Source organism: Lycium barbarum, chromosome 3 (assembly GCF_019175385.1).
Source record: "Lycium barbarum isolate Lr01 chromosome 3, ASM1917538v2, whole genome shotgun sequence".
In the NCBI taxonomy this organism is placed as follows: Eukaryota; Viridiplantae; Streptophyta; class Magnoliopsida; order Solanales; family Solanaceae; genus Lycium; species Lycium barbarum.
The window spans coordinates 5,271,998-5,344,086 of record NC_083339.1 but is presented as its reverse complement, the minus strand read 5'-3'; the positions used below and the strand labels follow the sequence as shown (position 1 = coordinate 5,344,086).

The 72,089-nt window shown below is 33.6% G+C and overlaps 5 protein-coding genes and 2 pseudogenes across 5 annotated transcripts; 2 read left to right on the top strand and 5 right to left on the bottom strand.

Moving 5' to 3' along the window:
• The first annotated feature begins 3,222 nt into the window (after nt 1–3,222).
• On the top strand, nt 3,223–8,212 carry LOC132630012 (uncharacterized). Its single transcript, XM_060345499.1, has 3 exons — nt 3,223–3,406; nt 7,369–7,447; nt 7,988–8,212. Exons 1-3 carry the CDS (start codon nt 3,255–3,257, stop codon nt 8,054–8,056), a joined length of 300 nt encoding a protein of 99 aa, XP_060201482.1. The 5' UTR covers nt 3,223–3,254; the 3' UTR covers nt 8,057–8,212.
• A 3,648-nt stretch (nt 8,213–11,860) lies between these two features.
• On the bottom strand, nt 11,861–12,848 carry LOC132633671 (auxin-responsive protein SAUR32-like; annotated as a pseudogene).
• Nucleotides 12,849–19,432: 6,584 nt separating this feature from the next.
• On the bottom strand, nt 19,433–21,244 carry LOC132630176 (adenylate kinase-like; annotated as a pseudogene).
• Nucleotides 21,245–25,815: 4,571 nt separating this feature from the next.
• On the bottom strand, nt 25,816–26,151 carry LOC132630175 (auxin-responsive protein SAUR32-like). The gene has a single exon (XM_060345752.1). It carries the CDS (start codon nt 26,149–26,151, stop codon nt 25,816–25,818), a length of 336 nt encoding a protein of 111 aa, XP_060201735.1.
• A 14,845-nt stretch (nt 26,152–40,996) lies between these two features.
• Nucleotides 40,997–41,350, top strand: LOC132629786 (auxin-responsive protein SAUR32-like). Its single transcript, XM_060345137.1, has one exon. The coding sequence runs from the start codon at nt 40,997–40,999 to the stop codon at nt 41,348–41,350; it is 354 nt and encodes a 117-aa protein (XP_060201120.1).
• A 6,188-nt stretch (nt 41,351–47,538) lies between these two features.
• Nucleotides 47,539–51,216, bottom strand: LOC132630009 (uncharacterized). Its single transcript, XM_060345497.1, has 2 exons — nt 50,712–51,216; nt 47,539–48,004 (listed from the first exon to the last, which is right to left on the bottom strand). Exons 1-2 carry the CDS (start codon nt 51,072–51,074, stop codon nt 47,738–47,740), a joined length of 630 nt encoding a protein of 209 aa, XP_060201480.1. The 5' UTR covers nt 51,075–51,216; the 3' UTR covers nt 47,539–47,737.
• Nucleotides 51,217–53,032: 1,816 nt separating this feature from the next.
• Nucleotides 53,033–56,702, bottom strand: LOC132630011 (uncharacterized). Its single transcript, XM_060345498.1, has 2 exons — nt 56,497–56,702; nt 53,033–53,489 (listed from the first exon to the last, which is right to left on the bottom strand). Exons 1-2 carry the CDS (start codon nt 56,530–56,532, stop codon nt 53,223–53,225), a joined length of 303 nt encoding a protein of 100 aa, XP_060201481.1. The 5' UTR covers nt 56,533–56,702; the 3' UTR covers nt 53,033–53,222.
• Nucleotides 56,703–72,089: the final 15,387 nt, after the last annotated feature.

Genomic DNA, 72,089 nt, shown 5'->3' with positions numbered 1-72,089 from the left:
AAGTATACCCCTCAACTTTGCGATTTAGAGCAGATATACTCCCGTTATAAAAGTGGTGTAAATATACCCCTGCCATTACAAAACGGTGCAAATATATCCTTTTTGCTGACGATTTTTTTTTTTAGAAATCATTTAGTTTATTTTTAATTAAAAAGATACCACGTGGCTTTAAAAAGTCTATCCATTTTTTTGAGTAGACATATTTTTCTAAAGCCACATGGTAGTTTTTTTTCGGGAGGATGGGGTCTGGTTCGTTTAAAAAAATGAGTAGACTTATTTTTTAAAGCCACATATATATATTTTTTAGGGAAAATTTCATAAATGACTACATTTTAAGGGTTAAAAAACTGGCATAGCAACATTTTGCTTATTTACAGCTCGTAGCTACTTTTTTGTTTGTTGTATTCATTTTTTTCGTCTGTATTCAATTTTTGTTTTCGCTGTATTCATGACTAAAATTATTTTTTTTCCCACTGTATTCATGAAATAATTATCTGTATTCATAAATTGGCTTATTTTATTCATGAATACAACAAGTAAAAAACTGAATGCATATACATCAATAATTACACAAATGCATCATATTTTCCGATATGTATACAACAGATATGGGCGAAAAATACTGTATACAACATATATACACCAAAAAATTAACAAAAACAAGCGAAAAATATTGTATACACGGTAAATATACAATAAATACAACGAAAAAAAATTAATGAATACAATGAATTGTATGCTAAAAAATTAATGAATACACTGAAAAAGAAACGTGATTTTTCAGATCTGGTACCGGAATTTGACCGAAAAAGCCACCGTCGGACTAGATCTGACCGTCAAAGTTCGCCGGAGAAGGACGGAAGGCCAATCGGATCAGATCTGATTTATATCCGGTCAGATCTGGCTAAGATTTGCCTGTAAAAGTTCGCCGGAGAAGGACGAGAGGCCAATCGGTGAAGATTTGATGTATATCCGGTCAGATCCGACCAAGATCTGATCGGATCTGATCGTAAAAGCTCGCTGTATTCATGACTGTATTCATGTATATCCGGTCAGATCCGGCCAAGATCTGACCAGATCTGATCGTAAAAGTTTGCCGGAGAAAGTCGTGGCGGTCGGCGACAGAGCAGGGGTGGGGGAGAGGGGAGAGGGGAGAGGGGAGAGGGGAGAGAGAGATATGGAAGGATTGGGTTGGAAGTGAATAATGTGATAATGAGGTATTTTACTTTGTATATATATATATATAGCTATAAGATGTATTTAACATATAATTATTAGCTATGGAATGTAATTATTTTAAACTATAGCTACTAAATATAAATATGTAGTAATGTTAGTTATGCTCTGTAGTAATCCCTATTTTTTAAAAGAACCAGGCCCGGCCCACCAGATTTTTTTTTCCCATGTGGTGTTAGAAAAATATGTCTACTAAAAAAATGGGTAGAGTATTTATTAAAGCCACATGAATTAAAAATAAAGCAAAATGATTTTTTTTTAAAATCTCGTTAGCGAAAAGGGTATGTCTGCATACTTGTGTAAGGGAAAGTGTATATTTGCATTATTTTGTAACGGCAAGGATATATACATTATTTTTTTAACGGGAAGTATATCTGCTCTAAATCGCAAAGTTGAGGTATATATTTGCACCTTTGCCATTTTAAAAGACTCAGAAGTTCAAGGGGGAAAGTGTGGAACTACAAAAGTTAACAGCACATGTACGATTCTTCTTTTGGAACAGAAGATATCGGATTTTATAACCCATTGTAATATTTTTGAAAAATGTCAAATCTTCTAAGATATATTTCCTTTACATGTAAGAATTTGAGAATTGACTACAAGAATATTTTTTTAGAATTCTTATCTTTTGTTTAAATAGTAAAGGTTTATATTGAATCATTTCATTTGTTATATATATGACCAATTGACATTCAACAACAATCAGAAGAAGTAAAACATGGGTAGCAAATTTACTACTAATGGTGCAGCATATGGCGCTCCTCCCTTAATAAGATATCTTGAGTATGAAAAAAATCTTAATACGGAGCTCTTTCTCCTAGCAGGGGCCAATTCGCGTGAATGCTCCTTTCTTGGAGTGGTCTTTAATTTTTCACCCTCAAATCGCTGGTCTTTAATTTTTTCCCTTCAGCACTTTAAATAATAAAAAATTGGCCGAAAATATGCCTGAAACCAAAAATAATAATAATAAATAAATAAATTTGGATCTATGACCCAATTTTGCAAGGCAAGGTTTCTTAGAAATTATGCCTATTCGGGCAAAGTTACAAAAAAACTATGTCTTGTCCGGTATAGTTCTGTAGGATAACTTAATTTCTATAGAACTATGCTGGACAAGGCATAGTTTCTAGGCGTAATACATAAATAGACCCTCAAACTTGGCATCATTTTTTAAGTATGCCCTCCAACTTTGTATATGTACAAGTAGGCACCTCAACTTGTAAAAAGTTGAACACATAAACACAAATTTGGACGTGACACATAATTTTGGAGGTGTCTAAATAATCATTTTGTAAGTTAAAGTGTCCAACTGAAAAAGTGGAGACAAGTTGAGGTGTCTACTTATGCACGCCTAAAGTTGGAGGGTATACTTAAAAAATGAGACCAAGTTTGAGGTCTATTTATATATTATGCCTAATTTCTATGTAACTCTGTCGGAATTGACATAGTTGCTATGCTTATGCTGAACAAATTAGTTACTACATAACTTATGCCGAATAACTTAATTTCTACGAAACTATGTCGGACAAGACATATTTTCTATGTAACTTTGCCCGAATAGGCATAGTTTCTATGAAACCTTGCCTTGTGATTTTTTTTTTTTTACCCTTATGGGGGATCAAACTCAGATATCTGGTTTCATAGACCAGCAAATAAGGGTACTTTGGCCCATAAATTTTCATTAAATGAGAAGCAGAGACAAAAAATAAAGACCAGCAATTTGAGAGGCAAAAATTAAAGACAGTTCATATGAAGGACGATCCGCACAAAGAATTACCGAATAGGCCCTACATGGTGCGAATCCAAATTTAGTTGGACTCCAATGCGGAAATCGAAGACCGTGCGGAAAAGCTAATAAAAGAAAAAAGGGTAGCAAACCGGGACGTTTCTGGAAAAGTTAGAAGTTCAAGGGAAAAAATATGAACTCAAAAACTCATGAGGACTACTTCTGCAAACGAGAAGACACATATATATATAGTGTTCCAATGGAACACAAGATATGGGATAAACCAAAAAGAATGGAGAAGTACTTTGGAAATGCATATAGGGGCGACCCGGGAGTACCACATGCCGACCCGGAAAGATTCGTTAACATATGGGTCGGGTCAGCTGCTTTCTCTGCACTCACATGGATTAATCCTTACATGTGGACTCTCTCCAATCAATTCAAGTATAACCCTGCAAATACTCACTTTAAATTCTTTTTGCAACAATATTTGTTGTTACTGCATAGTTCACTTTCAATTCATTTTGGAGCACAATGTTTTTTTTTCCCTTCATATTTGTTTTTAATTTGATAAAGGGGTTATCTTTATGTGGCTCAATTCTTGTTTTATATAGTGTGCTTTATAGTTTTAAGGAGTAGTATTAACTTAGGGGTTGTTTGGTTCTTGGTTACAGTTATGCTGGTATTAGTAAAGTAGAGTTTAGTTATACGAGGTTTAGTTATTAATGTATTTAGAGCCCGTTTGGATTGGCTTATAAGTTGCTTATAAGTTGTTTTCAGCTTTTTTGAGTGTTTGACTGGCCAGCTTAAAGTCATTTTGTGCATAAAATAAGCCCAAAAAAATAATTGGACCCGTTTGGCTTAGCTTATCTAAAGCAGTAAGCCAAAAAAAATAAGTTAGCCTACTCCAATTTTTTTTTTTTTGACTTATAAGCTGTTTCCAGCTTACAAGCTGCTTATTTTAAGCCCATCCAAACAGGCTCTTAGTTATTCCATTTTTCACCCCGCATAAAGTAATACGTGGATCTCTCCCGACATGTGGAATCTCTTCAATTAATTCACACTTTCAATTCCTTTTGTAACGATTGTGTTTTTTTCCTTCATATTTGGTGTCAATTTTGATAAAGGGGCTATCTTTATTTGGCTAATTTCTGCTGTATACTTGTATACAGTGTGCTTGTAGTTTTTTTAGTGGTAGTATTAAGTTAGGGGGTCTTTGGTTAGAGTTATGCAGGGTTTAATTATGCGGGGTGTAGTTATTTCATCTCTCCATTCAATACAAGTAAAACCTGCATAGTTTCACTTTCAATTCTTTTTGTTTGTTTTTAATTTGATAAAGGGGTTATCTTTATGTGGCTCAATTGTTGTTTTATATAGTGTGCTTATAGTTTTGAGGAGTAGTATTAGCTTAGGGGTTGTTTGATTCTTGGTTAGAGTTATGCTGGTATTAGTACAGTAGAGTTTAGTTATACGGGGTTTAGTTATAGAGGTTTAGTTATTCCATTTTTCACCCTACATAAAATAATACATGGATCTTTCCCTACATGTGGAATCTCTCCAATCAATTCAAGTATAACTTGCAAAACTCACTTTCAATTCCTTTTGTAACAATTGTGTTTTTTTTCTTCATATTTGGTGTCAATTTTGATAAAGGGGTTATCTTTATTTGGCTAATTTCTTGTTGTATACTTGTATACAGTGTGCTTGTAGTTTTTTAGTGGTAGTATTAAGTTAGGGGTTGTTTGGTTGCTGGTTAGAGTTATGTTGGTATTAGTAATGCAGAGATTAGTTATGTGGGGTTTAGTTATTCACTTTCAATTCATTTTGCAATAATTCTCTTTTTTAATTCCAGGTCTGCTGTTAATTTGATAAAGGAGTTATCTTTATTCGATTCAATTCTTGTTCAATATAGCGTGCTTAGGGGTCATTTGGCAGGGTGCATTAGGTAGAAAAATGCTGGTATAAGATTGTAGTGCAATGTTGGTTGTAAATTTAAGTCTAGGACAACTAATATCAATATTACTTATACACCCTATTCAGTACCATGGCATTAACAATACTAGTCCTATTCTTATACTTATACACCCTATTCAGTACTATTTAGAGATTATGTAATGCATGCTATGTTTAATACAACGAACCAAACAATCAATAAGAAATAATGTTAGGATAACTAAGCCCAACATAACTTGCCTTCAAACCAAACGACCCCTTCTAGTGTTGAGGAGTGGTATCTACTTATGGTGTTGGTGGTGCAACGAGCTATTAAAGCAAGAGAGAGTGTGGTGTAGAAAGCTACTAACAATAGAAGATGGAGAAGGCTTTAAAGAGAATAATAGTGTTATGAAGCCCCCATGGCTTTGGTCTAGTGGTAAGGGCGATATGTGATATGTGGGTAGATGCTTGTAACGGGTTCGAACCCTGCCACAGACAAAAGCCTTATATTTGAGTGAAAAAGGATAGAGGGGTGGGTTCATTATCGATTGAGCTTCGAATGGTGCACTTATTATTGGCCTTTGGGAATTTTTCGGTTATCCACCCAAAAAAAAAAAATAGAGCTAAGAAGGTGATTAACAAAGCCCCAGGCCGAAGGGTAGCGGCTGCGGGTTCCCATGTCATCAACCAAAAAAAAAAAAAGTGTTAGACGACTTGTACCAAAAGTTAGGGAGGCAGGAAAGGAAGAAAGAAATGTATAAGTTAGCACGATAGAGAAGAAAAAGGGGGTTCAAATGTGAACAAGGTTAAGTGTATTAAAGGAGATCCTGATAAGTTTTGACTAGAGATGGAGAGACGTAGAAGCTATTTTGATCAATTGCTTAACACGAATAATGAGGATGAGGTAAGAAATTTCCATAGATCTATGTAGATAAAATCCTTAGCTTCGCTTGTGAAATTAGCTGCACTAAGATGCATGATGCTTATGAAGGCTAGAAAAGTTTATTGAGATGGGATCCGTAAAGATAGGAAGTGCCAGTGAGAATTCGAAGTAGTGTGGCTAACCAAGTATCCAAGGATATATTGAGGAGTAGAAAGATGATAAATAAGTGGAGAAAGAGTAGATTGTTTCCAATATATTTGAACAGGGAAGAAATTCAACGTTGTACTAACTATTTTGATATTACATTTTAAGGGCCATATGAGTGAAACTTAGGGATAAGAGTAATAGAGCATAGACTTAGTGACATCATAAGGGTAACAGAGAACTAGCTCGAATTTATGCATAGTAGATTTACTACAAAGGCTTTTATTTTGTTAGAAAAATTTATGGAGATTCTCGGTTATAAAGAAAAAATGAAGATTCACAAAAAAGATATTCACAGGATATTCATTGGGCTCATATTACAGTGCCAAGAAAAATAAATTTGTGAAGTATTTTTTTGTTTTTTGAAACAGTTAACATTATATTATAACAAAAGCTACACCAAAGGTGTACTTCAATAAAGAGATGTATTCATCTAGAATATATAAATATCTTAAAGGCTACTTATGAGAGTGGTTTCAAGTGTGAGAATATTGGAAGGAGATTAAGAGGAGTTCTCTGCACCAAGGATTGCATTGAGCCCATATTTGTTTTCTATACTGATAGACGAGCGTACCCATAGTATTAGGGACAAGGTTTATTTACAGGTGATATTTTGTTAACTAAGAAACTAGCATGATATGAAACAGAAGCTGAAAATGGACACTTTAGGAAATATTGGCTTTAGAATAAGAAGTAAGACACAATATGTGTACTGCAAATACCCATAATAAGAAGAATGAATTGGGTGAAATTGATGTGTTTGAAATTTTAAATATCTAGCTTTGTCATAATAACAAGAATGAAGGTGAAGTGACATTTTTATTTTTTATGGATTAGCATCAGGCTCCCTTCTCTGTTCAATTCATATTTACAGATAATTCTTTCTTTTATTGGTCATATCTGAAGAGAATTCTTGGGTCATTGTTATCTTTTCATTAGCTTATCTCTTTGTCACTTTATGCTAACAATTTTAAAGGCATATCTCTCGTGAACAAGGCAAGAGTGATATTTGCTTAAAGCATAATCTGTGCATTTTAACTGCCGCTTGATCATTTCTGTTAAATAACATTTTTGGAAGCTTCCAGCTTGATGGTATTTTTATAATGTTCGTAATTTGTGATGGGGGCTCAGTTGTTCCTTCTTGATCTCATTAGAACTATGCTTCTGAGTTGTGTTGCTTGGAAACTTTAGGTTGACCTTGTTGTACTCCACTATGCCTAATTGTCAGCAGTCTGTGCCCCAGCAAAGTGATTACATTGTGCCATGTTGGCAAAGACAGTGTGAAGTGACAGCTCAACGATAACCATATTACTGCATGAGTGAGATTTCTAAGAACTTCCTTTTTGCGTCATGTCTGACTTGTTGAATCTGTTGTTATGTGCAGCTGGCATGACAAAGCCATGATGTTTGAGCAACATCACTGGAAGAAAGCCCTCAAGAAGAATCAGGACTATGAATTTAAGGTACTTATGCTTCTTAAGTTTTCCGAGGACATGACCTTAGATAGGAGGGTTTGGAGGACCCAAATTAGGGTAGAAGGCTAGTAGATAGTCTCGTTTTCCGTTCTTATTAGTAGTCGCATTATCGCAATATAATTTCTTCTGCTCAGATTTCTGCTATTATCTGTTATTTCCTGTGCTTTGATTATCCTGTGTTATCTGTGTCGCTTGCATTATTTCATTTCATATCGCTTTGATTCTCTTAACCTTATCTGACTTCTTTTTATGCTTTTATTGAGCCGAGGGTCTTTCGGAAACAGCCGTCCTACCTTGGTAGGAGTAAGGTCTGCGTACACTCTACCCTCCCCAGACCCCACGATGTGGGATTTCACTGGGTTGTTGTTGTTGTTGTTGTTGTATGCTTCTTAAGTTTCTTATGTGATGATGTCCTTTCTTATGCGCTAGTCTTATAAACAGATGATTTTTGTTCCAATGCTTGTGTAGTTTCAAACTAGGTTGGAATTACTGGTTTTTTGTTTCTCATTTTAGTTTCATATGTTGCAGTGGAACCAGTACATGGATAAAGATGCACGAGACTCGTACTACTTCAATTGGCCTGTTTACTTTCCATAGGTTTCTCCAATGTATCATCATGCTGGTGTTTCCTTTTGAAATATTGAGACAGGAAAAAATAGCATCTTGAAATTTCTGTTGATACTATGAATTCAAACAATTTTTAACCTCGAAATGTTTGGTGATATTGCAAATGCTGCATGGTTGCTTCCCTTAGTTTTCTCTAATTAATGAAGTGCTAGTCTTTCTATTTGAACTTGAGACGACCTTAATTGAACTGGATTTGTTCTATAGGCTCATAATACTGACTACTGTGCCCTTGGTTCTACTTGAACTTGAGATGACAAACGAGGCGAACGGTCCATGTCACAAATTTTGAGTATTCTCTTAGTAGTAATGGTAGTGAGGATGCAAGAGCTGCAGATTTGCAGAAACAAAGTGAGTTGAGAATTGCCCTAGTGTGCTAGTGTACTTCAGTTTGCAGCTGATAGCATTGCTTATTCTTCATAATCAGAGTACATACATAGTTTGTTCTCAAGCTTGAGGCTAAATTCCTTTTGACACACCTGTTAAACACGGAAACCTCTTAAACAACAAGCCTTTTACCTAAGTGTAAGATTCTAAATTCACCTATGATTTTACAGCGCACATGGTAATAATTGCAGGAAACATTACACAAAGAAGCTAGGTTTAAGCCACTATTACAAAAAATTGAATTCATTGGAAACGTTTGCGACTGACTTTTTCGTTGGAAATTCCTTAACGACGAGCTAATTTCCGTCAGTAAGTCGTCGAAATGGTTATGTAGTCCTTTACAAACATTTTTTTTAGTTTTATGATTTTTTTACAAGAGATCTTTATTTTTTTTACACATAAGAGATCTGAAAAAATACATAAGAGATCTGAAAAGATCATTTTCTTTTATTTAAATTGTAAGAGGGTATGAGATTTCATTTGATCTTGGCTTTGTTTGTAGTGAGTTAAATGAACGTGGGTGATGCTAGAGAAAAAGTACAATAATATTTTAATTTGATTAATTAACATATGTGTCTCCTGTAACTTTATCATAAAAAAGGGACTTTTACCTTTGAACTTTATGCATAGATGCAAAATCAAGTATGGATGCAATATCATCGTATTATAAGGAGCAGATGAAGTTCATTTTTTGCGCGGATTGCCCTTCTTTTGGGGAGGTCTTTAAATTTTGCCTTTCATATTTGTGGTATTTAAATTTTGTCCCTCATATGTGTGGTCTTTAAGTTTTGCCCTTCGCTTGGAAATGTGGGTGAATACCTGAGGTTCTAGGTTCGAACTCCCGCCAAGGCATAAAATAAAAAAATAATTTCGCAAGGCAGGGCTGGGGGATCCGGCATACACTTCTTAAGGAATAACCAAAAGTATGCCCTATAAGGCAAAAACTTTTCCTTAAGGCATAGATTTTGCCTTATAAGACAAACTTTTAATTATGCTTTAAGGAAAAGTTCCGCCTTATGGGGCAGACTTTTAGTTATGTCTTATGAGTACACTTTTAGTTAAGGCATAATTAAAAGTTTATCTTGAAAAGTAAATATATATATATATATATATATATATATATATATATATATATATATATATATATATATATATATATATATATATGCCTCAAGGCAAAGTCTGCCCCCTCCGGCAGACTTTTAGTTATAACTAAAAGTCTGTCAGAGGAGGCATAACGAAATTCAAACTCTGTCTTGCAATTTTTTTTTTAAATTTTTGATTGAGTGGAGGTTCGAACCGGAACCCATGGGTTTTAACCGAAGAGCAAAATTTAAAGACCACAAATAGGAGGGATAAAATTTAAAGACCACCACAAAAGAAGGGCAATTCTGCCCGATGAAGTTTCTAAGATGGTCCAGTATTTATTATGGTCCATCCACAAAGTATTTATTATGGTCCATCTACAAATGTCACCTGCCATTCTTCATGTAATTGAATCACTTGTAAGACTTCTTCCTCAATTATCTTCCACAATTTAAGTCTCCTTTGTGTTTGAAGATATTGTTGTAACAATTATTGATAATTTCTTAGAGTCAGATTTAGTGGTTGGTTCTTTCCTCTGGCTGAGAAATTTTGCCTAATTTTGGGTTATTCTAAAATTTCATATTTTGATTTAGAATACCATGAGGTAATTCTATTTTGGAGTCGTCGATTCTGCTTTCTATTAATTCCTTTGTGATCATTTATACTTTTTCAGCAATTCATACTTAGTTTAATTACTTATCATTTCTTTTTAAAGCAGATAATGTTATAGGTCTAAGCTTTGACCGAAGTCAGAGTTGACGGACAAAATTTCAATATGTTGACTATTGACCTTAATCCCATCAGCAATCAATGAATACTGCTAGTGGCTAGTAGGCAATGGTTGCAGTTTTATATGGAGTCCGGAGCCTAAAGGGTATAAAAATACACGGTATAAATCAAAAGGGAATGGCCAAAAATTTATATACCAAAACGGGTATAACGTGGACTGATCCACGTTATACCCCAATTTTTTTTTTCATCTGTCAGCAATCACCGAAAAATTAAAAAATAATAATTTAAAATGTATAACGTGGACTGATCCACGTTATACAATATATTTTGTATAACGTGAATCAGTCCACGTTATACAATATCTGATACATTAGGTATATGTTAAAGTCATTTCAGTTTTAGACATGGGCACGAGATGTTCATTAATATCCAATATGTCAAGTCTAAAGAGCGTGATTCATCTTTGAAGATCATGACTCTAGCTGTGAGTACTCGTACAAATATATTTTGTAAAATGTGGACTGATCCACGTTATACAAAATATATTGTATAACGTGGATCAGTCCACGTTATAACTTCATTAATTTTTTTCCCTCGTTTTACAAATACTTGGTAAGACGTTGCCTCTATTTAAATCATATTCGGCTGTGTTTTCAATAAAAAATTTTTATTGATTTTTTTAATTTTTAAAGTATATAGTTAATTTCAGTGATTAACTCAAATAAATATAGCATAGTGGCAATATCCTTAATCCCATCAGCAATCAATGAATATTGCTAGTGGCTAGTAGGCAACGGTTGCAGTTTTATGTTTCTACGAAATTAATTTCAGATTTTTATTCACCCATGAACTCTCATTTCTTTTTCTATTCTTTTTTCTCAATGGGAAAGGGATCAACTGGTGGCATCATCGTATAATGCCATGAGACAATTACTACTAGAGTATGTATTTTCAAGCATCACTATTCAAAGCTCACTACTTAGATATGTGTGATTTTGCGCCGATAAAACTTAAATAAAGTGATCTTCTCATTTCATTTTTTAACCATATTGAACTCAAGACCTCTAAAAAAGATAAACCTTTACTATCCCATCACATTTTTCGGTGCATGATGCAATCAGAATTCGCCACATAAATAATTTTCATTTGTCCATTCTAATTAGCGAAAGAGCATCCCATCCTAATTAATTTTTTGTTTGTTACGATGAAAAATTAAACTAAACTCCTTAATAGCTATCATTATAAGCTACATGATTTAATCTGCTAGTATAATACATTTCATTTCCTCAAGTGCCTCTTCCCAAATTAAGATTTCGTTCGCCATGAAATCTACGCATTTGTTTGTCTCTCTCCAAATGCATATGATAGTAGCTTTGTTCACTACCAGCAAATATCGACAATCATCAATAAAAGCTCTGAGAGGATGATATATGCATATCCCCCTCTTTGATGAACTTGACAACAAGTAAGCAATCTATCTCCACTTCTAATTCTTAGTAACCTCTGTCTTTTGCATCCCATTCTTAAGAATGAATATTAACATTAGCTTTCGTTTGTCCATTCTAATTAAGCAAATACCACTTTATTTATTTAAAATAAAATTACAGGTACCACACCAATTCATTCTGAGTAAACAGTTACATGAAACACTATATTTAAGAAAATATAGCATAGTGACAATATCCTTAAAGAAAGTAAAATAAAATCGAACTAATATACCTTAGATCTTTGCATACTCATTTCCTTCTATTCAAATCGTAAAAAATTATGTTCAACCGTTTCCTTGTCTGATATTTTTAGCAACTTGTTGATAATTTAGTTTAAACAGCAATAGCACAAGTGGCAAGAACCTTCTCCAATTCTTCAGCACGACAAGGGAATTCAAGAACACCCTCAATCCATATTCATCTTCAGCTTCTTTCAATAACTTCAAGAATGATGGATGTGTTAGCCATTGCAACTCCACCACAAACCTCTGTGGCTCCTCTTCAGGATCCACTGAAAATACAGCAAAGTGTCCTTCTTTCACATCATTTGGCACCAATGATATATTTCCACGTGGTGTAACGACGACTTCAGCAGCATTTTGGGTTGTGTATGTAGGAATTAGTTGAAGATATTGAGTTTTGAGCTTTCCAATCAAACGTTTGACCATATTTTGAGCTTAATGTAGAAGTTGGAATATATGTTTTTGGCAATGGTGAACAAATCGTAGTATGTGGTATTTGTTTTGTTTTCTTTCTATAGAGTTTGAGAAGGGTATTTATAGGATATGGTGAAGGAGAATAGGGGTTAACTCATTTGATGATATTTCTAAGATGCTGAGTTAGGGATAGAGCACCGTTATACTTAATATAATCAATAGGTTTGACTCAAATGTTGTATTTATGTAAAAAAACTAATTTATTTAATATATATAAATAATATGATAAAGGAGAATATTGGAGGTTAGTTAGATGAAATTTCTTAGATGTTAAGCAGTTTTGGGTCCCCATTTTCATGTGCTTACAGCTTTTAAGTCATTAGTTGCAACATACGACCCATCATTCTCTATATTCACTTTTTTAAAATAAAAAAATAAAAAAATCTTCTTTTGGATTTTTATGCCTTTATTTTTTGTCTCCCCCGCCACCCCCCACCCCAATAAAATGCCGAACTTATGATTGGATATATAGAGGAAATTAATGGGTGAATATGACCCTTCATAATTTAAATAGAAGAAAATGATGCCATAAATATTATTGTTTGGTGTTTCCGGATCTTTTATGTTTAACTACTGCTTTCTCTGTCTCAATTCATGTTACACTTTTTGCTTCTCGAGATTCAAACTATTTGAACTTTTATCAACACTTTAAAATGTATTTTTTCCATCCTATTAGCATGAGAAGTGCAACTTATAGTACGTTCAATATAGATTTTGACTATATATGTAAATTTTATTTAGAATATTGAATTGATCTACTTTGATTTAGCTTTAAAGATTAATCAAATTGACTCTCAAGAAGCGTAAAGTGTCACATAAACTAAATGTTTAATGTATACATTTGATTTTAATTGAAAACAGTAATGAACATTAGGCAGCCTGTGGACAACTTGGTCTAGCACTGATAGAGGATACAAATATATGGTTTATGTGATCGCCTCAGTCAATGAAGATCGAGAAACATAGTGTTGGAAGATTATGCCACTCGGAAGAAGTCTTCTACTGAAGAAAAGCTTGTTACAAGTAAGAAAATGGCAGGTGGGGCTTGGAGCGGGGTTTTTAGTAAACTTAATCTGATATTATGGAGTATGTACTTCTCAAAGCCTTAAAAACAGCCTTATGCATCAGTTTTGCATCCATTTTCCCAGCAAAGAAAGCAAATTCTGTTGTCAATGCACAGACAAATACAAAGGAATGAAAACGACATTTGACACAAATATATAGTATATATATATTACTGTAGAGCATCGAATACTGGAATATCCATCAAACAAAACACATATCATTCTGTAAGGAAAAACAAAATGCTCACTAATTCAGCTATAATTTCTCTAGTGGAGAATTACCATGTTCACCTGATTCATGAGAACTAGCACAGAATTTGCTACAAATTATGCTTTTGTAATCATAGGTGACCAAGAAGTATCAAACCTCAATTTGAACCAAAGAGATAATGATAGATAGATAGATAGATTGAGAGAGAGCCACAACATATGTTTTCTCTAATATACGTGTATGATGTATGGTTTTCTTCTTCTTTTTTTTTTTTGGCGGGGGGGGTGGGGTGGGCGTGAAGCATAGAAGGATATCTGCTTTATACATTATTTACTATATATAAAAAAATATCAATTCTATTTTTGCCACAGCTAACTGAAAAGTCCACTGGACTATCTATCCATTGGAGACAACAAAAAGGAAAAGGAAGAAGAAATCAATTCACATCTTGGGTCTTTTTGAGCAACAGACCCATACTACAGATAGAGAATTTGCCAAAGGATCAACATTGTTAGGATTTAAATCCCAAATCCGACCTTTGTAAGCAGGTTCCCAGGAAAGATTGGAGGGTCACAGCTGGACCACTTAAATACCAACCTCCTTAGACAGAACCTACTTACGCCGTGATGTAAGCGAAGAATAAATAGCACACACAGATTTATAGTGGTTCACCCTCAATGTGAGAGCTACGTCCACGTTGCTGCTGCAGATCTTATTAAAGAAGAAATATTACAAGTGTTTACAACACTCAACCTCACAACCCCAATCCCAATTACACTCAAGAATTTTACCACAGAAAATTCTCTCAAAGACCTTCTCTTACTTAGGCCTTTCACTAAGAGTATTTCTCTTAGAATTTTTCTCTCTTGGGATGTGTATAGCAAATGATCTTAATGATGTCTTACAAATGAACCATAAGCTACCTATTTATAGGAATGAATTTCCTATGATGAGGTAAGCGCTTACATCACGACTATTATGAGGTAAGCGCTTACATCACGACTATGTGAACAAAAGAATTGACTTGTTTGGCCAATTCCACACCTAACAAATCTCCCACTTGAAGACTAATTTTAATTTGTCTTCACACTTTGATCGATGCAGCAGCTCTTTCCTACTTTCATACTTCGTCCAGGCCAACTGAAGTTGAGCATAGCTTCAGTTTGTCTATCGTCACTGCCTTTGTCAGCATGTCTGCTGGATTCTGACTCCCTGCGATCTTCTCAAGCACCAGCGCTCCATCTTCCAAAGCTGATCTAATGAAATGGTACCGGAGTTGTATGTGCTTCGTTCGAGCATGGTAAACCGGGTTCTTTGCCAAATGAATGGCGCTTTGGCTATCACAATATAGCACACTTCCCTCGTGGTCCTGATCCAATTCCCGCAGAAAAGATTGTAGCCACATCATTTCCTTTGTGGCCTCCGTCACAGCAACGTACTCAGCCTCACAACTAGAGAGAGCTACTATCTTTTGCAACTTGGAAACCCAAGAGATTGCAGTACCTCCGAAGGTGTAAACATACCCGGATGTGCTCTTTCTGCTATCAATATCACCACCGTTGTCAGCATCAACATACCCTTGCAATCCTGTTTTTGATTTTCGGAAATACAGAGCTGAACTCGAGTTGCCTTTCAGATATCTGAATATCCACTTCACAGCCTCCCAGTGTTGCTTTCCCGGATTGCTCATAAATCGGCTGACAACTCCCACTGCATGTGCAATGTCTGGCCTTGTACATATCATTGCATACATAAGACTACCGATTGCAGATGCATAAGGTATCTTGTCCATCTGCTTCTTCTCATCCTCGGTTGTCGGCGACTGATCCTTTGACAACCGAAAATGTCCAGCCAAGGGAGTGCTGATTGGCTTGGCATCATGCATGTTAAACCTTTTGATAACTTTCCTCACATATTCTTCTTGTGGGAGTTTGATGCCCTCCTTGCTTCGGTCGATTCTCATCCCAAGGATTTGCTTTGCAGCTCCCAAATCCTTCATTGCAAACTCTTCCGATAACCCTTTTTTCAACCGATCAATCTCCTGTAGGTTTGCTCCTACGATTAGCATGTCGTCGACATAGAGTAGCGGTATCATATACGAGTCTTCAAATTTTTTGAAGTAACAGCAGTGATCTGCCTCGCACCTTGAAAAATCAGCTTTCTTCATAAAGCTGTCAAACTTTAAATACCACTGTCTTGGAGCCTGTTTTAGTCCGTACAGACTCTTTTGAAGTTTGCACACCAGATTCTCCTTTCCTTTGATTTTGAATCCCTCCGGCTGTCGCATGTAGATTTCCTCGTCTAGATCACCGTGAAGAAATGCAGTTTTCACGTCCATCTGTTGCAGATGTAGATTTTCCTTTGCTACCAGCCCAAGAACAGTTCTGATAGTCACCATCTTGACTACGGGAGAGAAGATCTCCGTATAGTCAATGCCTTCTTTCTGTTGAAATCCCTTTGCAACCAGCCTTGCTTTATAACACTTGCTTCCATTGGGTTCTTCCTTTATCCGATAAACCCATTTGTTTTGCAATGCCTTTTTATCCTTTGGCAACTCGGATAATTCCCATGTATGATTTGCCGATAGTGAATCCATTTCATCCTTCATTGCCAGCTCCTACTTAGTCGATTCACCGACTTGCATTGCTTCTTCATAACATTCCGGCTCCCCTCTATCAGTGAGTAGAATGTAGTTGAGGGATGGAGAGTACCTGTGAAGCGGCTTCCTGATCCTGGATGATCTACGCAGCTCTGTGATTGGCGTCTGTTCATTTGTTTCAGAATCAGCACTTTCATCAACACCTTCTCGGATTGTTTGTTCCTCTGCCTCGGTTGTACCTGGCTGCGGCTCAGGTGCCGGAAAGTCCCTCAAATCGACTATTTCCGATTCCTTGTCCTGACATTCTGAATTCTTTTGCAGCTTGTCTTTGTATAGTACCTCTTCGTTAAAGACAACATTCCTGCTTCGGATGATCTTCCGATTTTGTTCATCCCAAAATCGGTACCCAAGCTCGGTGTCACCATAGCTAATAAAGTAACACTTCTTTGATTTTGGATCAAGCTTGCTTCTAGCCGTATCATCATTATGAACATATGATAAGCAACCGAACACTTTCAGAAATGAAAGATTTACCTTCTTGCCACTCCAGACTTCTTCTGGAATTCTGAAATCCAAGGGAACTGACGGTCCTCGGTTAATTAAGAAGGCCGCGGTATTGACTGCATCTACCCAGAATGTCTTGGGCAGTCCAGAGTGTATTCTCATACTCCGAGCACGCTCGTTCAACGTTCGGTTCATTTTTTCGGCTACTCCATTCTGTTGCGGCGTTCCAGGAATAGTCTTCATCATCTTGATCCCATTATCGGCACAGTACCGTTTGAAATCACCATCAGTGTATTCTCCGCCGTTGTCGGACCTCAAACACTTCAACTTGAGGTTTGTTTCATTCTCGACCATGGCTTTCCATCTTTTGAATACACTAAACACATCGGATTTATTTTTCATAAAATAAACCCATACCTTCCTGGTTGAATCATCAATGAAGGTCACGTAGTAGTGTGATCCTCCAAGGGAGGGTACAGTGGTAGGTCCCCACACGTCTGTGTGCACCAATTCCAGCTTTTCGACCTTCAACTCTCTGCCTGCACTTGAGAAGCTTACTCGCTTTTGTTTTCCGAGAATGCAGCTCTCACACGTATGAAGGTCCACCGTCTTCAGCTCCGGAATTAAGCCATTTGTCACCAACAACTTCATCCCCTTCTGGCTGATATGCCCAAGCCGACAATGCCACAAATCTGTCTTCTTTGTGTTGTCAACAACAGCAACAATATCACGACAGCTATCCGTCATGTAGAGAGTGCCAATCTTCTTTCCTCGGCCAACTACCATAGCACCTTTCGCCACCTTCCAAGACCCATTACCAAAGTTGAGATCATATCCCTCATCATCAAGCTGACCTACTGAAATCAGGTTTCGCATCAGCTTTGGAACATGTCTAACTTTTGTAATCTTCCACGAGGATTCATTTGACATCTTCAAATTAATGTCTCCCGTGCCAACAACGTCTAGCGGCTCTCCATCGGCTAAATAAACTTTGCCGAGATTCCCAGCCACGTAGTTTGTCATTATATCATGATGTGGGGTGGTATGAAAGGACGCTCCTGAGTCAAGCACCCAAGAGTCTATCGGGCTGTCAACCGATAGCAACAACGCATCGCCAATGTCTTCCGTAGCAGCGTTGATTCCAGCCCCCTTGTTGTCCTCCTTCTTTGGCACCCTGCAGTTCTTCTTGAAGTGACCTGGTTTTCCACAGTTCCAACACTCATGTGTTCGTCCTGGTCTGGATTGACCCCTGCCATTCCTTGACTTCGATCTGCCCCTATTTCGGTTGTAGTTTCTGTCATAATTTCTGCTTCTGTTTTCAACATTAAAAGCAGAACTCGTCGATGCCTCTCCCGAATCTGTCCTGCGCACCTCCTCAGCAAGGATACGATCCCTAACATCGTTGAACTTTAGTTTGTCACTGCCGACAGAATTACTAACCGCTGCTCTCATTGGCTCCCAACTATTTGGTAGGGATGCCAACAAAATTAGAGCTTGTACTTCATCATCGAAATCAATTTTTACCGATGACAATTGATTTACAATGGTATTGAATTCATTTATGTGTGCAGCAACATGAGCATTTTCCATCATCTTTAGATGAAATAGTTTCTTCATGAGAAATACCTTATTATTTGCCGAAGGTTTCTCATACATGTCAGACAATACCTTCATCATATCTGCGGTGGTCTTCTCCTTTGCCACGTTGTGAGCAACGTTCTTCGACAGCGTCAGTCGAATGACTCCCAGAACTTGTCTGTCGAGGAGATCCCAATCTACTTGCTTCATCTCCTCTGGTTTCAGACTCAGAGGTTCATGAAGCTTTCTGCCATATAAATAATCTTCAATTTGCATTCTCCAGAACGCAAAATCTGTACCATCGAATTTACCGATGCCGTGCGTCGTACCATCTTCGCCTCCCATCGTTTCTAAATCACAACACAACCTGTTGCTCTGATACCAGTTGTTAGGATTTAAATCCCAAATCCGACCTTTGTAAGCAGGTTCCCAGGAAAGATTGGAGGGTCACAGCTGGACCACTTAAATACCAACCTCCTTAGACAGAACCTACTTACGCCGTGATGTAAGCGAAGAATAAATAGCACACACAGATTTATAGTGGTTCACCCTCAATGTGAGAGCTACGTCCACGTTGCTGCTGCAGATCTTATTAAAGAAGAAATATTACAAGTGTTTACAACACTCAACCTCACAACCCCAATCCCAATTACACTCAAGAATTTTACCACAGAAAATTCTCTCAAAGACCTTCTCTTACTTAGGCCTTTCACTAAGAGTATTTCTCTTAGAATTTTTCTCTCTTGGGATGTGTATAGCAAATGATCTTAATGATGTCTTACAAATGAACCATAAGCTACCTATTTATAGGAATGAATTTCCTATGATGAGGTAAGCGCTTACATCACGACTATTATGAGGTAAGCGCTTACATCACGACTATGTGAACAAAAGAATTGACTTGTTTGGCCAATTCCACACCTAACAAACATCACATCAAAATAAAACCATATCAGTTGTTTATATCAGATAATTGCATTTATAGAAAAAATATAACAAATTGTGTCATTACTATAACCTTATTACAGGATATAAAAATAATCTCGTCATTAACTCTTTCTGAAACTATGGTACAACAGACCTTTATTGACCGAATTTGAAATTCAACAAATGCAGCCACCGTAGTTTTAGGGCTTCAAGTACACTCAAGACGTTTGTTATTTGACTTATATTAAGGGGGAAAATAAAAATAACAATGAATCTGTTCTTTTCTGCAAAATTGTTAAGCGCGCACACACATGCGAAGCAGCTAATAGAAACTAAGCTGCAGCAGACAAGTTTATATTCCTGCTCATCAAGGTTGAAAACTTCCAACAACTTAGGCCATGATTCCAGGATGCCTCCAGGCAAATAAAATTCCAGTAACTTTCCTTGGCAATGGTAGAAGTCCTCAACAGGCTGACTCTGCAATCATAAAAAAGAAGGGAAATCATACAACTGTCCTATTTTTTCATTTTCTAGAGAAAGATGATAATAGCATAGATACTGAATGACCATTAAACTAACAATATCTGGAGCTAGTTGAGGAAAAAAGTTGTTGCTTTTGAGAATAGTTACTCACGTTGAGGAAAAAATGCTTATTCAAGTATTAGTGAACATGAAAATATTGTGGTTCAACTATCGGAATAATACCTTATCCCAGTAAATCTTAAGTCTTTCCTTAACAACATCTTCTGTATCATCTGCTCGAGTGATTAGCTTTCATATAAACTGCGAGGGAGGATTAAGTGGAGCCATGCTGATTCTTTGAGCTCCATTTTCACCTGCGATATCTATAGATGCCACGTTGAAGTTCTTTCCACATTCACTGCAAATCCTTCGGCCAAGGCATTTCTCAACCATTCTGGAAGCTTGAGATTAGCCACCAAATCAATGTCTGTCACCTCAGTCAATATTTCCTAATGCATGAAATAGACACAAATGTTATCTAACTTGCACAATAATTTTGTCCAAAACCTCATGACATAAAATTGAGATTACATATGAAAGAGTACTATTAAAATGTACTTGGAGAAGTGACTACAAATAGGAAGTAGACTATTGATATACCACTTGTATCATCTTTTCAAATCCCCACTATACATACAGGGAGGAGGTAACCTTTTCATAGACAAAAAATTATCAAACTGTTGCAAAGGATCTTCACTTTCCTGCCATGTTCCTATACCTCTGCCAACAAGACTAAAATCAGAAGTCCTGTCACAATGTTTTTTACCAGAAGTTCCTTCCACTTAGACAATGAAGTAGCGTGAACAGGGTAGAAATTCCCAGCACTCAAGAAGCTCCTATAATGAACAGTGGTAACAGAATCCTATTTTGTAAAGTTCTTAAGTAGCTAATAGACTATTTTCAAGCATCATTCTTGGCTCCCATTAGTCAAGCTAATGCATTTAACATGACATCTAAATAGCAGAACTTAGCCTCTAACTTCTTGTGTTTCTCTTCTTTGGTAGGAAGGGAATAACAAATTCATTCTCGCTGTCCTAGCCTAATTACTTTCTCACAGATAATCAGAGCATAACGTTTCAATCTCATACATATAAGGTTTTTGGAGATAATAGCCAAGCATTTTATGCAAGAAAATTAAATGTATACTCACTGCTTGTCTCACAGTTCTAGGGAATCCGTCAAGTATGAATCCAGCTTCATCCTTAGCTTCCCCATTCTCGAGCCCCTTTGAGAGTAAATTCAGTATTATCTCATCAGAGACCAATTTTCCTTGGTTGACAATCTCTGCCAGCTGAAAGAGGATGAAGCCGATCAGGAAATGAACTAATTTCGCTAAGTAACTCCATAAAGCGGGACATGCATATTATAACAAGAAGCAACTACGCCTCTATCCAAAATCAAGCTGGGCTTATTTCAAGCTTATACAACTACAACGACATACCCGGTGTAATCCCACAAAGTGAGCTCTGGGGAGGTAGAGTGTACGCAGACCTTACTCCTACCTTGGGAGGTAGAGAGGTTGTTTCTGGTAGACCCTCGGCACAAAACAAACAACTCAAAACAGTATAAAAAGTCATGGCAAAATACTATAAAAGCATGATAAAGCACTCTACTTTCTAATCAAAGCTTATTTCAAGCTTATATTATACAAAAATCGAAATATAAATAAAAATGAATTTCTGTCATGACTAAAAGAGTCCCATAGAGTATAGGAAGTCTCGCCCTTTGATAACAATATAGCATACAAGAGGTATATGCCATAAAACATCAACTCTCTTTATAAGCAAAATTTGTCAAGTTAATTGATCTTATGTATCATATAAATATATTCTCCTTATTAAATTCAGAGGTTGGCTTGAGTTGGTTTTAAAATACTAATAACCAAAACTAACTATGTTGGTTTACTAATCTATAAAGCAAATCAAATTAAAGATATTCGCCTTTTACATATGAGGTTTGTCAGTTTTTTCAACTCGCTGTGCCTTTTTTTTTTTTTTTTTTTGAAGGTTTTCCAATTTTTCCGTGTTCGATTTGTCAAAATGTTATTAAAAACATTTTCTATAGGTAAAACAAGTTCCTTAAAAGTTAAGAAAAATGACTTCCCTAATGAAAACGGGAGAAATAAGTTCCACAAGTAACATTCCAAATTCATTGTCTCATCCCTCCCCACCCAACGCCCCAACTTCCACCCCTGAACCCAACTCCCTATTTTGCTAGATTATATAAAAATGTTCTTGAATATTATTTTCTTGCTTAATTACCGAATACTAAAAAATAAGTAAGCAACCAACATGTTTTCCAAGAAAACATATTCCTTCGTACCGAACATACCCAAAAACCCCACAGCCTTTTGGCACCTTTCTACTCTTTTTGCCTTGGACAACACCGCAATAAGTAAAAATCTAGATAAGACCTCCTTTCAATTACTAAGCTTCTATCAAATCGCTAATTTTTTTATCAACAGATCACGAACTTCTTTCCCAGTAAACATTACCTGAATGGATCAAATCTAGTCTCAAGAATTCTTTTTCCAACTTTTGATTCTCCACTACATACTTGTTTGGATACAATTTAACTTTACAATTCTCCTATTATTCATGATTTACGGGCACACAAATATTTTTGGATCGCAAATTTCAAAAGTTTCATTTCTTTCTTAAACTTCGTGTCTAATCAAATGGTGCAACATAAACGAGTCAAATCCTCAAATGGTCATTGAACATTTAGAAAAGTTTAACTTTTAAATTTTTTTGAACAATAAAGTCATCAAACTATGCCATATTTTTCAATAAAGTAAATCATTTCATTTTTAGACATAAAACCCCTTAATCCATATATAATTATAAAATCCATTACTTAGGCACAATTTTTAGATATAAAACCCCTTAACCCATATATAATTATAAAATCCAGTACTTAGGCACAATTTTTAGATACTTCCAAATTCTTGTTTAAATTAATATTTATTATATTTTAATAATAAAATATAATTAATATTTCAAGTTATAAGAATAAAACAGTATGCTATAAGGTTTTTCTTGTTATATCAATTTCTTTTGAACAATTTTGATATTTCTCTAATGCTCAAAGTCAGAAGTTAAAATTTTACTCAATGAAAGTGCTTTGACATAATTGGAACACATGAGTTGATTGTGAACTTAATTATTATCGCATTTTAACTTAAAGTTGATGTAGCCTTATAGAAATACATAAACTTTAAATCATGTATCCGTCTCTACTCCTCTCCTGACTTTGCGCCGAAAATTAGTTATTTTAAGCGGAATCATGCATGTCACATCATGTGGAACCAGGGGCGGATGTAGCTATGTAGTTAGGGGTCCATATGAACCTAATGATTTCGACACGTAAGGTAATTTATGTGTAAATTTTTTATTAAATTTGCAACAGATAGTAGGTCTAAACCCATAATTTTAAAAGGGCAAGTCACACATTTGGTCAGTGCAAAATAATTAAATTCGCTTGCCAAACATACAATAAACACGCATTATTTGGTATAAAAAATGTATATGCATATCATATATTAATATACAAAAATAATAGTATTTTTTTGGCTATTATTTTGGTGGACGGCTATTTATGTCAATTTTTCATTTTAAAACTACGATGTGTTCAATGCTAAATTTTAAAAGATGAATAAATATAACTTAAATCTTAGATTCGCCTCTATTGAACCCAAGGAAGTACAATAGTATATTTTTCTTAAAGAAGCAGAAATAACATAGCACATGTCCCATTGTTAACTAATTTTGGAAGAAGGCAGAAATCCAATATGTTGTCCCTCATCATCTGGCCTTCCCACTAAAACATAGTAAACACAAGAACACAAAAATCCATATGTTGTCCCTTGTTAGGCTCAGGCACTCCCAAAATGGAACAGTGAAAAACAAGAAAAAGAAAATTGCCTAAACAGATGAACACTGATTTTCCTCAAAGATCTCTAATATGGCTAGCAAGCTCACACGATAGCAGAGGCGTATGTAGCCTATGAGGTTGGGGTTCAACTGAACCCCAAACTTTGAACGCGGAACCTAAATTTATGTGTAAAAAATTATTAAAATTGCAATAAATAGTAGATATGAACCCTTAACTTTAAAAATATAATGGGTTAAATGCTAAAAATTTATAGATTGAACCCATAAAATTTAAATCCTAGATCCGCTTCTGCACGATAGTGTAACTGGAAGTAGATATGAAGAAGATAGAGATGGATCGATCATGACTTTCTCTTCTAGTTAGATACGTTTTTATCTTCTCATCATGTATTGCATGTTGTGCTGACACTGATGCTACATTGCTACTTGATATTTCCCTTTCTTACATGTTCCTTTGAATGGGGTCCTTTTTGGTTTGTCTTCACGCTAATATCTCTAATGCAACCAATCAGTTGGACCTTTCTATAACATCCATCTTCTGTAATAAAACTTCTCTATAACAATCATCTTTTCTATGAAACCGACGACTTTTCATGTAGTATTATATTATATGCTCTCTGTAACAACATTTCATTAGTTATAGCAGTATAAAAAAAAAAACGAAACAACCGATATTGTTATCGGAGGCAGATCCAGAATTTTAAGCTTGTGGTTCCCAGTAAAATAAACTAATATGCAATAATAAAAGGGAATCGATCGCTCATCTCATTGAAGGGGAAATCACTCCAATTCTTTACAGAAATTTCATCATTTTTAGAGCTCAGACTCGAAACCTCTGATTTAATAATGGTAAGATCCAATAATAACAAAGGATGCCTTTACATATTGACATCCGAATCAACCTAATCTTGAATCTTATTCACGCGGTTGGACGAGCGGATGGAATTTTTTTCGTCTTTTGGTAGGAAAGATAACTAAGTATTATTAACACTAATTAAGTTATGACTTATCTACATGACTTGATTTTTCTAGGATATAATACCTAGACAATCATTTTCTCAAAAGACATAGGGTATATCACAATTAAGTCATTAAGCCCTCAAAAACTTGCAAATCGCTTAGATATTTGGCTAAGTAGTCCGCCACTTCATTACTTTTTTCATTTTTCCCTTTTGAAGATAATGAAAAATAGAAGCATAAAGAAGTCACTTAACATAACATAGGTGGATTCAAGATTTTAAGTTTATGAGTTTTGAATCACAATATTTTTTTTTTTTGATTAAGTTTTGATAAATTACATTAAGTTAATTTCTTAATATATATAGGCAAAACTACTAAATTCAGTCGAACTATTTCTTCAACTGTGGGCTTGTAGCTCCACCACCGACTTTATTTTATATAAAATGAAAGCTGGTACAAAGACACTAGTTCGTTCTGAGCAGACAGCTCCATGATCAACATTATATATACTTCAGACGATGTAACATTGTCCTTCAAGTAATTAAGTCTAATTGAACAAACATCAATAACGTACGTTTGTAAATAATTAGGTTTCGCCAAGAAATCTGCCCATTTGTTCGTCTCTCTTCAAATGTATATGATAGTGATAATTTTTTCACTTCTAACAAATATCGACAATCTTCTAATAGTCATGAGGGGATGACATTGTGTGTCCTCTTCTTTAATCAGCTTGACAACAAGAAAACAGTCTGTCTCCATTTTTAATTCTTTAATTTGTAACCTCTTTCTTTTGCATCCCATTCTTAAGAAAGAATATTAACATTAATTTTTTCAATTGTCCACTCTAATTAAGTAAAGGCTAATGAGACATAGGAAAGACCACTTTATTTATTTAATATAAAATTACAGGTACCAAACCAATTCATTCTGAGTAAACAGTTACATGAAACACTATATTTTATATAGCATAGTGACAATATCCTTAAAGAACGTAAAAGATAAAACTGACCACTAATATTTCTTAAATCTTTGCATGTTCATTTTCTTCTATTCAAACCGTAAACGATTAAACTGCAACAGCACACGTGGCAAGAACCTTCTCCAATTCCTCAGCCCGACAAGGGAATTCAAGAACACCTTTTTGTTTAAAGCCATATTCATCTTTAGCTTGTTTTAATAATTTCAAGAAAGATGGATGTGTTAGCCATTGCAAATCCACCACAAATCTTTGTGGTTCCTCTCCAGGATTCACTGAGAATACAGCAAAGTGTCCACGTGGCGTTTCGGGTAAGTACTGATCTGTAGTAGTAGCGTTATTTGGTCTCTTTTTAGAATTTGGTATGATCAATTGATGAAGAAATTGAGCCTTCAATAACTTGCTAATGATCTTGAACTTCACCATATTTTGAGCTTAATAATGTTGATAGTATATTGATCAATACAACAGCTAGGATTTTGTTTTGTTTTTAATTCCTCAGAGTTTGAGAAAGGGATGTATTTATAGGATATGGTGAAGGTTTAATTAGATGCAATTTCTCAGATGCTGAGTTTAATATTGGGTCCCCATTACATGTGCTTTGTGATCTTTTTGATCATTTGTTGCAACATATGATCCATCTTTTTCCTTAGTTCACTTTGACAACCTTATGTTCTTATTTCAATACTTTGTTGAATTTCCTCAAAAAAGAAGGCAACTTTTCTGGGTCATTATTCATTAATTGCAACATACGATCGATCTTTTTCTATAAGCACTTTTTCAGTAGAACACGTCCAACTATGGAAGGTTTCTTCTCCCTTAGGAGTAGCAACACGACAAGTTAGAGAAGGCAACAGGTGGAAAATTAAATGAGGATACATCTGGAAATAGGTCTATTACAACAAATTAATGTTAATCTCCAACATTATTAATATTAAAAAGTATTTTTTGAAGGAAAAAAGAAAGACTAGTATAATGTTTTTCACTTTATCAGGTCATCTTTACCCGTTGTAGTATTAATTTGTCTTATTTTCAAGACTATAAATCAATCTTTTGAAAGAGGCTTACATGTAAATATCGTATATGGATGATCTGTAAAAAATTCCTTACACTAACTGTGTATACAAGATTACAAAGGGTAGATAACAAGCATGTTTATCCAAGTGCCTAGTGTTGTGAACCAAGTTAATGTCCTAAGGGCCAATTGCCTAGAAACTGATATTGGGCCGCGTAAAGTGTTGGAGTGTTTTATTCGGGATCCAGGCCTAATCAGAAAATTATTTAAAGGGTCGATAGATTAGAACGAGTAGTTTTTGGATGCGAAAACTGATGTTAGCGTTCTCTTTCTCATCTCGTTCTGTATCTCTATTCTCATCCCCTGTTTCTTCTATTTTCTATAGTCCCTTTACTGTTCTATTGCAGATCTCTTAAGCGTGTAATTAAGTGAATTGGTTTAATACAATCAGTTGCTTCCTAATTGTGAGTTGAATTTCTGGTTTGTTTCACCTAGACAATTGAATGGTTGATTTTCTTATCTTTGTAGATAACATATCATGATATATCACATGTAAACAACAGAAATCCATATGTTGTCCCTCATCGTACATCAGGCCCTCCCACAAAGAAATGGTAAAAAAACAAGAAAAATAAATGGCCTAAACAGATGGAACTGAATTTCCTGAAAAGATCTTGAATATGGCTCACATGATATTGTTCTTTTCTAATTACCTACGTTAGTTTTTCTTCCTTGTATTGCATGCTGTGCTGATATTGATGCTACTAACTTGATACTTCCCTTTCTTATTGCGACCTTTCCTTTGAATGGGGTCCTTTCTGTCTTCACATAATATCTCATATGCAAATCAACAACGTAGTTAATTCAATCTAAGTATATATGACGGAACTTGGATGGGAAAGGAATATCTCTTTGCATTTCGCTTTAACTCTATAACATTTGTGTTTTATGTGTTTGACCATCTAATATTCGGAACATATTGAATTGACTAATTCAGAGTTATGCGTCGGGAATGAACTGTTTATGAGGAAGTCACACACCCAGTACTAGGGGTGTCAATGGTACGGTTCGGACGGTTATTTTATAAGATTTATATCATATTAATTTTTCGGTTATTTTATTTTGTATAACCAAAATTAGACTTTTCGAAACCGTCCCAACATCTCGGTTTTTTTTCGATATTGGTACGGTTCGTTTAATTATTCGGTATTTTATAAAGAAAACGTCATATAAAATTCACAAGTAGAAGTTGTACACAATACCATGCATACTTGTATAAGACTTTGGCAAAAACTCTCTAGACATTTTATTATTTAAAAAGTAAAGAATCAAGAAAACATGAATCATAATAAGAATAGAGATCCGTCCCACTATTTTATAGTAGTGTAAGATAATATTAAATAAAGACAAAATTTATATCGCACGAGTTGGAAGTAATCAATCAAGATGAGACACTAGAACTAAGTCTAATAAAATTTGAGATCCAATAAAAGAATTTAAATCATACGAGAGGAAAGATATATAATACCTTATAGCTTGTTACTCAAGATCGTTGGAATACCTTGTAACTTAGTGTTTACCACTTGAGTTGCTAGAACTTATTAGTTTCAATAGGGGTAACATAACAAGTTACGGACTTGGGACTTTAGTGTTAATTACTTGTTGCCGACTTGCAGTAATTTCCATTACCCAAGGCACAAGGCGAAAAATTTAATGTTTTATTAATTTTAAACTTAATATATAAAATATATTTTATACATAATGTATTCGGTACGGTTTGGTATTTTTTCGGTTTATTTTTATAAAATAAAAACCTACCCAATTTTTCGGTACGGTTAGAAATTTATATAAAAATCGTCGATTTTATTAAAAAATCCTAATAATCGGTTCGGTATGGTTCGGTTCGGTTGATTAAGTCGGTTTTTACAAAACCATTGACACCCCTACCCAGTACTAGAACTTTTTCCATTTCAAAATTCGAATTTGAGACTTCTTATATATTAATGGTGGAGGGCTTCAGTCTCATCCCACCATATTCTTTAGTGGTTGTTTCTTTTTGTTTAATCATCTAATATCAGGAATATACTGACCGACTAATTTAATTTTGCACCACCCATGGCCCATTTAAGGGGAAACGCTTCAATTCCTACCAGTAATTTCTTCATTATCAGAGCTTGAACCTGATACCTCTAGCCCAACCATTCCTTTGGATGGGGTTGTTTTTTGTCTTCCCACTATTATCTCAAATGCAATGAACTTCTTGTATCAATCTAAATGAGGTGAACTTGTAAAGGAACATTTTTTTGCTTAACTATCTTGTATCGGAATATGCTAATTCGATTAATTCAGTTGTATGGCCCGAAGGGTTCATTTGAGGGGAAAGTGCTCCGACCCTACTTTGAGTTTCGATATTTCCAAAGCTCAAATCTGATACTTCTGATAAACAGTGAAGAAATCACATTCATCTCATCAAATTTGTTGATAAGTTATTTTCTTCCCCTCTTCTCTACTAGGAATTGCAAAATTTCATATTTAGCAGAGTACCTACTAAACAGTAGCGAAAAAAGAAAGACAAGTAGGAGGAGCCACCTAATTTGGCAAAAGATTTAATACAATACAGTAACTTATTGTAATAATCGGTTAAAATCAAATGCATTAACAATAATGACACATCCATTGTAATTCCACAAAAGGGGTTATAATTAAATGCATCGGCAATATGAAATCATATTCTTTTTATGTTATTGGTGCATGTAAATTAAAAATTAATGACTAAAAAAGGGCCACTCCCAAAGCGAAATTAATTGGTGTTGCTTGCTCGTAGCTCCAATAGGTAGTGACTCTCTCTCTTCAGAGAGCCGTACATGAGATAATTTCTACTCACTTTGTTTCAATTTGTTTGAACTTATTTCCTTTTTAGTCCGTGTCAAAAGGAATGACCTCTTTTCTAATTTGGAAACAAATTCACTTTATGAATGATTTACAGCCACATAAATTTTCAAGGCTTATTTTGAACCACAAGTTTCAAAAGTCTTTCCTCTTTTTTAAATGTCGTGCCCAGTCAAATGGGTTCATATAAATTGAAACGGTGGGAGTATCTCATAAGGCTCCATATCGAGCTTCCGTCACTGATGATTACTTCCATTAATTAATTAATAATTAAAAAGATATCAAACTCTCCTTTTAGATGCTTCAACGGTTGACATCATAATAGTCTTAAGTTTAATTATTTACTATAGGCTTATAAACATTAGCACGTGATCCATGTATAATAACCCTGCCGAAGCGTTCTTGATTTCAAATTGGTACATGGATGGGTCAAAACGAAAAATTAAAATTTTTCCGATGAAAAGAAATATGCCTCCACAAGTTGACATCCAAATTAAACCAATCTAGTAATAAGCAATCTGTCGAAAGCAACCAAAGTAATCGTTGGTGAATCAAGTGAAACTTGAACCCCGCACATACACACCGTTCAAAAGGGCTTAACTCCGTCTCACATTCCTTAGTTTGTCGTGTGAATCTTTATTACAGTTCTTTTTTTATCTTACCCTATTGTTTTTTAGCACTAAAAAATTGATCGAATCAGTTGATTTCTCTATTTTCTGGATTTTGGTGCAAATAAAACCGGCTAAATTCAATCGATTTCTTCAACCAAAAAAAAAAAAAAAAAAAAAAGAAGAAGCTAGTATTCGGTCGGTCTAAATTAATTTACAAATTTTATTTGTGTTTCCATGAAAGATACTGTTCAATGTTCAATTTATAGCAACATACGATCCATCTTTTTCAATGTTCACTTTTTTCTTATTTTATTAAAATTCTCTTTGGGATTTTAATGTCTTCTCCTTTTCTTTTTTTTCCCCAACGGAAACACTGTGTCGTGGCATGATTGAGGTACCTTATTTCGTATAGTACAAATAATCAGTGATGGAGCTAAAATTTCAATTTTGTGAATTCTGAATTCTACATTCAATATATATATATATACTGTATTAAAGAAAGAAGAATGAGAAGCACAGGATATACACTTCATTATTTATTTAAAATAGTTACGACACCATTAATTCATTCTAAGTAGACAGTTACATAAACATTATACTTAAACAATATGGCATGGTGAGATTGTCCAGAAAGAGAGTAAAAGAAAACTGAACTAATATGTCCTAAAAGATTATGTTCAACCATATGCCTTTAGCAATTTGTTGGTAATTTATTTAAACATCAACCCACCCATCCCACATCCCCCCCCCCCCCCCCCCCCCAAAACAAAAAAAAAAAAAGATACTTTAATTTAAACTGCAAAAGCACTAGTGGCAAGAACCTTCTCCAATTCCTCAGCACGACAAGGGAATTCAAGAACACCTTCTTGCCTAAATCCAAATTCATCTTCAGCTTGCTTAAGTAATTTCAAGAATGATGGATGTGTTATCCATTGCAACTCCACTACAAACCTTTGTGGTTCCTCTTCAGGATTCGCTGAGATTACAGCAAAGTGTCCACGTGGAGTTTCGGGTAAGTACTGATCAGCAGCAGCATTATTTTGCCTCTTTTTGGAATTGGGCATGATCAATTGATGAAGATATTGAGCCTTCAATAACTTACCAATGATCTTGGACTTCACCATATTTTGAGCTTAATATTAGGATTTTGCTTTGGTTTTCCTGCAAAGTTTGAGAAGGGGATTTATAGGATATGGTGAAGGTTATTTGGATGCAATTTCTAAGATGCTGAGTATAGTATATTGGGTCCCCATTGCATGTGCTTTGCGACCTTTTTGTTCATTTTTTGCAACATATGATCCATCTTTTTCCTTAGTGTTAAAATTTATATTCCAGAATATTTACTTTACGTTTGCATACTTTCTCTCTCAATTGATATGTAATGCTAATTTTTTAGCTGTCTAAAAAAGAATGACATGCTTTCTTATTTAAAAAATATAGGAGTATAAATTTCTTCTTTTACTCTAATGAGATGATTTATAGTCATACAAATGACACCGATTTGTTTTATATCCCAAGTTCAAAAATTCATCTTTTCTTACTTAAAATTTGTACCCAGTCAAACACCGCCACATAAATTGAAACGGAAAAAATATAATTTTATTAAACTAAGTTCTATGCGTTGAGTTGACGATATAAAATATTTACACAACCAAATCATTTAAAAGATAATTACATGTAACTCTAGTGATAACATTTTAATAATTAATAGCCTAGAATAAATGGTAAAGTCACATGCTAAATTGCATTGATAATGTTAGCAGTAGAGTTACATGTAATTATGTTTCGAAAAATTAACCAAAGCATGTTGATGTGTGCCCAGTACCCCCAATTAAGAAATAGCTCCTTAATTCCCGTGAGGCGTGAGTGTACCTTATTTTGTACAATACGTATGATTATGAAAAGTTTCTCCACTAGGCCACCAGGGAATCGAGCATGAACTTTATTGTCTACCCTTTTTGTGTTTGTGTGATACTAGTTTAAAAGCAAATTTTCACATTATCTTTTTCGCTTAGCGTGAAGAATTTAAAATGAAGGAAGTGATCAGTACAAAAAAACTTGTATAACTCACCAATAAGAATCGTGGTAGATCGATAACTCTTCTTTCATTTTTAATCAGAGGTTTTGAATTCGAGCCTGAATATTTAATCGTTTTTGTTAGAAAATGCTATATCCCTCGATATGGGATTTTTCTACGTGAATCTGAATTTAGTCATATGTACTTCAAATCATATCCAGTTCTAATGCTGGATGTAACAATATTTTCTATATTTCTTCTGCAGATTTTTTATTCTGCAGAATCATGTTAATTAGTTAGCCAGTGAGATAAGTGTTAACACAAACGCATCATGTTAATTAGTTAGCCACTCAGACAAGTGTTAACACAAACACAGAGACACTGCTTATGAGTTCTGATTTTAGAATGACAATTTCACGTGTTAAAAATTGGGTTCTAAATTAATATGTGTACATATTAAATAAATTTCTTAACACAAATATATCATTTATAAAGCAAAAGATATTTGGTTCGATCGAACTCGGTCATATCTGAACTTCTACCGCTGCCCCTGCATTTATTGCAGCATACCATCCATCTTTTCCTATGTTCTCTCCTCTTATTTCTTATAACTTTATTAGTTGTCGTCAGCCTGTATTGTGAGATGTTTGGTGAAGTTCTACAACGGGCCAAGCCCTCGTGTTGTACTAAAGTTCACCTTTTGATTCCAAAACACAATTGAGGTGCCCAACATCCCAAGTAAGAATATAGAGCTCCTCCCGTGAGAGTATCTTATTTCGTACAATACGTATAGGAGGACTATGAAAAAGTTTCTCCTTTAGGGGTAGCAAAAGTATAAAATTTAAAATGATAATAGGTGGAAAATATATTATGTCTAATTATGTGATCATTTGATGTTTTTTTTTTTTTTTCCTTCTCTCTTCAAGGCCCCCCTCTAATGCCAGGAGGAGCATAGGGTACCACAGTACCAGTCTTTCAATAACAGCAAAAAACTAACAATTCAGCTTCAAATCATTGGAAGTAACATGCATGCGCTATACCGGTTCATATTAGTTTGCCAGGGATTAAGGGGTCGTTTGGTTCGGAGACACGTTTCTTGGAAATTAGTAATGCAAGAATTAGTTACGTAGAAAGTAGTAAAGTAATTAGTAATGCAAGGATTAGTTATAAATAAAGTAGTAATAATACATATGGATTAATTAGTTATGCGGTGATTATTTATGCAGAGATTATTTCTTAAATTTTTTTATTTTTTTTAAATTTCCGCCGTAGGTAACATCTCCCTTATATAGATATAATCATATAATTATCTTCCTTAAATGTTTAGTTTGATATATTAAATATGACTATACAGCTTATACTTTAAAATATATGTTTACTTTAAATACTTTTTTTGATATTATGAGGGTTAGTTTGATCTTTTTAGCATTTTAATTTATATATATTAGCAATTCACGTATTCTTATTCTACCATCTATCTCGCATAAAATACTATATAGATTCCTCCATAACTATGTAAAAAAAATTATACTGACAAGTAAAAATAGCAATCAATCAGTGTTGAATTTTATACAGTTGGTTAAAATTAAAGAACCAAACAATATTGTACTCCCTATGGTGCATAAAGTGTCCTTTTGGCCTTGAGACATCCCTTTTAGAAAAATACTTATTCCTAGGGGAAAAAATAGGTATTTTGATTAATTTACCCTTAATTAAATAATACTCCTTTTTGATAAAGTTTTTTGATTACGTAAAAACTCACTAATCTATCTATCTATATCTATATTATTATAAAAGCATGAATATAAATATTGGTTGACCAAAATATCCTTTAAATATTGAACGACTTTTATATCCTTAATGAGCTCAATCCAATTTCTTTTTAACTACTTCTTAAACCAAAAAAAAACTAAAAGCACGTTAGTAGTTTTCTTTAGGCTACAATCCTATTACTACTAGGAAGTAGAAACTAACTAATTAAGTAGATTAATTAGGAACTTATTTATTTAAAAGTTAGAAAATCACATCTACGAAAATATCAACTCCTTTGCACATGAGTAGGTAATAATTATTATATCATACTTTAATAGGCTTAGGTATTATTAGTTTACCTTTTACCTCATTTTAATCGGCTTAGGTGTTGTTAGTTTACTTTTTACCTCTTATATTTGATCTTAAAAATAAAATAAGAGTCCTTAAACAAAAGTATTTATTTCAAGACAACGACTAAAATAAATATAACGATATTGAATAAAATTATAATTATGAGAATTTTATCCAATATCTAGGACTTTAAAATCCTAATTAACTAATAACATAATGTTACTAAATTAAGCTACATAATAATTTTGGATGAGTCGGGTTACTTATGGGTTGAGTCTAATATCTACGTGCGCCAACAAATCAGTACCACCTATTTAATTAAAGACAAACGTACGACATCTTATAATTTTATAAAATGAGAGACATTTTTAACCGTAAGGGATTTTGGGGTCCTATAGGCAGAGGAGGGACATTTTTAACCCGAAAACTAATGTTGAGGGCGATAGGAGTCCAATACGCAGAAGGAGGACAAATTTAAACCATTTTCAATACGTTCGGATTCGGGACTTTTTTTACCCTTCCCATTTCACATTTAATGGCATTGCACATAAGTAAAAAACGTGTCAAATGTTGATTTGATAATATTGATCGATTTTTACCCTTCAACATTATATATTTGGAATACTTGATAATTATTTATAGAATATATATAAGTTGAAAGTTTATTAGTTTAAATACGCATTTCATAGTATTTGAAGCAAGATATATTCGTGCAAAGCACGAACATAAAGACTAGTCTATTTAAATAGAGGTAAATTTGGAAAAATAATAATTAAATACCTTCTTAATTATGTAAATAGACACTTTTTTTTTAATCAAAATAGAAAGATCAAAAAGACACTTATTATGAACCGGAGGAAATATTAATATTTAAGTAAAGAATTTTATGCAAGTATTAAAATACTTATACATCAAATCAAACGCCCCCTAAGTGTTAGGCTGGGAATCATAGTTTTGAATCTATATATAGTGTTAGCTGCTAAGTGGATAATCCTCAAAAGTTTTTACAGAAAATTTAAAAATTAGCTGGACATAGCTAAGCGAGTTAGTAGGCAGTTTCAATTTTTTTTCCTTTTCCTCTTAATGTACGGTACCTGTTTTAGAATTTAACTAATCTAGTACCCCACATGAAAGTTTCACTTTGAAGGTAACTTATTTGAGACAGTTCCATTTACGAGGGTCGAATCGAAATCTCTCGTTAAGGATATGGAATGTTAAGATTTTGAGTTTATAGGTTCTTGATCCTAGAAAAGATGTTTTGTTGGACGTTTGATTTATTACTTATACAAATTAAGTAAATGTTTAAATACAAATACAACTATACAAGGTTTTTGTAAGAAGAATGCAAGGTTTGGCCCTCCTTTTTCAAATTTAACCATTAGTCATGATTTGGTTGAATAAAAAAATAACTACACAAAGTTTGGACCAAAGCTAATGAATTGTGTCGAAAACGGGCCTGTAAGTAGCTCCGCCTTGTTTATCACAAACGAGCAAGCACATGCAAAATAAGATACCCCATAAGTAAAGGGGAGGGGGGGTTGGGGGGGGGGGGGTTATAAAGAAAGAAACAGATGATGAACAGATCAATTAATTAATGATATATATATATATATATATATATATACATGTTCCCTGGAAGATAAAGATATGAGGAAGGGGCTATGAGCGGAGTTAGGATTTGAAGCTTGTGGGTTCGGAATTCTAATTCATTTAAGTTACTGGGTTCTATAATAACAGTATTTGAACTAAAGTTACTGAGTTTGGCCGAACTCGCGAGCCGTATGCTGGTTCCGGCCCCTGCGGCTATGATTCCTATGATAAAAAGATCATTGATGGGTCACGTAAGAACTACGCTTTTCTTCTCCCTTCTGCTATGATGACACTGATGCTATACTTATAATTTAGTTGAGGTTTCATTTTCCTAAACGACCGATCCTGTTATTGGGGTCCTTCAGTTTTGCTTTTTCGTCCCACATAGGATCATCCGATCTTGTAATTAACAAAACTGTCCCAATTCGAATTTGACACCAACTCGAAAAAAAAATAAAAAAAATTACTATACTATATACTCCCTCTCTCCCAAAATATATGACACACTTTTCTTTTTAGTCAGTCCAAAAAAGAATGACACATTTTCTTAATTAACAATAATTTAACTTTAAACTTTACCTTTTACGCTTAACGAGGCGATTTATAACCACACAAATATTTTTGATTTGTTTTAGACCACAAGATTCAAAAGTCTTCTTTATTTCTTAAACTACATGCCCAGTCAAACTACATCGCATGAATTGGGACAGAGGAAGTATATAACATATCAAACGAAAAAAAAAGTTTTTAAAAAATATTGTAACAAGATTTTTCATGTGTCAAAATTGAGTTACATAACGCCTAATATTTAAAGGGCAAGTTACACATTTGGCTAGTCAACCGCAAATAAGTACACTCACTGGCCAAATGTGCTAAAAAAATACACTATTATGTATCAAAAATGTATATTTATGTATATTATATATCTATATACAAAAAATATATATTTGTTGCTATTATTTTGGTGTACAAGTATTTAAGTCAATTCACCTTTTTTAAATGAGCTAAATTGTGCGGATCAAAATGGACTGAGTCAGTAAATGAATTAATTCAACTTGAATTGATTGAACGAATCATATTTTTATGAATTAATGTTGTAACCCCAGCAGAAGGGAGAAGAAAAGTGTAGCTCTTAGAATAAGAAGAGGCCCCTTCCTCATATCTTATGTCTTCTCCGTCTACTTGTGTCATATTGATAGAATTCATAAATAATTATTTTTCAATGATAGTAAATAATCATGTTATAAAATTTAACGTGTAGAATTTGAAACTCTAATGTCGTTATAATTGAAAGATAGGATAAAAAAGTAATGGATCCCCACTATTTTTACGTACCCTTCTCTAGTGAACACTCATGTGACCCATCAAAGATCTTTTCAGCTAGGGCTGTTCACAGTTTTGGTTAAAACCAAAATCAAACCGAAAATTTAACCAAACCGAATAAAATAACCGACATTTGGTTTAGTTTGGTTTGGTTTGGTTTTAAATTTGAAAAACCGATAATATTTGGTTTGGTTATGGTTATAGTAAAAAATAACCGAATAAATAACCGAACCAAACCGATAATTATATACATAAAATTTATAATTATTTATATGTATAATATTAGCTTTTCATAAATAATTAAAGATATTTTATACCTTTTAATTATTAATTTAATTTTGGTCTACTTATTTTTAAGGCCCGTGTCTTAAAAGAATATGTCCAACAATCCAAGCCCAACTCTAATAAGTCGTAAGCATAAGGGTTGTTTGTATTTTGAAACCTCTGTTTGACTTGTTCTTTTGAATCTAAACTGCGTTGCAAGTTTGGTCCACCTGATTTGCCAACAGCGTGTCTTTCCCTCAATATGCAGCAAAGTTCACCCTTGTGGGCTATGAGGGGAAAAAAGCTTCATAAGAAATTTGAAGAATGTAGAGAGAGAATATTTGAATTGTCACGGCTAGTCATAAACCGAAAAACCGAACCAAACCGAACCGACAATAACCAAACCGGTGGTTATTATTTTACTTGGTTTGGTTATGGTTTTAGACATTTAAAAACCGACTAAATTGGTTTGGTTATGATTTTAACCAATAACCGACCCAAACCGAACCATGAACACCCCTATTTTCAGCATTAATTGATCTATTCATCATCTGTTTCTTATTCTGTGTTAATTTATTGTTCTTGTTCTTTCTATTCCTTTTGGGGAGGGCCTAAGAAGGGACAGCTAATGAGTATCACTTCAATCCACTGCTTCATATCCAGCAAATTTTTGAATTTTTTTGTAGAGAAACATTATCTTTCAAAACATGATCCCTTGTTTCCTCGCAAACTAATTAATATGATTCTGCTGAACTTTACTTTACTGCAGAGTGCTATACTAGGAAATGAGAATATAATTAATGTGATCAAGAAGCTAGAGCTAATACGTACAAACAAGATTAATATAATGTGAAAATAAGGTAAGATGTATCTGTTATAACAAGTAAATTAAGATGATCAGTGTAAAATAGAAGATAAACTCCAATTTTAAATCTTCGTAGAATCAGCTAAGAGGATGAAAAATTGTTTTAACTCTCACACAAGCACAAACAGGGTAGAGAATAAATGTCATGCCGGATGATCGATATAAAATTTTAGATGAGATGAACGCATCATTCAACAAATATATACTCCGCTATCCCTATTTTCCACCATTGTCTCAATTTAAAATACTTATACTTTTCGGTTACCCCTAATGATGAAACCTTTTTTAGTCATACGTATTGTACGAAATAAGAATGATAAAAGCTTATGACCCAAATAGTATCGAACCTTATAAAGGTTTAAAAGTGTCTATTCTTCTTGAAACAGTTAAGGAAATATTGCTACCACGTAAAGTAAAATGGAGGGAGTAGTACATCCTGCTATCCCTAATGGAGAAACTTTTCATAGTCATACACAAGGGCGGAGGTAGAAGCCCAGCTACAGATTCGGCTGAAATCAATAATTTTTGCTCAAACGGAATAGTTGTATTGAAAAATTCATCAAATATGTATATAAGTTAGGTTTAGAACCCAATTATTAATTAACACTTGAACTCGTCCTAATATCCAGAATTCATAAAGTTAAGATCTTCGCTCCGCCTCTACTCGTACGTATTATACGAAATAAGGTACCCGGCACTCTTCTTAATTGAGGTGATGCAGGACACCTCAATCATGCTACGACACAGTGTTTCCATTAAAGATAAAAGGCATAAAATCCAAAAAAGAATTTTAATGAAGTACGAAATGTGCTTATAGAATAAGATGGATCGTATGGTGTAATAAATAATCCAGAAAGCTTGCAAGTACATACAATGGGCACCTAATACTAAAATAAGAAAAAAGTGAATGTAGAAAAAGATGGAATGGATCGTATGTTGCAATTAATGACTTAAAAGTTGGAAGTGCATGCAAATGGAGTTTTCAATTACGTACTTAGAGTTACTTTAAGGACAATGTTAAATCGTCTAAAGTATAATGTTTATCATGGAACTTTCTTCTCAGAAGTACTAGTGTAGTACCTTTCATTTTATATATAAACAATATGGCATTTTTAAAGCTTATATTTTCTCATTATTCGATCTTCACAAGGGAAAATGCAAAAGAAAACAAAAGGCATAATACACATCTTAACTTGATTTCAACTGGCAACTAAACACTCAAATTTTGAGAATGCACATCTAGACACCTCAACTCATCCACTGTATCTAGTGGACACCCGATGCTGACGTAGCATGATGTCACACATAAACTTTGGAGGTGCCTAGATGATCAATTTGTAAGTTGGAGTGTTCAACTGACACAATTGGGACGAGCTGTTTAGATGAGTATTCTCAAAATCTGTCTAGATGAGTATTCTCAAAGTTAGAATGTTTAGTTGCCAGTAAAGACCAAGTTTAATTGTCTATCTATGTATTACGCCAAAACGAAAAGGAAACCGTGTCTTCCGCTACTACTTCAATTAAAAAGGACCCCCCATTCAAAGGAACATGTAAGAAAGGGATATATCAAGTAAGTAGCATCAATATCAATACAGCATGCAATACAATAGAGAAGGAAAACGTAGCTAACTACAAGAGAAATTAAGTCCTTCTTGATCCATCTCTGTCTTCTCCATATATCTACTTTTTGTGTTCTCTTCCAGTGAACAATATCATGTGAGCCATATTCAAGATATTTTGAGGAAATTCAGTGTTCATCTGTTTAGGCCATCTATTTTTCTTGTTTTTTACTATTCCTTTGTGGGAGGGCCTGACGTACGGTGAGGGCCGGACAACATACGGTTCTGTTATTTCCCTGTGATATACTATCATGATATGTATCTACAAAGATAGGATAATCAACCATTCAATATTGTCTAAGCACTTCGATAAACATGCTTGTTATCTACCCCTGTATACACCGTTAGTGTTAGGAATCTTTTACACTATCAGATCATTCATATGATATTTACATGTCACCCTCTTTTAAAAGTGGATTTGTAATCTTGAAAATAAGATATTACAATTATAACAGATAAAGATGACATGATAATGTAAAAATTTCTTATATTGATGTATATATAACTTAGTCTTTCTTTTTGCCTTCAAATTTTTTTTTTTTTTATATTAATAATAGTGGAGATTAACATTAATTTGTTGTGATAAAACTATTTCCTGATTTATCCTCATTTAATTTGCCACCTGTTGCCTTCTCTAACTTGTCGTGTTGCTACTCCTAAGGGAGAAGAAACCTTCCATAGCTGGACGTGTTCTACTGCAAAAGTGCTTATAGAGAAGGATTGATCGTATGTTGCAATTACTGATTGATCGTATGTTGCAATTAATGAATCATGACCAAAAAAAAGTTGCAACCACATGCAATGGACCCAATTAATCCTTAGCATCTTAGACATTTCATCTAATTATCATCATCAACATATCCTATAAATACCCTTCTCAAAATCTATAGAAAAAAAAAAAAACTCCTATATATTACAATTTGTTTCACCATAGCCAAAAAACATATATTCCAACTTCTACATTAAGCTCAAAATATGGTCAAGCGTTTAATTGGCAAGCTCAAAACTCAATATCTTCAATTAATTCCCACACACACAACCCCAAATGCTGCGGAAATCGTCGATAAAATCGTCGAAACACCGAGAAAGACTTATGGAAAGGTGCCAAATGATGTGAAAGAAGGACACTTTGCTGTATTTTCAGTGAATCCTGAAGAGGAACCACAGAGATTTGTGGTGGAGTTGCATTGGCTAACACATCTATCATTCTTGAAATTACTTAAACAAGCTGAAGATGAATATGGATTTAGGCCAGAGGGTGTTCTTGAATTTCCTTGTCGTGCTGAGGAATTGGAAAAAGTTCTTGCTACTTGTGCTATTGCTGTTTAACTAAATTTTCTTCTTTATATTTTGTTGTTTAGTTTAACTAAATTATAAACAAGTTGCTAAAGACATCACACACAGATGCATGGCAGCACTATTCAGCTAGGTCGTGTTAATTACGGAGTAATTTATGAACTTATTTGTGTTTATCTAATTTTATCATTTATTAACCCAATCTGTTATTCGAGGTTAGACTTCTACTTTAAGGATAATAATAATGCCTTATATGTCGTTTGAAGTATAATGTTCACGTAATTGTAACTGTCTCCTCCGAGCTAGGGTGGTAACTATCATTTTATACCGCCTCTGTCTGAAATTTATACTACGATAGATTGTTTTTGTCGGTCCTAAAAAGATTGAGAATGCCCGAATTGCTGGATTAATCTGAAATAATTTAATTTTAAACTTTTCATTTTATCTTTAATGAGATAGACATATAAATTTCTATATGTAACAACCCAATTCCATCATTTTGAATACTTGCATTCCCTTTTCATGTTTTAAGACTTCGCACATGCTAGCCTGGTATTATGTTTTGGGACTTGTTGATATGATTTTGATTAACACCCTAGGAATTCGACTGGATTTCAGCACAATTGAAAGTGAATGAAAAAATAGAGAAATTTCAGGCTTGTGATCTACTGGTGTGTGCATCTCACCGGAATACTGTGCAAGGTAAATTTGTGGAGTTCGGCGCTTAAATGGCACCTTTTTTAACCAAAAATTCCAAAAAGGGTCATGGGCTACACGATAAACCAAAACAGGTTTATCGTGTAGTCCTCCACGATTTATAATAATATTAACGGAACACCGCCTGTTCCGTCTCCAACTTTAAAAAAAAAATTGCTTTGCAAATCGCGTAGGGGTACACGATTTGCAAAAAAAAAATCTTTTGCAAATCGTGTTGATCTGCACGATTTGCCTTTACAAAGGAACAATACATTGTTGTATGATAACCACTACTTTGAAAATTCACTGTAATATTCTTTGCACATGTAAGTGCTTTAGAATTTTCCAATAGTTAGTGATTTTAAAGACAAATTCCATACCCCTAAGTGCAGAAACAATGTCCATATTTGCACCTGGCAGCATAAGTAAATGGATAACAATAATAAAAAAAAAAATTGCAGCATTGTTGCAAACAATACATTTTGTGCGCAATACGGGTTAGTATTATTTTCCCCACACTTTGTATAATTTCAAAGTTTTGAAATTCACGTTTTTTTCATACTTTGACCAAAGATTAGTCATGTCTCAAAACTCCGGAATATCAATATTTTATATAGAACCTGATATCTTTTTCTGCAAACAATAATGTAGGCTCAATATATCAAGTATACCTAAACGTTTGGATCGTCCTTTTAGGGGTTGTAAAGTGCCCCGAAGTAAGTTTTGTTTGGAAACTTGTTATCATTAGGTTTAAGTGTTTTATTTTATAAGGTTTTGATTTAAGCGTTTCATTATTTAGTCGAGGCATTACTTTATTTCGAATATAGCCGAGATTTTTTTTATAATTAATTTAGGACGTCGCACGATTTATTAATAAACGATAATAAAGACTAAGATAACTAATTATCATTAAGAAAATAATACCACAAAAAATATAATATTAACATAAAATATACAATTTATTTACATATACACAATTTCTAATGGGTCCCACATGTGGGAGCCTTTAGAGTAACCTTAGGTCCCACATATGGGAGCCTTTAGAGTAACCTTAGGCCTAAGGCGATCCCACCACCCTCACCATCATCTCCATCCCCCTTCTTCCTCTTAATAATGGGATGTTTTATGTCGCGATCATCCTTCCTTCCCTTCCTTGCGTCCTTGACCTTAATATTCTTCTTCTTAGGTTTACATGTGCTATGTACGGTCAGAATCTCATCAGCATCAGGAGACGGGTCCATCTTATCATGAGACGGGTCTATCTTATCATGAGACGGGTCCACAGGCGCAGAAGAATGAACCTGATATAATATATAAACAATTAGTATTAATTTTAATTTAGATTAAACTAATACATTATCTTTTGATAAAAAATTAAACTTGCGTGTCGACGGGCTCCTGAGAGGGCTTTTGAGATGGCTGATGATAGGGCTCTTGAGCTAGCTCCTCAGCGGGCTCGTAAGCGGACCCTGGAACCGGAGCTGTAGATGGTACCGGAGCTGGAGCTGGATCCTAAGCAATGGAAAATTATATAATAATCAGTATAAGTATTTTAATTTGTTAAAATAATTATTTTAAACACTTATCTTGGCTCTGAAACATGTTGAAGTCCATGAATGCGTAGTCGTGTTCCAATTCCTTGCCACCCTGTGGGTCACGAACCGGCAGTTGTGCAGACACTAATGCCTCTACTGATCCCCAATCTATGTGATCTGAATATAGCTGCGCAGAAAAATAAATATTGATAGGTTTTTTAAGTGAAGAGAGGGAGATTAATTACACACAAATAATTTCGATTAGAACAACATAAACCAAGAACATTGTGGTAAAGCAAACTCTAGCCATATCTCTTCAGATATATCACAAGTTTTTCTAATGAATTTTCTTTTAACTTGAACAATTTTTGCTTTTCGATGTGCAGATATTTTTACACACTTGTAGGGGAAAGAAATTCTGATTTAGGTGGTATTTAAATTGGGAAAATATTAATTACGTTGAACTTCTTTTGTTGTTGGTTAGTAAGTTTGTTTGTTTTAGTATAGTATGTCCATTTAGAAAAGAATCAAATAGAAGATAATTAGAATTGAATGGTTGACCAATAGTTTAATACAAAATAATTTAAATAATTACAACTATATAGTAATAATGAAAAGTAATTTAAATTTGTCTCGTAATATAGCATTTGTCATTGGGCATGCAAAGAATATTAAAGTAAATTTTCATAGTAGTGGTGACTATACAATGTATTGTTCCTTTATAAAGGCAAATCGTGTAGGACATCACGATTTGCTATTTTAAAAAAAAAAAAAAAAAAAAAAAAAAAAAAAAAAAAAAACTCTGCAAATCGTGTAGGAGTACACTATTTGCAAAGCAATTCTTTTTTTTTTTTAAGTTGGAGACGGAGCAGATGGTGTTCCGTCAACATTATTGTAAATCATGGAGGACTACACAATAAACCCGTTTTGATTTATTGTGTAGCCTATGACCATTTTTGGAATTTTTGGTTAAAAAAGGTGCCCTTTAGGCGCCGGACTCTAAATTTGTGGGTCATGAGTTGTGCGAGGCATGAGGTGTAGCACAAGAAAAAAATGAGCGCCTTGGCTTGTCCGATGCACAGGGTGTAGCACAACAAGCTGAGTTCGGATTTGGAGTTTATGGTTCTCGATTCTAAAAAAGTAAGTACTTGGGTTCTTGATAAAGTATTTATACAATTTGAAGTGATTCTTTTAATAGTATTTATACAATTTTAAGTGATTCTTTTAATACAAATATAGGATTTGTAGCAAAGCTACTGAGTTCTACCAAACTCGTTTTAACATGCTAATTCCACACCTGTCCATGGCACGGGTGCAAAGATTATAAATAGCCCGGTCACGATTTATTTGATTCTTACTATTTTTACACTTTGGTAGCCCGATTTATTTTGTACGGGAACTTCACCTACTACGTTGGGGTAAGTATTTCTCACACGCTCTTGATAACAACTATGCCACCATCTCAAACAAGTTAGGATCGATTATATATAAATCACCACCATTTTAGTTAAGCTCAACTCATAGATGGGAAGAAATCACCTAAAATTTGTCTCCCACGTCATTGACCGCTGGCCAAGACCCTTCGGTACATTTACTTAAACAATTAATTTTGAGTAAAGTCACACACTTCATGCAGAGATGTCTAAGCCCACGGTCCAAAGTCTAAGCAAGCAGCTGCAATCATCATACTTGAGAAGTATCTGAACAAAGGAGGCATTGAAAGTCCATAGTGTTAACACAAGCCCATCACCATTGCAGCAATTTCAATCATGTGTTAGAACTCAAGTTCTGTACATACTTTCTTTGATTTTGCAGCATACTTTCCTGAACTATCATCTGCCACATAACAGTAAATCTTACAAAATATTTTAGCCATGACAGCGCAAAGTCCCAGTCAACCGCGTCATTGAGAGCGCTTGGCAAATTGCAGCCTCAAGGATCGATGAAACATGCACAGTAATAGTCCTAAAATTGTTTCCTAGACAAAGAAGCTAAGACATTCAATAGACTGAGGTTCTTTACAGAAATCTGAATGTCATAAGACATAGATTCAGAAAGAGGAGAACCACATGAGAAAAAATAATGGCACAAGATGACCGAGATTAGTTCCAAGCCCTAGTGTTACTCAGAGAAAATCGTAAGGTGAAATTTTATGAGAATGATTGTTGTTCAGACTCTCGAAAAACGTTGTCGTACCCGTGTCGGATCCTTCAAATACACTACTTTTGGAGGGTCCGACATGCACCCATCAGCATTATTGAAGAGTCCGAGTAACATAGGTTGTTACCACTTTCCACCTTAACTGCAGATATAAAGGTCTTGAGTTGCAGGCCTCATTGTGAGCTTGAAAATGACAATGCAATAACTCAACTATCAGCCTCCATACATACGTACATACATGCTACAACACCAGGAAACAAGAGTGTTCTTTCCTACTGGATAGCATAGCATACATGACAATTGACATGTTCACATGCTATCATGGGAAGAACATACTTCTCACATGTACAACCAAGTTGAACCTGGGAAGTGTTAAACTGATTTTCTCAAATACAGCAGAGACTAGTCCAACAGCTTCTAAACTCGGGTTGACGACATAGCAATGACGCTGAAAATTTTAATAGGCAATGACTAGAACATCTATCTAATTCTCTTTCACTGTTTTCACAAAAGATACTTTAGCTAATACCATTAGGGTGCTCTTTTATTATCCAATAGTACATTTCTGTGAAATTCACTGATGAGTTTCCATAGAATTCACAAGAAATTGCAAAACCATTCTTGAGAAGTTATTTTTTCCTTCCGTGATTTCACACATCACATCCCAGAATGTTTTTTCTACACCATCGGTTCATCTTCTCCATAAAGAACTGGAATTGCATGTTTCAGGCGAAACTTAGATGAACCTCAACGGATTAGGACGCCGGGTCAATGATCATTCATTAGGCATACAAAATATTAGAGTCAAATTGACAACCATATATTATTAAGATATAAGAAACCATGTAGTACATAACTTTAAACTGCAAAGCAACTGAAGATTAAGGTCTTAGGCATAAAAGTTCTATAATTCCAGAGCCAATGTGCCAAAGCAAGAATATATTTAACCAAAAACATCAGGAGCGACAAATCCTTGAATGTTATTCAGATCACATTCGAGAAAAAATTGTTACTTTAAGAGAATCAAATATATAAACGTATGGCTGAAGAGATTTCAAATAAAATAGAGTAAGAAAAGCATTTAGCTTTAACATAGAAGGTGACATCAGTTTCCCATACTTGGAGCAGAGCAAAAGGATAAGATCTCTCCCTTGTAGTCATAGTAACTTTCGCTGCAATTAGTTTAAAAGTTCACCAAGGGTCCATTTCGATGAAAATTGGGATTTAATATGCGGTAACAAAATTTATACATCCAAAATTTTGAGATTTCCAATGACAGGTTCTGTAATGAACTCAAATCCAATGTAACAGTAACCAGCTTCTCAACTATATCAATCAGACTAAAGTTCAATCACAATTCCAGAAAGTAAATGCAACAACTCAAATGGCAAAAGCCCAAATGGAAATGCAGAAATAGTGAAAGTTAAGACCTAGGGATGCATAGACTGAAGAAGGGAGATGAGAAGCTTAGACTCAGAAAATTAGGGATGAGAAATACAGAAATGCCTTGGCACGTAATTCACGATACCCTTTGATAGTAACACCCCATGCTATTTAACGACAATACAAAGTACCCTCAGCCTGGATCCCAAGTTAACCTTTGTGAAGGCCTGGCCCTATTGCTTCTACTTTGGCCCAATATCTATTTGTGTAATATCCTTGTCGGTATCCTTATTGAGCTGGGGTGGATTCATAAAAGGTTCAAGTGTCAGTAGAAATGGATCTAAACTAATGGCAAAAGGACCTGTAGAGTTAATAGTTCTACTTTTACTTTCTTAGCTAACATGATTCATTTAAAAAAAACACTACAGAAGAGATTTGGCACAATCATGCAGTAATGAATCAATGTATGTAAGCATAACATCAATAAGAACATTTAACAATAAATCCAAAACATTTCAAAGACTCTGCATGTATTTGACCAAAAAAAAAAAAGACTTTGTACGTACAAACATGGTTTACTTATTGACATACAGCAAGAGCAAGTCATGACTATCAGCTTAGTCTTTACCGCCAGGCTAGCCTATGATCAAGCAGTTTGTTTGCGTTCGAACCCTGTTCCGGGGTCATCATCACAGGGAAAGACATCTAGTCCGGTGACAATAGCAGATGGTGGACCCCTCCGACACCGCTGCTCCATTTCCTGAACCTTTTCTGGGCTTCCAGAAAACAAAGCTTCCACCGTTCCATCCCTCCGATTTCGAACCCAACCTTTCAAGCCCAACTCCTTAGCATTCTCCACAGTCCAGTCCCTGTAAAACACCCCTTGCACTCTCCCTTTAATCACAGCTCTAACCTGCAGCCACAAACACATAATTAACCAAAGTACAGAAAATATCAGACACTGATTACTGAAGAAAATAGCTTAAAATCTCATCTTTTTAAGGAATTTTAACTGAACATTAAAGCTAGCTTTCAACCATAAAAGACAAGTAGCTTAAAGTCTCATCTTTGTAAGATTTTCAACTGAAAACCACAGCAAACCTGCAGTAGCAGCATGAAATAGACGAGAAATAATCCGACAATCACCCAAGAAAGCTCAAAATCTCATCTTTATGAATAAGTTCACAAAAAAATGACAGCTAACCAAGAGATGGAGCAAATCTAACAATAGCTCAAAAGCTCATCTCTTTTAAGAATTACAGTTGAAAAAAAATCAAACCTAGCCTGCAATCATAGCACCACAAAAACCCAAAAATAATCAAACACCAATTTCCCGATAAATGCTCAAAACGACATCTTTCTCTAAGAATTTCAATTAAAAGTCACAATAAACCTATAGCCACAGCACATAATTACCAAAACCCACAAACAACCAATCATCCATTGCCGTTAACAAGCTCAAAATCTCATCCAGTTAAATCAAAAATTCACAGTTAACCTTTATCAATAGCAAGTAAACATTGAATCGAGGAAAAAAATTGCAGATAAGCATTTAAAACCAAGAAATGCTCAAACACCCATTACAAGGGGTGGAGGGAATATCTCAAAATCTTTATCGTTTCAGAATTTATTGAAAATCATAGTAAACCTGTTGCCATAGCACACAAATCTCCTAAAATCACCAAACTCCCATTTCCCAAAAGAAGCTCAAAATCTCATCTTTTGTCAAGAACTTCAATTGAAAAATAAAAAAGGGAAGTTAGGACTCACAATATCCTAAACCCAGAAAACACCCCATTTCCAAGAAAAAAGCTAAAAATCTCATCTTTTATCAAGAACTTCAATAGAAAAATAAAAAAAGGGAAGTTAAGACTCACACCCAGAAATAACCAAACACCCATTTCCCAAAAGAAGCTCAAAATCTCATCTTTAATCAAGAACTTCAATTGGAAAGTCGAAAAGGGAAGTTAGGACTCACCGTTTAACGTCAGGGTTGGCATCGAAATTTAAGGACATAATCAAGTAGGAGTACCATTTTCCCAATAAATGCTCAAAAAGACATCTTTCTCTAAGAATTTCAATTAAAAATCACAACAAACCTACAGCCATTGCACACAAAAAACCGGAAATAATCAAACACCCATTCGTTAACAAGCTCAAAATATCATCTTGTTAAATCAAAAATACATAGCTAACCTTTAGCAATAGCACATAAACATCAAAAAACCCATAAATAATCTAACACCCAGGGCGGTGGAAATAGCTCAAAATCTCTCTCATTTTAGAATTTACTGAAAATCATATCAAATATCCTAAACCCAGAAATCACCAATCACCCATTTCCCTAAAGAAGCTCAAAAATCTCATCTTTTATCATGAACTCTATTGAACTCAATTCACAGCTAATAGCACATAAATATCAAAAACTCAGAAATAATCAAACACCCATTACAAGGAGTGGAGAAATAGCTGCCATAGCACACAAATATCCTAAAACGCAGAATTAAACAAACACCCATTTCCCAGAAAAAAAAAAACTAAAAGTCTCATCTTTTATCAAGAACTCAATTGACAAATCAAAAATAGGGTAGTTAGGACTCACCGTTTTAGCAACAGGGCGCTAAGGAGGACATAAGAGATGAGAAAGGAGGTGTAGGAAGTTTGTGAAGAATATGAAGAGGAGAACAAGGAAGAACAAAACTAGAGCGAAATGGAAGAGAAGAACTAGGACCAATACTAAGAGGTAGTAACAAGTGAAGCTTAAAGGAGAATCTTGCTGTACCCCTCCTATATAAATCAGCATTTTGTGTTAACATAAAGAAGCTTCTTGTTTGACATTGACATGGTGATTCTAGATGGTTCTTCCTAATGCTAAAAATTATCATCTTTGTTTAAGAATTTCAACTGAAAATCACAGCAAACTATAGCCACAACACACAGATACCCAAAACCAAGAAACAATCAATCACCCATTACCATTAACAAGCTCAAAATCACATTCTCTTAAGTCAAAAATTCACAACTAATAGCACATAAATATCGAAAACTAGAAATAATCAAACACCCATTACAAGAGATGGTACGAATAGCTCAAAATCTGCCTCATCCAGCTTAAATATACTACAACAAAAACAACAAGCCCAGTATAATCCCACCATGTGAAGTCTGGGAGGGTAGAGTGGACGCAGACCTAACCCCTACACCTTAAAAGGTAGGGCGGCTGTTTCCGAAAGACCCTCGGCTCAAGAGAGGAAAACAAGACAAAAGGTCAGATAGGACCGGCTTAAATATACTAAACCTTGAAAATCACCAAACACACATTTACCAAAAGAAGCTAAAAATCTCAACTTTTATCAAGAATCTCAATTGAAAATCACAACAAACCTACGGCCAGAGCACAAAAATACCCAAAACCAAGAAAACACCAAACACCCATTTCCTAAAATAAGTTCAAAAATCTCATCTTTTATCAAGAACTTCAATTGAAAATCACAACAAATCAGAGCTAGAGCACAGAAATACCCAAAACCAAGAAAATACCAAACACCCATTTCCTAAAAGAAGATAAAAATCTCATCTTTTATCAAGAACTTCAATTAAAAAATCAAAAAGGGACTCACCGTTTTAGCAACAGGGTTGGCATCTGAATTTAAGGAGGACATAGGAGATGAGAAAAGAGGTGAATGAAATTTGTGAAGAGGAGAACAAGGAAGAACAGAACCAAAGCAAAATGGAAGAGAAGAACTAGGACCAAGACTAAGAGGTAGTAACAAGTGAAGCTTAAAGGAGAATCTTGTTGTACTCCTCCTATATAAATGAAGAGCATTTTGGGTAAGCATAAAAAAGGTTCTTGATTGACATTGACATGATGGTGGTTCTAGATAGTTCTTGATAAAGTGGGATTTGAAGAGTGCTGAATTTGTCAAATGACAAGTGAATTTTTTGGTAGCAAAAGATGATGCACAAGGTGCCAACATTGCCATTTGACTTAGTTTTTCAGTTGAACATTTTTTCGTTTTTTGGGATTCGTGTCGATATGGAGGAAGGAGGAGACAAATTGTTGGTTGCTGATGGGAGTTATGCAGGTAGCCTGGAATTAATTATGAAGAGCTTGTTTGGTAATTGGTATGCAGGGTGATAGTAATTTCATGGGATAAATTATTTTATGAGAAAATTAAATTGTATTAATTGAGGCAATAATATTATTAAAATTAGCCCATATTTTAAATTCTTACAAAAAAATATCCAAATTTTTCTCTCTCTCACTCTTTCTCTCTGCCTTTGTATATGTTTATATATGTTGGTATATATTGATATAAGTGTCTGTATATGTTTGTATATTTTGGGCTATTTTTTATAATGTAAGTTTTGGGTTATTTTTTTGCAATGTAAGTGACCAACTTGAATATTTCTGAAATTTTCCCTTATTTTATCTCGTATTTAATTGGTGGATAATTTTTGAGATTGTATTTGATTGGTGGATAAGGAATAACAATTTCATTGGATATACGTGGATTTAGAACCTGTTTGACCAAGCTTCTAAAATCAGCTTATTTAGAATATTTTTTTCTAAACAAGAATTTTTAATGAGAACCACTTTGTGTCTGACCTTTTAATTTAAAATTACTTTTGACCAGTAATTAGTGTTTGATCAATTTTTTAAAGTGTTTTTAAGTGTATTTTCTCAAAAGTGCATTTCAAAAAAAGTGCTTTTGAGAAAAACTACTTTTTTAACTTTTGACAGTTGATTCTGCTACTTTGCAGAAATACTTATTTTCTCCAAAAAGCTTGGTCAAACATCTCACATTTTTAAAATAAGCACTTTTGACCTCTCAAAAACTTGATCAAACAGGCTGTTAGTGTGGATAGCTAAATGGAATATCCTTATCTATCACATATCGCAATTCTGATGCCCGAAGGGTTTAATTATGTAGGGTTTGATTATGTAAGATTTAACTATTACATGTATTATTGATTTCATTTTCTACCCTATATAAATTGATTTATAACTTATACATGTTTTAATTGTGCAAAATATAGTATTTGGTGTGCTGAATTCTATACACCAATTAAAACGCTACCAAACTTGATATTTTGATACTAATTATAGAAATTCTAATACTTAATTCACTTCCTAACCAGCAACCGAATGACCCCTAATTAAGGGACCTCAAAGTTTAAATTTTGAAAAAAGATTGACCTTCACCAAATTAAACACATAATTAAGTTAATTGAGGTGTACCTATAGTTATTTGAAAAATTAGAGGTAAATATCTCGAAATTTTTGTAAAAAAACTCCTACCCTTTTTTCATTTACTCAAATTCTAAAGTTTTTGATTTCCTTCTTCATCCTCCTCCTCCCCGACAGACTGTTTTTGTTTTGTCATGAAGATTTGGATTAGTCGAGGAACTTCAATATCTAAACTTCGTGCTAACACATTTTAAATTGAAATGGAGGGAATTCGTAATTCAAAGTCATTAGTTGGATTCCTAAAACAAAGACGGAAAAAATGTTTTGTCCGAAGAAGGAAACGTATCAAAGAATCAAACTTCCTTTGCATTATTGAGTTTCTCTTTGATTAATTAATGAAATACAAATGGAGTTCAATGATCTCTAATCTCTATATTGACCAAAATATTCTTCAGTTACCTAAAATGAAACTAAAATCATGTGCAATCAGGTCGAAGGTAAACATGATAAATCAAAACTCTAAGTCAAGGTTACTTTCAGAGTAAAAACATAAAATAATATAAACTTATACTAACATAATTTTAGATAATTCCATTATCACAAAATTTCTTCAGCTCTTTTGCCTCAACAGTAACAACGACAATACCCAGTGTAATACATAAGGTGCCCCTACTTTGCGGAGGTAGAGAGATTGTTTCAAAAAGACTCAGTTCAAGTAACTCATATTAAAAAAAAAATGAAATACAGAAGTGAAGCAAGACATTGAATAATTACGAAATCATTGGATCAAATTCAGAAAAGGAACATCAACATCAACATCAACAAATAATGCGACAACAGAAACTATAGGTAGTAACAGAAATCAAATGGACAAGAAACTACAAGATTAGTACTAATGCCTCAGGTTGGATTATTTATTTTGCTACTTTTAGGCAATTGATCACACAGTTAGCCTACATTCAAACCCCGGCACCATATCTTCATCACAAGCGTTAACATCCACGCCTGTGACTTCAGCTGCTGGTGGGCCCTCCCAACAGCGGCGCTCCATTTCTAGAACCTTCTCAGAACTACCTGAAAACATGGCTTCCACGGTGCCGTCCTTTCTGTTCCTAACCCAACCACTCAATCCCAATTCCGTCGCATTATCCACTGTCCAACCCCTATACGATACGCCCTGTATTCTCCCTTTAATCAAAACCCTAACCTGTAAATTTGCAATCGAATTCTCAATGTGATCTGAAAATATAACAGAATTCAATAATGATAGTAGAAAACAATATGCATACAGTTTTGGAATTGGCTGTAGAGTTGGGATCAATTCCATACTCTACTATAAAATTTCCTCTGCTCTCTATGTCTACTGGTTAAGAATATTTACCCGGTTTAGCCCAGTTTTTCTATAATTACCCGGTTTAGCTCAGTGTTTTCTTAAGCACTTCTTGTACACTATTATACACTTTTCTACAAGCTGGACACACTGTTTACCGTAACTGTATAACGTAGAATGTTGAATAATATTATATAATGTTTGTATAATGTTGTTAGCCGGTTTAGCCCAGTTTTTCTATAATTACTCGGTTTAGCTCAGTGTTTTCTTAAGCACCTCTTGTACACTATTATACACTTTTCCACAAGGTGGACACATTGTTTACCGTAACTGTATAATGTAGAATGTTGAATAATATTATATAATGTTTGTATAATGTTGTTACCGTGTGTATAAGCACTGTTGCGAAAAAATAGTTGGTTATGCGAATGTAAGCTGAAAATATGGCTAATGTAGGTGTGTAATATATTATGTTGGGCTTATATTTTTGTAAAAATCTCTTATTTATTTTGCTTCTTTTAGGCAATTGATCAAACTTAGCCTACATTCAAAACCACCGCCATGTCTTCATCACAAGCATTAACATCCACACCGGTGACTTTCGCCACCTGTGGGCCCACCCAACAGCGGCACTCCATTTCTAGAACCTTCTCCGGGCTACCCGAAAACATGGCTTCACAGTGCCATCCTTTCTGCTCCTAAGTCCTAACCCAACCACTCAAACTCAATTCTGTCGCATTATCTATCCAACCCCTATACGACACACCTGGTACTCTCCCTTTAATTACAACTCTCACCTGTAAATTCACAATCGATTTTTTCAACAGAATATGAAAATATAATAAAAATTCAACATGAAAAGTAGAAAAATATATGCATACAGTTTTGAAATTGGCTGTAGAATTGAGATCAATTCCATAAAACTCTATAAGTGCCCACTTGTTGTTATAGTTTTCACTTTCTTTCGAAAAACTGTTTGGACATAGAGTTGTTACAATTTTCTGGAAATTGAATTCCGGAATTTTTCGGAATTCGAAAAACTCGAAAAAGTAGTTTTCACAATTTTCACTCCGAATCACTCACAAAAATTCAAAAACAACTCCAATTTGTCCTAACACAGCTCCAATTTCCAAACACCATTCTCAACTTGAAAACAAATACTAAGTATTTTTTTTTTCAAATTTCATAGTTCTTATGTCTAAACGCCCACTAAAATTTCCTCTGCTCTTTGCTACAGGTTGGATTATTTATTTGCTTCTTTTAGGCGATTGATCAAACCGTTAGCCTACAATCAAAACCCGGCACCATATCTTCATCACTACCACTCACATCCACGCCGGTGACTTTCCCAGCCGGTGGGCCCTCCCAACAGCGGCGCTCCATTTCTAGAACCTTCTCAGGACTACCGAAACATGGCTTTCACGGTGCCGTCCTTGCTGTTCCTAACCCAACCACTCAAACCCAATTCCATCGCATTATCTACTGTCCAACCCCTATACGATACGCCCTGTACTCACCCTTTAATCACAACCCTAACCTATAAATTCGCAAAATTTACAATCTTCAATACAAATGGAGTTCAATGATCTCCATATTTAGAGGCGGATGCAGCGGGAACTCAATAACTTTTGTTAAAACCTTGCATAAGATCAAGAAATCTACTAAATATCTATACCTATTTGTCTGTAAACATAGTTATTACTCCCTCTAGTGCAAAATAAGTGTTCACTTAGCCTTTTGCACCACCCTTAATAAAATACTAACTACTAGAACAAAAACTATGTATTTTGACTAAACTGCCCTTATCTAAAGTTTGTATCTTACTATTAACTTGACAAATTGGGATCTGGTCACTTAGCACTTAATTTAATTTCTTCTAAGTGGCCACTTATTTTGAACCAAAATAAAAAGACTAACAGAACACTTACTATGAATCGGAGGGAGTATTATATATCAACTCGAGGTCGTAAAAACTCATTAGCTTTTAATTCTGAATCCGCCTCTGTCTATATCGACCAAAAAATTCTTTCAGTAGACACTCCATGTACTCTACCTTTACTGTTGTGAACCATGCGGACTCCATAAGGGCCTATGGGCTAGAAGTGGTAACTAAGACTAATTCAATTGAGAAGATTGGGCCAAGTATAATATTGAAGAGTTTTATTTGGGATCCAGGCCCAATTAGCAAGTAGCAACTGTTAAAAAGGACGACAGGTTAGAAAGAACGGTTATACGAAGTGTGATTATGCTTAGGCAAAGACTGTGCTTCTCATCCCCAATTCTCTAAGTCTATGTTCCTCATCCCCTCCTCGTTATCCTTCATTGTTTCCTTAATTCCCAGTAATCGTTGTTCTTTCAGTGTAATTCCGTTCTAGTGATTATAATATACATCAGTGTTTGTCTTGGACATTGGTTTGTTACATTTAATCACAACCCTAACCTATACATTCGCAATCTATTTTTCAATAGAATATGAAAATATAACAAAAATTCAATAATGAGAAGTAGAAAAAAGGGCAAATTTAAGTCAATTTCAATACAAATTGGAGTTCAATCATCTCTATCTTGATCAAAAAAGAATTCTTTCAGTTAGCTTAAAATGAAACTAAATCTTAATAAATCATGTGCAACTAGTGATATGCTGCAATCATATCAAAGATATAAACATGATAGACCGAAAACTGTAAATCAAGTTTACATTCAGACTAAAAATCGTAAAATACTGTATTTGTTTTGCTTCTTTTAGGCAATTAATCAAACAGTTAGCCTACACTACTCTCCCATTAATCATAACCCTCTCCTGTAATTTCGCAATCGATTTTTTCAATAGAATATGAAAATATAACAAAAAATTTAATAATGAGAAGTGGAAAAGGGGGCTTACAGTTTTAGTAATGGATGTAGAATTGGGATCCGACATTGGTTGCAGGAATATTGAAGACTATTATGGGAACGATCTGTTAATCCCTAAATTAAGGTAGAATTAGCACCAAGTGACCACTTTTAGATCCCCTGTTTAACACATATATTCAGTTTTTAAAACTTACTTACTGTGTCTCAATTTAAGTAACTTAATTTGATTAGGCGCGACGTTTAATAAATAAGGAGAGATTTGTAAATTATGTAAACGCGTTTTCACATCTTCTTATACTCGAAATGACCGGGGAGAGGAAAGGTTACTTTTTTAGGGTACTTACGGGAATAGATCTAGTGAAGACGGGATGAGGCCGGCAGCTCAGAGGATTAGAGCACGCAGCTACGAATCACAGTGTCAGATGATCTTAAATAAACTATGTGTGTAGTCCTTTAAATCTTGTGGTCCAAAATTGTTCATTTAGAATGGTGGAATTGAAAAAAAAAAAAAAAAAACTCACTAAGTAGGCGTTTGGCCAAAGAAACCAAAAAAAAAATCACTTTTTTGGAATTTTGAAGTTGGAGTTGGAGTTATGTTTGGCCATAATTTTTGCAAATAGTAATGTGTTGTTGAAATGTACTTTTCAACAAGGTTTTGGTTGTGAAAAACAAGGTTTTGATTGTTTTTCAAATTCCAAATATAACTTGGAAGTTGTATTTGGAAGTTTCATGGCCAAATACTGATTTTTGAAAAAAGTGAAAAAAATTCCTGAAAAAAGTGAATAATTCTTATGGTCAAACGAGTAGACATACCAAAAGGAAAGTAAGACACTAAAATCGGGACGGACGGAGTATTTAAAATTTAGCCAATTTCATATCAGTTTTTCTTTTTTATTTTTTTTATTTTTCACTGGTGTACGTAGCGGCATTGAGGCTGACTAAATTAGGATTCACATTGGGAAGTTGTACATTGGGATAAAGCGCTACCTAAAAAAGACGACTCTATACAAAGGGAACTCAAACTCGAGATCTTTATTAAAGATGAAGGACTACACTCCAATCCTTGTTGGTTATCTATGTTTCTAACTCCTCTACTCATTCTTTGATATGTCTGTTTTGACTTTTGACATGAATTGAGATTCTTCAAGATTGAAAAGGTTCAGCCTTCCTCTTGCTCCTCATTATATTCTTATTATTTGATCAGCATTGTAAATAAAATTTCGATACTTTTAGCGATACATATACCATTCAGTTTGAAAATCTAAATTTAAGAAGCTCTATATTTGATGATATCACTCGATCCTTAAGTCATAGTTATTCTATAATTAACGCAATTAGCATGCTAAACATATAGAACACAAGTGAGCTATATCTGGTTACTAAGCAATAGATATAACTTGTTTTTTTAACTTGAATTGCTAGAGCAAACTTTAGCTCGAAGGTCTGAAGTTGAACTGACAAACCCAAAACTTCAGATATAAGGTGAATTTGAATTGCATTCAAACTCCAAACCTAAGTGCCTAATTTCAAAATCCAACGGTTTGAAGATTGATTTTGAAACGGCTAAACTTTAAAAACTCAGTAAATTTAGACTATTTTTTATAAATAGAGACCTAAAACGATTATTTGTGCACTTCACCCGAAATTACGTTTTTTTTTTTTGCGCAGAATGCTCTTCAAAGGCACTGGTCTTCAATTTTTGCCTCTCAAATTGGTGGTCTTTAATTTTTGTCATTCACTAAAAGCCCTTTGATTCGGGGTTCGAACTCCCGCTCAGTCAAAAATTAAAAAGAAATCGCAAGGCATAAGTTGGGGCAAAAAAAAAAAAAAAATATATATATATATATATATATATATTACTTTGTTGAAATTTTACAAACTTTTGCCTTAAGGCCTAACTCTAGGAGGTTTTCCTTAAGGTCTAATTTTGGGTAAAAGAATCGCATCCAACTTATGCCTTGCGATTCTCTCTCTTTTTTTTTTTTTTTTTTAACTGAGCCCAGGTTCAAACCCAGGACTTCGGAATATTAAACGAAGGACAAATATTAAAGACCGCCAATTTGAGGGACAAAAATTAAAGACCACTGCCTTTAATTTAAAGAATAATCGTGCAAAGCTTTTCGGGTCAATTACTAGAACACCCAAAAGGAAAGGGACCTAATGGACTTCATTTCCATAGGCCCATTTATAATTTTCGCTATACATGAACCTATAGAACTCTTTTTATATCAACTACTTGATATTGAGGTATTTGACAAGATACACTGAGTGTTAATATGATTTAAGTTTATTCTTAGTATAATTAAAGAATACATTAAAGTGAAATCTGAAATGTTAATTTTCATACAACAGGGCAATGAATCTGAATTTGTAAAAATTTACAGAGTTATATTTTTACTGCAATATTGGCGGACGCTCGATGATGTTTTAATTGAAAGAGCAAAAAAGTATTTCATAAATTTGGGACGGAGGGAGAATATACTCATAATTCTTCTTTTCCGTAATGAGTTTTGCATGTTGGAATGTTTTCTACAGTAAACTATAGGGAAAAGAACACACTTGCCTATTGCTAGGGGTGTTCACGGTTTGGTTAAAAACCAATCAAAATCGAAAATCGAATCAAATCGATTAAATAAATCAATATTTATTTGGTTCGGGTTTAATTTGATTTTAAGATTTTAAAAACCGATAGTGTTTGGTTTGGTTTTAGTTTTACTTAAAAAAAACGAACCGAACTGGCAAATTTTATATATACTTATTATCATTATATATTGTATATATATTAATTTTTATAAATACTTTTAAATAATTTGTATACTTTTAAGTAAAATTTTATTTATCTCTAATAGGCTAATGAACTTTATACTTTAAGCCCATTTTAAAAAGAAATTCATGAATTCAAACTCATTTATTCAAATAAACAACTATGAGATCTACCTAGATTTATTTTTTATATTTCTTATAAATTTTATTCACTTAATTAAAAATTATAAATCCTAAGATATTTTCTCCGTTACCCAAGACAACTATAGCTACCACAATAAAAGGGTGATAACGAATTATAAGTTGGAAAATGATAGAAACTTGTATCGTAATTTTATGGAAAAAAAAAAAACCATGAAAGAGAGAAATACCATTAGTTTTCTTACAAACCGACCCAACCGAACCAAACCAACTACAAACAAACAAATGAATATGTATTATATTTGGTTTGATTTGGTTTTAATAATTTTAAAAACTGACTAGGTTGGTTTGGTTTTGATTTTAAACCAAAATCGACTCAAACAGACCCATGAACACCCCTACGCATTGTCACAAACTAATTACTCTTCCATGCCCCCTTTACTTTCGTACCTCCAAAATTATATACCGTTTCAACCCAATTTAGCTTTTGTAGGTTATTGTCTCTTTTTTCTTCTTTTGTTTTTTATTTCTCTACTTTTTATCTTCATTTCTTCTTTTATTTCTTCCTTTTTTCATTTTTTTTTCTATTTTCTCCTTTTTTGTTCATTTATTTTTTCTAAAATCATATATTCTCTATTTTATTTTTCACCATGATCTGATTCCATATTTAATTCTAGCTCCTTTCTTTTAGTTTTTTTTCTATTTTTTTATTTGTTATTCTTTATTAATTTCAATTAATTCTTTTTTTTATACATAATCTAATATCACTCAATTTTTATTTTTATTTTTTGCTTCTTTTTTTTTTCTCTACATAATCTAATTTCATTTACTTTTTTTTACTCTTTTAATTTTTTTAATTTCTGGTGATTCTTATTCACCTTTTTCTCTTCTTCTAAATTATTTTTTGTTTTTTCATAATCTAATTCTATACAAGTTTTCGCTCCTTTATTTTTGTTCCTTTTTATATGAATAAAAAATGTAACTGATCTGGTATTTTTTTATTCTTTTGTTTTTTTTTATTGTTTTATATCTCAAAAACAACTTATTAAAGCATAGTATACCAAATCAGTAACAGTTGAAGTATACTGTTGCAGTATACTATGATACCCACATGGTATATATCATAGAAGATTGGTTCATTTTTTCAAAAAATACTATTCAGTCCTTTATGATACCCACATGGTATATCTATATTGATAGGGTATCATAGACAATTGATATTTCATTCTTCAAGAAAAACACTCAGTCCTCTATGATATCAATCTGGTATATGTCACATACTGATTGGGTATCATAGATGGCGAATTTATTCCTTCAAAAAAATACTAATCAGTCCTCTATGATGCTCACATGGAATATAGCATATACCGACAAGGTATCATAGAAGATTGATTTATTCTTAAAGAAAATACTTACCATAGACGATTGATTTATTCTTAAATAAAATACTTAGTTTATTCTTAAAGAAAATACTTAGTCCCCCATGATACCATCCTGACATACCATATACTGGCATGGTATCTTAGAGACTAATCATTCATTCCTTCAAGAAAAACACTAAATCTTCTATGATACCAACCTAGTATATAGTATATCAAATCAGTAGCAGTTGAAATATACCGTTGCAGTATACAATGATACCCATATGGTATATATCATATACTGACTAGGCATCATACAGGACCGATGGTTTGTTCTTTCAACAAAAACACTCGGTCCTCTATGATACTACCTTGCTCTATATCATACACTGACAGAGTATTATACAGAACTGATTCATCCTTTCTAGAAAAGCATAACTCAATCCTCTATGATACTCACATGGTATGTATCATATAATGATAAGATATCATAGAAGGCTGATTCATTCCTTCAAAAAATACTACCCATTCCTCTATGATACCCATATGGTATATAATATATTGACAGGGTATCACAGAGGACTGTAAGTTCAGTAGAAAAAAAACTCAATCCTCTATGACACAAACCTCACAAATATCATATACTGATTGGATATCATAGATGATAGATTCATACCAATAATAGAGGAATGATTCATTCCTTTACAACTCAATCTTCTATGATATCCACATGGTATATATCATATACTAATAAGGTATCATGAGGAATGACCTACATGATATATCATATACTGACAAGATATCATAAAGGATCGACTCATTCTTATAAAAAAAAAAAAAAAAAAGCTTAATCGACTATGATACTCACATGGTATATATCATATACTGATAGGGTATCACTGAGATTGGTTCATTCGTTCAAGAAAAACATAACTCAATCCTCTATGATACCCAGATGTATAAAAAAAATAAAAAATTAATCCTCTATGACACTGATATATATCATATACTAATAAGTTATCATAAAGACTTGTTTATTCCTTAAAAAAAAAAAAATTCTCAGTCCTCTATGATACCCACATGATATGTATCATATACTGACACAGTATCATAAAGGACTAATTCATTCCTTTTAAAAAATAGTCATTTATGATACCCATGTAATATATATCATATACTGACATGGTATCATAAAGGAGAGGTTCATTCCTTTAAAAGAAAAAAATTATAAAAAATACAACAAATAGATTTTAAGCTTAATTTTTATATTAGTTTTAGCAAGTTAAGAATTTTTTTTAAAATAAAAAAATAGAGTCATATTTTAGAAATTAAATTTAAAAATAAGCTAATAACAGTATTTTTTAATTACTTTTATTTAGTTTTATTTAGAAATTGTAGCCTAATTATTTAGTTTTTCTACATTTTTATTAGTCTAAAATAGTTAGTATTATATTTATTTTATATTTATTAGGTGGCCATGCGGGTAATATATTTCAGCCGAAATGGATAGATAAGAAATTAGATTTGAAAGGGGTAATCTCGGGTAAATAGTTTATTTTGAATGGATAGTTTGTGTTGTTTTTCCCTAAATTATATACACACATCGGAACAAGATATTTGTGGTAAAGCCAACAGAGAAAAGGCTGTAGTCCAACTAAAAAAGATGGGCCTGTGCTTGTCTTTTCAATGGGCTACTTGATTAGGAGAATATTGGATCCACATATGAACCCAATTTGATGTTTCACCCACATGGATTAATCTCAAACACACTTGAATTCCAATCAAATTCAAGTGGTACATAAGTAAATCTTTCATCTAAAATTTAGGGGGGAAGAGGTACCTATAAATATATAAAGTTCAAGCATAAACATCTCAAGCCAAATTTCAATCCGTATGTCTGACGTTTGGTTTTGGCAAGTGAAAACTTCAGTAGCATATGTCTGAAGTTTGTTGACACAATAATATATCAAAATTCAAACAAAGCTCGTGCTTTCATATACAATTTTTTTGAGCTTCAATCGCATAGGTCTGAAAGTGGCTAAACTTACAAAAAGTTATAAATGTCGACTAGTACTTAATAGAATTCTTTAGAAGATAACATTTTATATGGTAGTAGTAAGTATTTTATGGATTCTTTTTGTTTATTTTTCAAAAAGATATGATGCCGCACACACTTCAGTAATTTTAAAAAATATTTTCTCCAGCCACCAAAAATATTCTACTATAACTCATGTCATGAGCATTAGACTAAAAGCCTCAAGCTTATCCACATCCAAATAGGCCACGACTTGGGCAGTACGAAATACATACCAAAAAGTCAAAAAAAGAAACCGTATTAACAACTTTAAAAAAAAAAATCAAGGCTAGTCATTTGTTCCCTATGTTTCAAAGTCTTCAATTTTATCAAGAAAAGATAGTCAGAATAATATATTTCCACTGTGAAAAAGAAATCTTCTCAAAGTCTTTGCTTTTGCTTCTTGAAGAGGTTTCCACATAACGGCAGGGAACAAAAAGATTAGCTCAAAATATTAATGTGATAAATGGAGGGACATAAGGGCCGCTATTTATAAATTCTAATAATAGCATCTTATAACGGCTATACGATATTTTAGCATTATTGTCAACAAGTATCTATATCACGAGGATTTATTATGGAGTGACAAATTTTATGCTTATTATCAGTCTATTGCAATTCTCCTCTTTTATTCTAGCTTGAAACCTCCAACATAAGCTCACACAAGTAGGATTATTTGGACTGCTGCATAATTATCATTGTTATATGTTCAACAAGCACTAAAATTCTAACTGATATTTTGTGATTAGCACTCATTAAGTGAACTATAATGTTTTCTACGTGGACAGTTCAGTAATTAAGACATTACAATTAGTATAGCACTATCAACCGTTCGCGTATATTGTGACAATGGTTGTTCTTTTAACGTAGTAAACACTATTTCAAACTTACCCACTATGTTAAACAAGTAATTAATTTTTCTCTTATGACTAGTTAGTGTATTATCATGACGAACTACGACAAGATCTAAGCGAACAGTTCAATAATATGATAGTAATTATGCTTTTTGAACAACTGACTTGTGCCAAGATAAGTTTAAATTCGAGTACTCTCTACATGACTATCGTTCATTTGAACTATACCTACTATGATACTAATTATGATCTTTTAATCGTGATAACTATCATTTATTTGAACTGATTCTAATTGCAAAACCCCCACCCCCACTCACAAAAAATAAATAAATCAATGGGGCTGTGGGTGCACCTGATTTTTTTGAATAAACGGTCTATATGGAACAACCACCAATTAATATTTTTGACGAATGGTTGGCTCGTTCCACAGGTTATAGTTACTCAACTTCTTTTTTTCTTTCCTAGTTACGACTATAAAGGGCAGGTATCATTTGAATGTAATTAATTTGACTTGAAACGTTCTATTTCGGTTTAATTCTCATCCCTTTGTCCAAATGAAGAAATTCTTCTTCAACTTTTTCTTCTATTCCTTTTGGGTTTCCTGTCTTTCCTTGACTGCATGTTAAATGATATTTTAATGAAAACAGAGTATCAATGAGGTTTCACGTTTATTATCTTCTACCAAACATTAATACCCAAAGCTCACCTTCCAACTCTTAATTATCAGCGCCAGAGCCAAGAATTTAATTATAATATTCTTATGCTAGGGAGATTCGACGACTTTTATATATATATATATATATATATATATATATATATATATGCAAAAATATATATATCATTTTTAACAAAAGAGGTTCAATTGAATCCCATTGTACCCCTATGCCCCCGCCCCTAAAATCACCCCACCCTAGCCTCTCGCCCCTAGCTGCCCGCACCTCCTAACCCATAATGTACGTCTAGATTATATATAGATACTATTAAACAATATTTTTCTACATACTTATATATAGATACTTTTAAACAATATTTTTCTACATACTTATTAAATACTAGAAGGTGCCACCAAAACTTAAAGGAGTGTTCTACAAAGTGGTGGTTAGACCAACTATGTTGTAAGGGGCGGAGTGTTGGCCAATCAAGAAATCTCATGTTCAGAAGATGAAAGTGGCGGAAATGAGAATGCTGCGATGGATGTGTGGGTACACTAGGAGCGATAGGATTAGGAATGAAGTAATCTGAGACAAGGTTAGAGTAGCCTCAGTGGAAGACAAGATGCGGGAAGCGAGGCTGAGATGGTGTGGGCATGTGATGCGGAGAGAGGCAAATTCCCCAGTGCGGAGGTGCGAGAGGCTGACTAGCGACGGTTTCAGAAGAGGTAAAGGTAGGCCGAAGAAGTATTGGGGAGAGGCGATTACACAGGACATGGCGCATTTCCTGCTTACCGAGGACATAACCTTAGATAGGAGGGTTTGGAGGACTCATATTAGGGTAGAAGGCTAGTAGGTAGTCGCGTTTATCCTTTCTTACGAGTAGTTGTATTGCTCTATAGTTTCTTGTCCCTTGATTTCTGCGAGTATCTGTTGGTTTATAATGGCTTATTTATTTTCACTGTTTTCATTTTCATAATTGCTTTAAATTGTTTGCCCGTATCTGACCTTTTCTATGCTTTTTCTTGAGCCGAGGGTCTTCCGGAAACAGCCTCCCTACCTAAGGTAGGGGTAAGGTCTGCGTACACTCTACCCTCCCCAGACCCTAATTGTGGGATTTACTAGGTATGTTGTTGTATACTCCTTTTATTCTAATTCATCTTTCTATAGAATCGCAATCTCTACCACCAAAAAATATTCAAAAAGGAAGGAAATATCAAAAGCTTTATTCTTCTTCATTGTTTGTGTTTTCCGGTAAAAATCGTTAGCTACCAAAAAACGGAGTTAGACATTTATTTTTACGGGTTTAAAGACAAGTAGGTCGTATTCAATCCGGAGACTCTCTCGAATGAGCTCGGGTTTGGTCGTTTTTCTTACGAGGGATACAAGCAATAATATTTATCTAAGTTAAAAATGTAAATGGAAAGTGAGAAAATCACAATAATGATCAGATCTCCGAGACTAGGTATATTTCTTAGCCAAAATGATAATACAAGAAGTGAGAACTTGGATACAAAAGTGTGATGATCCTTGCTTCTCTCCTATCATCTATATAATCAAACCCTTGGTATGTTACTGCCCTAAGTGACGTCAGTTGAGTGACATAGCTTGGACTCTGCGCACAGTGACACTCTGCTCGATGACGGCTGGTGTGATGGGAGTTGTTGGGAGTGGGAGGCAGCTATATAGATCCGTTTGAGATTCTTGCGACTGCGGAAACTTCTTGCCTACGCTTTGAGTACTCCGAGCCTGCTTACTCCCAATGTTTCGAGACCCGGCGTCCTAGGACCTCACGTTCCTCGGTACGAGAATACCCTTCGGATATTTATTCCCGCATACAGTTTGCATTTTCATTCTAGATAATAAATTATTTTTGTTACTCGTTTAATATTTTGTAAGTTGGACGGTTAATACAGCAATGTTCACACAAAAAAATATTTTAGTACTAGGTTCTACAATATGTAGAACATCCCATTTCTTCTTCAATTTTATTTTAAACAATAATTTGCTACTCTATTCAATTATTTTTGGTCTCTGAAGTCGAAAATGAAAGGTGATAAATTATGTCTATACCCACGGTTGGGTTTTTTGGACTTTGGCTTACAAATTTAAAATTCAGCGTGCAAGAATGACGTGGAATGGGTCCCATTATTCTTAGTCATGTCTGGTGAGTTTTTTTTTAATCATGCTGAGAGTCAAAAATATTATTCCAGCAGATTCCTCAAAACCCTTTTTAGTTCATACTCACATGTCCAAATACAATAAACATAATGCCACGTTATGTAATGCCATGCCATGTGATATGATCGTCATCATGATCATGCATGGATTGGATGTCATTAAGTTTGCCTATATTATCAAACGGGTATTAAAACTTTCACCAATTAGTCTTAGGGACGAGGGCATATGACTTTCGATAATTGAAGAAACAAACACAAACAAAATATACACACACCACACTTTTGTATTTTTACTTTATTGCAGAAAAATAACTAAAGGATTTGAAGTACAAGGATTAATGTTATAGGGGAATTCAGAATTTGAATCATAGATTTTGGATTCTAGCTATTATGAGTTACTACATTCTAAATTTATAATTTGTCCATATTAAATAATTTCTAAAAAATAAATATAAAATTTGGACTAAATCTATTGAGTTATGTTGAATTCATTTATCTCCTCTACCTCCACTTATAGTTAAAGCATTTAACCATAGATGTGATTATGCAACTATTTTCCTTTTTTTATGATAAAAGGCTTGCATAGGTACACATCATATTAGAAGTATTGTAATGATATCATATTGCTAAAATTAAAAATATTTAAATATTTATTATAACTCCTTAAATGATAGTCCTATTCTTTTAAGTCACGGGTCTAAATTTTGGAAAAGGTCTGTTCTATAATTTCATTATGAAATCATTTGATACCCCTCTTGAAATTTTTCTTTTCTTTTTCTACTTTTGTGGTTGAAATGTCTAATTTTTTAATTTTTTATGTTTTCCAGAAAAAGCCAAAAACATGGCCACGTCATGATCATAGCTGAGTCAGAGGCATTAGAAGGTCAATCTCATGACTCATTGCCACAATACCCCCTTTTCTGTGTGTGTGTGTTTGGTTGTGTGTTTTATTTAAATTTAATTTGGTTCCCACCTAACATTTGGCATGCATATTGAGTTATATTAAATTTGAATTCGTACCGGATATCAAATTGAGAAAATGATCCTAATAAAGGTGAGATTTCAAACCCATAATTCAACTCGAGGTTTCAGGTTAAAAATAAATTAAAAAATATTTACCATTTCACCGTAAGTCCGAGACCTTCATTGGTAGAGTGGTGTTGTCTTTAATTATAGTCAAGGCAATACAGTTGATGGGAACCATTTCCTGAATAAACTGCATTATCTTTTTTCTATTATTATAGTGCTAAAAATTAGGTTATTACCGAAACCTCTTCCCTTTTAGTATACAAATTTCAGAGATGTCACTGTACTACTATATATTAATTAGTTTAATTAGGAGTTTAAAAATCTCTAAACCCTTTGTTACCTAATTGGACCATACTAGTGATTTTGTCACCTCATGTAGTTATTTTTTTTTTCCGGTATTTTTAGGTTTCAGTTGAATATACGTGTGGGCATGCAATTCTTTACACATAGTAGAATGTTAAACGTTAAATCTTAGCTTATGACCACTCTAAGGTCATACTTGTTTGCAATAAACGTCTGAATCTTAATTAATTATTTAAATCTCAGTCATTAAATTATTTTCTTAAAATTGTAATTTTAATTATTTGAATCTTAATCATCAGTATGTTTATTTTAAATTATTTCACAACCATTTAATATATTTGAATAGATTTAAATGAATAAGACCTGTAACAAATCTTAGTATCATTATATAAGATGCTACTCAAATTCAAGGATTACTGTAAACATGGAGTTTCACCACTATTTCTTTCACTTTTAAACCGCTGACCAACGTTAATTAGAACCCACAATCACAACCACAACCGTTCGCTATCACCACCACCAATTCACATGTTATTTTAAAAAAAAAAAATTGTTGATATCATAGATTAATCAGTATCTTATCGGAAATTTTTATCTATTAATTTTTTAATTGAAGACAAGTTTTATCATTCAAATGTTGAGAAAAGAAATAGTTTACATAAATAGTATTTAAATTTTAATATAACTTTACACTAAATATAGAGATTCACGAGTTTTCAACAAATAGTAGATTCACAACCTATATATAATCTCAAAATTTTCTAAGTGCTAGATCTCCCCTAAAAAATAAATAACAAAAATAAAATAAATAATACGTTTGCAACTTTCTATGGCTTGCAAAAGTCGGTTGTAAATTTGTAATACGTGTATGTAATTAACTTAATAAAAAAGGACAGAAATATAAATCGATGTGTGCAGGGTCGGCCAGAGGGCCAAGCCACTAAAGCGGGACTTTAGGCTGCAAAATTTTAGGTGCCCCATTTTTTTCATCTGGTGTTGGATACCTGTATTTTCGATAAATTCTATTTCGAGACATGCAAAGCCGGTTAAAGAGGGAAGCACTCCCTAGTAAGATTTTTTTATTCTGAGGCTCGAACCTAAGACTTCTAGTTAAGGAAGGATGAGGCGTAATTTTTACCTACAATAGATTTATAGGTTAATTTTTTTTTTTAAATATTGAGCAGAAAAAATAAGGCCTCCCGTTAAAGTTGGCTTTAGGCTCCCGATCTCATTGAATCGCCTAACAATATGTGAGTGACAAGGATACTTGCCTAAATAGATGAATTTACAAATTACAATGGGTCAGTGGTAGGCTCATTAATCCTAGTAATATCAATTTTTAATAAGATCGAGGACGTCGACGAGGATATTTTTAGTAATTTTTTCATAAGATCTCATCACTACGGGTAAAATAAAAACAATTATAAATTTAATCATAATACGATTATACAACTATCAATCATGGAATCTGATGTGGGATTGAAGCGACATTTCTCTTGTTTTAGCTGGCGTTCTTGATCGAGGTATGAACCACGCCAGCAATTCCTTCTAGTAGCTTCCAATTGTTGGATAGACAGTTCGTCAGAATCTTTTCAGCATTTGTTATTGAAAAACCTGACAATTATTAGAATTGTTTCAAAATTTTGACGGATTATCATAACATGTTGTATAAAATATTTCATCAACACGTTTTTGTTTCAGAAACAAATCACCTCTAAACTCAATGGAACAGTAACCACTTAGTTGCGACAAACAAATAAGCAATGAAACAGAGGAGGAGAAGAAAATGGAGAAGAAGGAATATTCTCAGGCGAGAATTTAATTTTGTTAAACTTTTGTTAACAAGACTAAAAATTAAATGGAAGTCCTTGGAGAGGATAACCAGCGTATACATATATAAATTCGTCTGTCTAAACTTAGATGGATATCGAGCGAGTCATATTTTTTATGGCTAACTGTGCCCCCTCAAATCTGAATGATCCAATTACATTTTTAAATTGTGGATTTGTATTAAGGCATTGTGCATTGTCACTAGTAAATAATTAACTAGTATAGAGTTAATTCATACTTAATTCACTTGGAATCCTAGGCCTGTTCCATTTCGAGGCATGCATATTTATGACACATTTGAGGAAGACTCGAGTGTCTCATTTACTTGGCCCTTATGTTAACATAAAATTACTCGAGTGTCTCATTTACTTGGCCATTATGTTAACATAAAATATATAAATTAATTATTATATATAATCATCTCGTAAGCCTGCCTTAATGGAAAAACTAGTCGTGCAGAACATATATACAAACTTAACGACAAGTGCTAAAACCTTTATATATAATTATGTTACAAAAGTCAAGCATGTACGGAGTCAGCAAAGCATGATTTGAAATTAAGAGTGGGGATAAACATATAAAATATATTTTTAAAGAGTTTTAGTTAATTTATTATTTATATCACTAGATATTGTTTGAGGTAGGTATATACGTGGCCTTTACTATTGAAAATATGACCTCATCTTGCAAAATCCATCCCACAAAAAAATAAAAAAGATAGAAAGAGAAAAACGCTCAAGAACATGCCTTTCCGTGGGGTATTAAATTGAGAGGGCATTATAATGACCAAATTTATTAAAATAAGGTGTTTGCTGGCTGCTTATGTTGTGTACCTAAAACTACAGTATTTTAACAAAATTAATAATTAAATAAATAAACCTACAATGTTACAAATATAATATCACATATTAGTTGCGGGAAAGAGTTTCTTGTCGTAAAGTCTTATCCTCATTCGTGTTTACACTACCCAATAAATGCATGCATGACACGTCTTCGCATATTCTTATTACTAAATCATAGTTAAGTTTTTAATAAACATTCTCACTTTAATTTATAATTTAATTAATTATAATATTAGTATAATCTATATTATATTAAAAGCACGAAGGGCCTTAGAAATATTGATTGCATTTTTTGCTCTTCATTAAAAGACTTCACAATAGACAAAACAATCATTTAATAATTTCCTAATATTTTAAAATAATTATTTAATTATTTTCCTAATTTTTAGACTTTTAACTAAACTAAAATTTGGTTATTACATTCTTTCCTTCTTTGTAACGTAAACCTAATTCCCCCACCCAATCTCCCGTACGGCGGCTTTTGAGAAGGTAAAATTTGTATTTTACCTTAGATAGATTATAGTGCATTTATGTGTATGTAGTTGTTTTTGAATAGTGATAATATATATATATATATATATATATATATATATATATATATATATATATATATATATATATATATATATATATTATGTTCAAAACATGATTAATATAACATTGTAGTTTGTACTCCATATCTAAAATTTTATTATATTAATGTTTGCTATGAACACAAAATCGGTAAATTTATTAATATTTTTTAAAAGAGAAGACTTGTTTAAAAGGAAACTATTTTCTTCTCTTTGAGATAAAACAATAGCAATATTTAAGCATCAGTTGATACTTTCAATTTTAATTCGATTAATTTAAAGGTGTAAAATACTTATTATTTTTTTATCAAATTTTGATTTGGACAATTCTAATTCAAATTATTAAATTAATTTTACATGTTTAAAACGAAACAAAGTAGAAATTGATTTTTTATTTAAACGAAGAAATACTATTTTTTAATTTTTAGTAAATATTCTCGGTTTAGCTCATTTTACTTGTCATGTTGTCTTTTGCATGGTTTTTTTAAGAAAACGTCGATTAGAATTATAATTTGACTAATTTACCTTATTCATTATTTGATCTGCATTTGATATATTTTTTTTACGACATTAATTTCTTTTTCACATTTATTAGAGTAAGAATAAAAATAAAAAAGTAATTAAATTCTATCTTATTTTAAAATATAAATATTTTAAGTATATTTATTTTAGTAAACATAACAAATAAATGATATGGCGGAATAACAAATACAATAGTTTAATATCTAGATTAGATCTCAGGCTAATATAAAAAAAAAAATTATATGGTTTGACTACTTAACCTTTTGAAGAAAAGCAATTTCATGGATTGACACGCACGTGGTAATGAATTCATCATTATTGACTTAATGAGATACATTGGAAATTACATGAATATTGTTTGATTTTTTAATAGGGGGTGCACTTTTTTTTTTGACATTATTAATTTGCACTATTTTTATGCATATATATATATATATATATATATCAAAACACGATTAATATAACATTGTAGTTTGTACTCCGTATCTAAAACTTTATTATAT

Bases quoted from the DNA above. Each gene is read 5' to 3' on its own strand.
- LOC132630012 (XM_060345499.1), top strand. From the start codon at position 3,255: ATGGAGAAGTACTTTGGAAATGCATATAGGGGCGACCCGGGAGTACCA. The intron at 3,407-7,368 runs GTATAACCCTGC...TGTTATGTGCAG, and splicing joins ACTCTCTCCAATCAATTCAA to CTGGCATGACAAAGCCATGA. The intron at 7,448-7,987 runs GTACTTATGCTT...CATATGTTGCAG, and splicing joins ATCAGGACTATGAATTTAAG to TGGAACCAGTACATGGATAA.
- LOC132630175 (XM_060345752.1), bottom strand. From the start codon at position 26,151: ATGGTGAAGTTCAAGATCATTAGCAAGTTATTGAAGGCTCAATTTCTT.
- LOC132629786 (XM_060345137.1), top strand. From the start codon at position 40,997: ATGGTCAAGCGTTTAATTGGCAAGCTCAAAACTCAATATCTTCAATTA.
- LOC132630009 (XM_060345497.1), bottom strand. From the start codon at position 51,074: ATGGCAATGTTGGCACCTTGTGCATCATCTTTTGCTACCAAAAAATTC. The intron at 48,005-50,711 runs GTGAGTCCCTTT...TTGTGGCTGCAG, and splicing joins CCAACCCTGTTGCTAAAACG to GTTAGAGCTGTGATTAAAGG.
- LOC132630011 (XM_060345498.1), bottom strand. From the start codon at position 56,532: ATGTCGGATCCCAATTCTACATCCATTACTAAAACT. The intron at 53,490-56,496 runs GTAAGCCCCCTT...GCAAATTTACAG, and splicing joins CTACATCCATTACTAAAACT to GTTAGGGTTTTGATTAAAGG.